This window comes from Scyliorhinus canicula, chromosome 18 (assembly GCF_902713615.1).
Source record: "Scyliorhinus canicula chromosome 18, sScyCan1.1, whole genome shotgun sequence".
Classification (NCBI taxonomy): domain Eukaryota; kingdom Metazoa; phylum Chordata; class Chondrichthyes; order Carcharhiniformes; family Scyliorhinidae; genus Scyliorhinus; species Scyliorhinus canicula.
Window position 1 is genome coordinate 65,118,414 of NC_052163.1, and position 72,089 is coordinate 65,190,502.

Consider the following 72,089-nt stretch of genomic DNA (forward strand, 5'->3'; position numbering starts at 1 on the left):
ATCACCTTCCAGAGGCACCACTCCAACCTTGCCGCCAGCACCTTTGCCAATATCTTGGCATCCACATTTAATAAGGATATGGTCCTATTGGCCTTGTTTATCTTCCCCGGCTTCAAAACCACATCTCCAGCCCCAGTCTATATCTGCAATATTTCCCTGGATGCAGCCTGCTTCTGCAGCTGGTGCACCAGCATGCAGCTCGCCTTCTCCCCATACTCATATTGGACCCCTCTTGCCCTACGCAGTTGCCCTACCGCCCTCCCCGTTGTCAACCTGTCAAGCTGCCTCTGCAACTTTTTCCTCCTTGCCAATCCCTGAGCTGTGGGCACCCTCGAATACTCCCTGTCCACCTCAACTATCTTGCTCACTAGACAGTAATGTTCCTCCCTCCTTTCCCTATCCACAAGCCTTAAACTAAATAATTTCCCCCTGGACCACTGCCTTCAATGCTTGCCACAAAATGGCCGCTGACACCTCCCCATTCTGATTCAACTCCACATACTCCTTAATCGCCGCTCACACATTATCACAAAAACCTCCAGCCGCCAACAACCCTGAATCAAACCTCCACCCAGGGCTCTGCTCTCGTCCTGATCTAAACCAAATCTCCAGTCAGTGGGTCCATAGTCCGGGATAACTATCCCCGCATACCCTGTCCCCTCCACCCCAACCAAAATCACCCAACTCACTACAAAGTAATCAATCCTCAAATACACCTTAGAGATGAGTGAAAAGAAGGAATGCTCCCTTCCCCCTGGGTTCTGAAAGCGCCATGGATCCACCAAGCCCATCATCTCCATAAACGCTCCCAGCTCCCTCGCCATTCTTAGCCTACCCATTGACCTATCAAGGGTCGATCTATCCACCCTAGGCTCCAGAACACAATGAAAATCTCATCCCATGATCAACTGGTGTGTGGCCAAATCCGGGATTGCTGCCAGCAACCCCCTCATAAAACCCACATCATCCCAATTTGGGGCATACACATTTACCAACACCACCAGTGCCCCTTCCAATACCCCACTCACAATCACATATCTCCCACCTCGATCCCTCACCTCCTTCGCACTCACAAATCCCATTTATTTGCTCATTAAAATCGTCACTCCCCTCAATTTTAAATCAAACCCTGAGAGAAAAACCTGCCTTAACCTAACCTGGTCCTTCACATAGAGGTGCGTCTCCTGCAGAAAAACCACCCCCGTTTTCAAGCTTCTGAGGTGCGCAAACACCTTTTGCAACAATCTTTTAACCGGCCCATTCAGTCCCCAGACGTTCCACGTTACCAGCCAGCGGTGTGCAGAGGGGGGGGGCCGACGGGGCGCTGGCCCCGGGCAGCGACTGGATGGGGGCAGCACCGCGGTCGGCCCGAGCGCGCCTGCGCACCGCGGGCGGCCCGAGCGCGCCTGCGCACCGCGGTCGCCGCGGTCGGCCCGAGCGCGCCTGCGCACCGCGGTCCGCGGTCGGCCCCGAGCGCGCCTGCGCACCGCGGTCGGCCCGAGCGCGCCTGCGCACTGCAGAGGCTGGAGAGGGAGCAGAAAGGGCGCGAATTTTCCAGAATGGACGGCATTGCCACCATGGGTGAGTTTTATTTATTCATTTATTTATTTTATTTATTTGATCTATTTTAAAACTCTTCTCTGCACCCTCTCTGTAGCTGTCAACTTTTAAACTGTCGTGCCCAGAATTTGACATTTGGGCCAGGGGCACCCATTTGGGACAGAACCAGTATTTTATAAAAATTCATCATGGCCTCTTAACTTTTGCCCTCTTACCCTTTATACTTAAAGCCCAGGGTCAGCAGGGTGCAGGGGAGATTCTCAGAGACTTGACTGCAAGCTGCTGGAGCTCGGATCTTGAACAGAGCTTTTATATCTGGATTTGGGGACCCTTTATGCACTGGCATAGTGCACAAACAGGCCCCACATGACCAGGGTTTTGTGAAGAAGAAGGGATCTGGAAATGTTTTGACTGTGAAAATTATATTTGTGGAAATTGGGTGAAGTAGTTTGATGAGACTTGGTGCTAAAGCTTTAGAGAAATGAAGATGGAATTTGATTTGAAGAAGTTCAACGTTTTGAAGGATATTGTGGCTGAAATGAAAGCGATACGTGCTGAATGAGCTGACCGAAATGTGTGAGATATGTCTTTGTATCTGCTATGTGTAATTTATCGGTCATATTATTGCAATTTTCCTGTTAATTCATGTTTAATTTACGTTGATTTTGGTGTGATTGCTAATATAAAAGTGAAGTCTTGTATATTGGTCTTAGTTGGGTTGTTTGTAGTTGTTTCCACAAGGGTCATAACAGTATTTCCATGACGTTCTGCTCATATCCTTCTCCATGGGGGTTGCAGAGGAGGGAGGCGCAACTTTTGAGACATAACATCTCACCCATTGATTTAGATTTAGAACAGTACAGCACAGAGCAGGCCCTTCGGCCCTCGATGTTGTGCCGAGCAATGATCACCCTACTCAAACTCACGTATCCACCCTATACCCGTAACCCAACAACTCCCCCTTAACCTTACTTTTTAGGACACTACGGGCAATTTAGTATGGCCAATCCACCTAACCCGCACATCTTTGGACTGTGGGAGGAAACCGGAGCACCCGGAGGAAACCCACGCACACACGAGGAGGACGTGCAGACTCCGCACAGACAGTGACCCAGCTGGGAACCAAACCTGGGACCCTGGAGCTGTGAAGCATTGATGCTAACCACTATGCTACCGTGTTGCAAAGCAAAATGACTGAAGAAGAGAACAATATCCCTAGAATTCCAGCGCTAAGGGGAAATTGACTAACTTACAGCGCAATTTAACCTCAGGCAGCCGTCCTATACCTTAGAGATGGCAAAGATAAAGAGGTCAGTGAATAGCTCTAGAACGGGTGCAACTACGTTTTTTATAGGTTTTTTGGTGATATTTAATGAAATATTTACGTGGGATGTAGTAAGAGTGAAGCCTGGATGATCAGAGGACTGCTATGGCATTTAATCTCGGAATAGGAGACATTTATTCCTTAACATGCTAATATTTGAATACAGATACCACTAATTTGCAAGTCTATGATATAAATTGCACAAAATTATCAGTGGAGATGAACAAGAAAGAGAGAAATTAAAAAAGGAATGTTCAGACTTTGCAAATTATTATGACAATGATGTGGTTGCAATTCAGTTATATGACGAAATTATTGATTTTGTGATGCTCCTTCGAGCTGGAGGGACTAGAGTTCCCCCTGATCCTAAAGATGCTCTGGAGTCTTTACTGCAGTATGGGAGGGATGTCTTTCCGACGCTGTGTGTTTCATACAGATTACTGCTTACAATTGCATTTTCAGTCGCAAGCTGTGAAAGGTCATTTTCAAAACTGAAATTAATAAAAACATATCTGAGGTCTTCTATGTCACAGGAGCGACTGACCAACCTGGCTTTAATAAGCATTGAAAAAGAATTTCTCACAGCTGATGTAAAAAATGAAGTAGTTCAGGTGTTTTGTGACAGGAGGTATCATTTGGGGAAAAGAACTTAATAAATTTGATTGATTAATATTAAAATCGAATAAATCAGGGTAGCATGGTGGTTAGCATAAATGCTTCACAGCTCCAGGGTCCCAGGTTCGATTCCCGGCTGGGTCACTGTCTGTGTGGAGTCTGCACGTCCTCCCCCTGTGTGCGTGGGTTTCCTCCGGGTGCTCCGGTTTCCTCCCACAGTCCAAAGATGTGCGGGTTAGGTGGATTGGCCATGCTAAATTGCCCGTAGTGTCCTAATAAAAGTAAGGTTAAGGGGGGGGGTTGTTGGGTTACGGGTATAGGGTGGATACGTGGGTTTGAGTAGGGTGATCATGGCTCAGCACAACATTGAGGGCCGAAGGGCCTGTTCTGTGCTGTACTGTTCTATGTTTAAAGCGTTTATTTCATGTTTCATCTGTGTTTATATATTCAAAATGTTTTCCTTTCTCATAATATTTCTCAGTATATTAGGCCTTATACTTGAGTCTTTGGGGGCATATAATCAAGATTTGCCCCGGGCATCACCAGACCTCTGCATGCCGCTGTTACCAGCCCTATCTGAGGCTTACGCCTGATGCACGATCAATTGTACAAAGACTCAGATTGGGAACAACTGTGGCTTTATTGCAGTAAGGTGCGTGGCCTCCTACTGCAGCTGGAAAAATGGCTGCTGAATAGAGGACACGCTCCTCTTCCTGGGCGGAGCCAGCAGGCAGGGGCTACCGGCGAACGTGTCGTACAGGTCCTACCTTACATCACCTAATAAAGGTGTAACAGTGGTTTACCACATTCACCCCCTGTTAAAAATGAGTCTGGCGTGGGTGGTGTCGAACTGTATACAGTAGTAAAAATTATGTACAGTGTTTTATTAGAAAAGAGAGGGGGAAAAAATGTCTTTTGAAAGTCCGGTGCCAGTTAGAGGTTCAACCGGTCTGGTGCGAGAAGCGACGTAACGGTGGCGGTGATGTCAATGCTGGCGACGTCGTGCCGGCCTGATGTTGGGTGACTCCGGGAGTGTGCCGAAATCCTCTTCATCCTCTTGCATGGGCAGGGGAAGGAGGGATGGTCCTGGTGGGGTTAATGTTGGAAGCGCCGGGGGAGGGGAGGATGGCGCCTGGCCGGGGAAGTGTGTATGGGTGGAACCTGCTGGTGCCAGGTCCCTGAGGGAGACAGTATCTTGGCGGCCGTCGGGGTACGCCACATAGGCATACTGGGGGTTGGCATGGAGCAAGTGCACCCGATCCATCATCGGATCTGCCTTGTGGAGTCGGATGTGCCTACGGAACAGGACCGGTCCTGGAGCTGTGAGCCAAGTCGGGAGCGACACCCCGAATGTGGACTTCCTGGAGAAGGCAAAAAGACGTTCATGTGGTGTGCTATTCGTAGCGGTGCACAGTAGTGACCGGATGGAGTGTATCAGGGAGGACCTCCTGCCAGCGAGAGGCTGGGAGGTTCCTGGACCGTCGGGCCAGCTGGACGCCCCTCCAAACCGTCCCGTTCTCCCTCCCAACCTGCCCGTTTTCCCAGGGGTTGTAGCTGGTCGTCCTGCTGGAGGCAATACCCCTGCTGAGCAGGAACTGACGCAGCTCATCACTCATGAATGAGGATCCCCTGTCACTGTGGATGTAGGCGGGGAAACCGAACAGAGCGAAGATTGTGTTGAGGGCCTTGATGACAGTGGCAGGCTTCATATCGGGGCATGGGATGGCGAAGGGGAATCTGGAGTACTCATTGACCACACTGAGAATATACGTGTTGCGGTCGGTGGAGGGGAGGGGCCCTTTGAAATCCACGCTGAGGCATTCAAAGAGGTGGGAGGCCTTCACCAGGCGCGCACGATCCGGCCGATAGAAGTGCGGCTTGCACTCCGCACAGACCTGGCAGTCCCTGGTGACTGTCCGTACTTCCTCGACGGAGTAGGGCAGATTGCGAGCCTTGACAAGATGGTACAACCGTGTGACCCCCGGGTGACAAAGGCTGTCATGTGGGGCCCGGAGTCGGTCTACTTGTGCGCTGGCACATGTACCTCGGGATAGGGCGTCTGGGGGCTCGTTGAGTTTGCCGGGGCGATACAGAATCTCGTAATTATAGGTGGAGAGCTCGAGTCTCCACCGCAAGATTTTATCATTCTTGATCTTGCCCCGCTGCATGTTGTTGAACATGAAGGCTACCGACCGTTGGTCAATGAGGAGAGTGAATCTCCTGCCAGCCAGGTAATGCCTCCAGTGCTGCACAGCTTCGACGATAGCTTGGGGCTCCTTTTCGACGGACGAGTGCCGAATTTCTGAGGCATGAAGGGTGCGGGAAAAGAATGCCACGGGTCTGCCTGCCTGATTGAGGGTGGCGGCAAGTGCGACGTCTGATCCGTCGCTTTCTACTTGGAAGTGCAGTGTCTCGTCTACTGTCTACATCCCAGCCTTGGCTATGGCTGTTCTGATACGGGCGAAGGCCTGTTGCGCCTCGGCCGTAAGGGGAAAATGGGTGGACTGAATGAGTGGGCGGGCCTTGTCCGCGTAGTTTGGGACCCACTGAGCGTAGTACGAAAAGAACCCCAGGCAGCGTTTGAGGGCTTTGGGGCAGGGGCGGAGGGGGAGCTCCATGGGGGGCGCATGCGGTCGGGATCGGGCCCCAGAAGTCCGTTCTGGACCACATAGCCGAGGATAGCTAAGCGGGTTGTGCTGAACACACACTTCTCCTTATTGTGGGTGAGGTTGAGGAGAGTGGCTGTGCGGAGGAATTTAGCAAGGTTGGCATCGTGGTCCTGCTGATCATGGTCGCAGATGGTGACGTTGTCTAGGTACGGAAAAGTGGCCCGCAAACCGTACCGGCTGACCATTCGTCCCACCCCCTTTGGAATACCGAGACCCCGTTAGTGACACCGAAGGGAAGCCTGAGGAAGTGATAGAGCTGACCGTCCGCCTCGAAGGCAGTGTATGGACGGTCCGATTTACGAATGGGGAGCTGGTGGTAGGCGGATTTTAGGTCAATCGTCGAGAAGACCCGGTACTGCGCAATCTGATTGACCATACGCTTCGAGCTGCGTGTAATGACTGATGGTCTGGCTGTAGTCCACGACCATTCTATACTTCTCCCCAGTTTTAACGACTACCACTTGAGCTCTCCAGGGGCTGTTGCTGGCCTTGATGATACCCTCCCGAAGCAGCCGCTGGACCTCAGACCTGATGAAGGTCTTGTCCTGGGTGCTGTACCGTCTGCTCCTGGTGGCAACGGGTTTGCAATCCGAAGTTAGATTGGCAAAGAGGGAGGGGGGTCGACCTTTAGGGTCGCGAGGCCGCACACAGTGAGGGGTGGTAGGGGCCCGCCGAATTTGAGGGTGAGGCTCTGGAGGTTGCACTGGAAATCCAGGCCTAGTAATAGTGCAGCGCAGAGATTAGGAAGGATGTAGAGGCAAAAGCAGCTGAATTCTACGCCCTGTACCGTGAGAGTGACCGTGCAGAACCCCCGGATCGGGACGGAATGGGATCCGGAGATCAGGGAGATTCTTTGGTTGGCGGGGTGGACCGCGAGGGAGCAGCGCCTTATCGTATCTGGGTGGATGAAGCTTTCGGTGCTCCCGGAGTCCAGCAGGCAAGTCACGTGGCCGTTGGTTTTCACCATAGTCGAAGTGGTGGCCAGGTTGTGTGGCCAAGACTGGTCGAGCGTCATCGAGGCGAGCTGCGGTTGATCGTAACTGGTGTCCGAAGACGGAGAGCATGGAATGGTCGTGGAATGTAGCCGGCGTCCATGCCCCGTGGGGAAGACCATGGTTTTGTGGTGAGTGGTGAGGCCATGGTTTTGTGAAGGGTAGGTCATGCCTCACAAACCTTATCGAGTTCTTTGAGAAGGTGACTGAACAGGTAGACGAGGGTAGAGCAGTTGATGTGGTGTATATGGATTTCAGTAAAGCGTTTGATACGGTTCCCCACCGTCGGCTATTGCAGAAAATACGGAGGCTGGGGATTGAGGGTGATTTAGAGATGTGGATCAGAAATTGGCTAGTTGAAAGAAGACAGAGGGTGGTGGTTGATGGGAAATGTTCAGAATGGAGTTCAGTTACGAGTGGCGTACCACAAGGATCTGTTCTGGGGCCGTTGCTGTTTGTCATTTTTATAAATGACCTAGAAGAGGGCACAGAAGGTTGGGTGAGTAAATTTGCAGACGACACTAAAGTCGGTGGAGTTGTAGACAGTGTGGAAGGATGTTGTAGGTTACAGAGGGACATAGATAAGCTGCAGAGCTGGGCTGAGAGGTGGCAAATGGAGTTTAATGTAGAGAAGTGTGAGGTGATTCACTTTGGAAAGAATAACAGGAATGCGGAATATTTGGCTAATGGTAAAATTCTTAGCAGTGTGGATGAACAGAGGGATCTTGGTGTCCATGTACATAGATCCCTGAAAGTTGCCACCCAGGTTGATAGGGTTGTGAAGAAGGCCTACGGTGTGTTGGCCTTTATTGGTAGAGGGATTGAGTTCCGGAGCCATGAGGTCATGTTGCAGCTGTACAAAACTCTGGTACGGCCGCATTTGGAGTATTGCGTACAGTTCTGGTCGCCTCATTATAGGAAGGACGTGGAAGCTTTGGAACGGGTGCAGAGGAGATTTACCAGGATGTTGCCTGGTATGGAGAGAAAATCTTATGAGGAAAGGCTGATGGACTTGAGGTTGTTCTCGTTAGAGAGAAGAAGGTTAAGAGGTGACTTAATAGAGGCATACAAAATGATCAGAGGGTTAGATAGGGTGGACAGTGAGAGCCTTCTCCCGCGGATGGAGGTGGCTAGCACGAGGGGACATAGCCTTAAATTGAGGGGTAATAGATATAGGACAGACGTCAGAGGTAGGTTTTTTACACAAAGAGTGGTGAGGCCGTGGAATGCCCTACCTGCAACAGTAGTGAACTCGCCAACATTGAGGGCATTTAAAAGTTTATTGGATAAGCATATGGATGATAATGGCATAGTGTAGGTTAGATGGCCTTTAGTTTTTGACTTCCCATGTCGGTGCAACATCGTGGGCCGAAGGGCCTGTACTGCGATGTATCATTCTATGTTCTATGTTCTATGTTCTAAGACAAGGTGGCGGCGACTGAAGATCCTGCGGGAGACAAAATAGCGGCGCCCATGGGCAGCACGTTGCTGAAGCTGAACAAGATGGCGACGCCCATGGGCCGCACGTGGATTGAGGGGTGAGGATGGCAGCGCCCACTGGCCGCGCGTGGTCCCGGACGAAGATGGCGGCGCCCATTGTGCGTGTGTCAGGGGTGGGGAGGGCGATCGCGGCGACTGCGCGGGCCTGGCACACTGCGGCGAAGTGGCCCTTTTTGCTGCAAGCCTTGCAAATGGTAGTGCGAGCCGGGCAGCGTTGGCAATGGTACATCTGCTGGCCGCAGAAGTAACATCGGGGATCCCCAGGGTGCGCGGATTGGCTGGGTAAGGCCCCGGCTGGGGCAGCTGCCTGCGTGGTCCACGAGGGATAGGAAGGGTAGGCCACGTGGCCCGATGGGTAGGCCAGAGCGTTACGTGAAGCGACCATCATGGGGACCGTCAGCTTTTTAATCTCCGCTAGGTCGAGCGTGGCCCCTTCGTGCAGTCTTTAGCGGACGAGGTCCGACCAATCCCCGTTACAAAAGCATCGCGCATTAGGAAATTAGAATGTTCGGTGGCCGTAACCTGACAGTCAGTCCCGGACGAGTGGGATTAGGGCCCGCCAGAAGTCTTCAATGGACTCACCAGGGAGTTGAGAGCGAGTGGCGAGTACATGCCTGGCGAAGAGTGAGTTCGCTTTCTGCGCGTGGTTCTCTTTGAGGAGCGCCATGGCGTCCGCGTAAGTCGGGGTGTCCTGGATCAGCGGAAATATGCTGGAGCTCAATCTTGAGTACAGGATCTGTATCTTCTGATCCTCCGTCGGTGTGTTGGTCGCTGAGTTGATGTAAGCCTCGAAGCAAGCTAGCCTGTGATTAAAGTCTCTTCTGGCGTCGATCGATTGCGGATCCACCTGCAGGCGATCTGGTTTGATTCGGAGGTCCATCTTGTAGAAAATCTTACTGCAATAAATTGATGCACGGTCAATTGTACAAAGACGCAGACTGGGTACAACTGTGGCTTTATTGCAGTAAGATGCGTGGCCTCCTACAGCAGCTGGTGAAATGGCAGCTGAATAGAGGACTCACATATTTATACTCCTCTTCCTGGGCAGAGCCAGCAGGCAGGGGCTACCAGTGAACCTGTAGTATAGGTAGGTCCTACCTTACATCACCTAATAATGGTGTAGCAGTGGTTTACCACAACACCTTCAATCCCCTCTCGTGTCCAACATCTTCTGCACTTAACTCCCACCCCCTTAATTCCACCCTATACCTAGCCCATCCCAGATGGCCCCCTTCTCCGCCCGTGATCATGTTATCTCTCACCCCCTGCCATGTTGCACCAACCCACCCCCCCCCCCCACCTACTCCACACCCCTATCCCCCCTGGCCACCCCACTCAGCCTTCTCCCCCACCACCTCACGTCCGTTCACCAACATCACCTGCTAGCGTGACAGCCCCTGCCCAAAGGAACCCCTCCCTCCACTCCTCAGCACAAGGAAGATGGTTCCCTCCGGACCCGACTCTCCCCCACCCAAACAAACACTTCTCTGAATCCCAGGCCGCCTTCTCCAAAAGCAAACAAACAAATGCTGAACAAAAACAGTCCCATAAAACAGGAGGGGGGGATGGGAACATCCATCCCCACATAAACTTTTCACCCCTTACAATCCCAACAGTAAACAAACCCAAAAAAAGACCCCCTCCAAACCGGAGGGGACGAAAATCGCCCAATCCCTACACGCACTTTGAACATGTTCCCAAACATTACGAAATGCCAGCACCCAAGTTCCCCAGCATTGTCCACTCAGGTCTCCCCCAGTTTATGCCCCTTAATAAAGTCTTTGTCTGCTTCTGGGTTCTCAAAATAATTCTCCCGGCCTCCGAATGTCACCCATAATTTTGCCGGGTAGAGCACCCCAAACCTGATATGTCGCCGGTATAGCATCGCCTTGGCCTTGTTGAACCCTGCCCCCGCTTCGCCAACTCGGCTCCGATGTCCTGATAAATTCAGATCTTATTCCCCTCCCATTCGCAGGTACGCTTCTCCCTGGCCCACTGTAGAATTTTCTTTTTCTCCACACATTTGTGGAGTCTCACGATCACCGCCCACAGCGTGTCCCCAGCTCCAGGTTTCTGCCTCAGGGACCTCTGCGCTCGGTCCACTTTAGGCTCCTTATCTCGCACCCCTTCTACCACCAGCCTTGCCAGCATCTTCGAGACATACCTCGTGGCACTCACACCTTCCACTCCTTCAGGCAGGCCCACAGTTCGCAGGTTCTGCTCCTCCACCTTTGCCCTCTCGTTTTGGACAAGTCTCCTCAGAGCCCCACCTCTGCCTGCAGAGCCACCACACGATCGCTGTGGTCTGAGATCACTCCTTCGATCTCCCGAATCTGGGATACCTATGCCTCCAAACACCTCTCCATCGGTTCCAACAAACTCTTTTTTTCAATAAATTTAGAGTACCTAATTATTTTTTCCAATTAAGGGGCAATTTAGCGTGGCCAGTCTGCCTATCCTGCACATTTTTGGATTGTGGGGGTGAAACCCACGCAGACACGGGGAGAACATGCAAACTCCACACAGACAGTGACCCAGGGCCGGGATTCGAACCCGGGTCCTCAGCGCCGTAGGCAGCAATACTAACCACTGTGCCACCGTGCTGCCCCCCAACGAACTCTTCAGGTGTGCCACAGCTCCTTTGTTGGCCTTTGGGCGATCCTCCCGCATTTCCTTCCTCTGCTGGTGAAATTCCTCCTGAATAAAAGCCATCAACTGCTCCAGCTGGGGCCTTGCACCTTGCACCAGCCCTTCCCCCGCAACCATCCTTACACTGGCTGCCGCTGCAGTCCAGGATTCCTCTAACTCTTTGGCCAGTTCTCTCACCGTCTTCAGTCGGGTTTGGTAACCAGCGGATATACCATTCCCGGGGGAAACTACTCCTCCAACCTTCACCTGCACCTTTTCATCAAAATTCCACCCAGTATCGGGTAAAAAGAGCTCTTTTCTGTGCCTTCTAATGGCCGCCACCGGAAGTCGAAATCTATCAATTTTTACATACTTATAATATGAATATTTATATAATCATTGGCCATGGGGCACTTGACTCTTGGGTTCAGCAAAGGAATCTGAGAACACCCAAGGCTCTTTACTTCCATCTAGTGCATAATCACAGGCTCCCAACCAAGGAAATAATTCTTAATAGGGAAAAAGGGAAAAGGCAAAAATACTTGTTACCAAATCACATGTAGACCAAAACCGCACATAATAGGTAAAGCTAACGTGTTAAGGTCGCCATCGTCCCAGAGGATCATAGGTTGTTGGGGGGGGGGGGGGGGGGGGGGGGGGAGCGAACTGGTGGTGAGTTATCTGGAGGATCACCACACCTCAGTCAAGGGGCAAGGGTGAAAGGTGGAGCCTTCATAAGTAACATCAATACTTCAGTCCCAACACGTCCGTGTACAACTGCAGTAAGACATCCTTGCTGCTGTACACAATCCTCTGTGTACACAATCCTCTGTACACAATCCTTCCTAACTGTTTGCTGTACCTGCATGCTTGCTTTCAGTTACTGGTGTACAAGGACACCGAGGTCCCTTTGAATGTCAATATTTCCCAATCTATCACCATTTAAATAATAATCTGCCACAGTGGCAGTGGCTAGCACTACTGCCTCATAATGCCAGGAATCCAGGCTCGATTCCGGCCTTGGATTCTGTCTGTGCGGAGTCTGCACGTTCTCCCCGTGTCTGCGTGAGTTTCCTCCGGGTGCTCCGGTTTCCTCCCACAGTCCAAAGATGTGCAGGTTGGGTGGATTGGCCATGATAAATTGGCTCTTAGTGTCCAAAGATGTATAGGTTAGGTGAGGTTACGAGGGTGGGATCTGGGTGGGGCGGCTCTTTCAGAGGGTTGGTGCAGACTCGATGGGCCGAACGGACTCCTGCTGCACTGTTGGGATTCTATGGATTGTATTTCTGTTTGAAGTGGGCAACTCCACATTTACCCACCTTGCATTGCATCTGCCATGGTGAATATCACAGCTGAATACACATAACACTGAGTGAGCATTTAAAGCTTAATGTACTGCCGCAGACAATAATTTGCCTGTGGCACAGATCCAAACAAGAATTAAATTCTGAATTATGCGATTTAGAACATAGAACATAGAACATACAGTGCAGAAGGAGGCTATTCGGCCCATCGAGTCTGCACAGACCCACTTAAGCACCCACTTCCACCCTATCCCTGTAATCCAATAACCCCTCCTAATCCTACGGTTCACTAAGGGCAATTTATCATGGCCAATCCACCTAACCTGCACGTCTTTGGACTGTGGGAGGAAACCGGAGCACCCGGAGGAAACCTACACAGACACGAGGAGAATGTGCAGACTCTGCACAGACAGTGATCCAAGCTGGGAATCGAACCTGCGACCTTGGCGCTGTGAAGCCACAGTGCTAAACACTTGTGCTACTGTGCTGCCCTATTTCATAGATTATCGTAGAATTTACAGTGGAGAAGGAGGCCATTCAGCCCATCGAGTCTGTACCGGCTCTTGGAAAGAGCACCCTATCCAAGGTCAACACCTCCACCCTATCCCCATAACCCCATAACCCAGGAACCCCACCCAAAACTACGGGCAATTTAGCATGGACAATCCACCTAACCTGCACATTTTAGGACTGTGGGAGGAAACTGGAGCACCCGGAGGAAACCCATGCACACATGGGGAGAACGTGCAGACTCCGCACAGACAGTGACCCAAGCCGAAATCGAACCTGGGACCCTGGAGCTGTGAAGCAATTGTGCTAATCACAATGCTACCGTGCTGCCGTACTAGGTCCACCAATTAACAATATTGGTTAGTTGTTCTCCCTCTAAAATGGCTCAATTCTGTTTATCTGGATGTTCTGGGCCGAACTTTAAAAGGGACAGCGATGGAAATAACAGCACCTGAATCTGACGGGCTGGGGCCTCGTGCTCCAAGATGGCACCGGCTCAGCCAGATTGGTCTCTTTCTGGCGCCAAAAACAGATCCCGCCCCACGTGCATTCCGGTTGGGTTGGAAGCCTTTGCTGATTGGCTATTGAGCCTGTCAATCAGCAGCCGACCATGGAGAGTCTGCGCAGTCTCTTTCCTCCTGAGCAGGAGGTTACCAGGTGCCATTGGCTTGAACACCTTCAAAAGTGGGAGCTGGGCTTTGTGGAAGTTTTTGCAACTAGGGAGGGAAAGCGAGGGAGAGAATGAAAGAATGAATTTGTAAACTGAATTGTGGAATCTTTAACTGGGGAAAGGGATTTCAAAATCTGCAGAAAAAACAGTCCTGGAAAACGTAAGCAGGTCTGGCAGCATCTGGGGAGAAAGGAACAATTAATGGTTTTCCAGCACTTTTTTTTGTTTTTATTTCAGATCTCCAGCATCCAAAGAATGTCGCTTTCATTAAGAGGTTTTAACAACTCGACGTCATGGAATTTTTGCAACTGTGAGAATTTATTTTCAAAAGTATCGTTATCTAACTGAATTGTTTTAATCTATTTCTTTGTGTTGGATTTATTTCTATCTTGTCTGTTGCTAAGTTCATGCAGGTCAGGTTCCTTGTCAATAATGTCCACCAGGCAGGATCTACGATCCCGAGTCCCATGGCACATTGGGTCCAAATGAGTGTTGGTGGCTCTGAGCACTCACTCTCGGAAGGAGAATAGAAAAATAAATAATGACTTCTGCAAAGTTTGTTTCATTGGTACCCCATGTATAACATCCACTCCATCCATCATCAAGCACAGTAGCAGCAGTGTACCATCTACGAGATAGAATTTACAGTGCAGAAGGAGGCCATTCGGCCCATCGAGTCTGCACCGGCTCTTGGAAAGAGCACCCTACCCAAGGTCAACACCTCCACCCTATCCCCATAACCCAGTAACCCCACCCAACACTAAGGGCAATTTTGGACACTAAGGGCAATTTATCATGGCCAATCCACCTAACCTGCACATCTTTGTGACTGTGGGAGGAAACCGGAGCACCCGGAGGAAACCCACGCACACACGGGGAGGATGTGCAGACTCCGCACAGACAGTTACCCAAGCCGGAATCGAACCTGGGACCCTGGAGCTGTGAAGCGATTGTGCTATCCACAATGCTACCGTGCTACCGAGATGCACTGCAGGAACTCACCAAGGCTCCTTCGGCAGCATCACGACCACCACCTCTAGAAGGACAAGGGCAACAGATACTGAGGAACACCACCACTTGGAAGTCCCCCTCTAAGTCACTCACCATCCTCACTTGGAAATATATCGCCATTCCGTGTCACTGGGACAGCACGATGCACAGTGGTTAGCACTGCTGCCTCACAACGCCAGGAACCCAGATTCAATTCCGGCTTGGGTCACTGTCTATGTGGAGTTTGCACGTTCTCCCCGTATCTGCGTGGGTTTCCTCCGGGTGCTCTGGTTTCCTCCCACAGTCCAAAGTTGTGCAAGGTAGGTGGATTGGTCATGATAAATTGTCCCTTAGCGTCCAGGGATGTGCAGCTTAGGTTATGGGGTTACAGGAATATGGGGGCAAGTGGGTATGTGTGTAGAATGCTCATTTGAAGGGTCGGTGCAGACTCGATGGGCTGAATGGTCTTCTTCCGTACTGCAGGGGTCCTATGATTCTATAATCCTGGGGCTCCTTCCCGAACAGCACTGTGGGTGTAACTGCAGGGGCTAAGATGGCAACTCAGCACCACCTTCACAGGAACAGCTAGGAATGGGCAATAAATGCTGGCATAGCCAGTGATGCCCACATCCCATTAATTATTTTTTTTTTAAGTTTTTATGCTCGCAGGTAAGTTTCAAGGAAATTAGGAAAATTCGGTCTCAACTTCAGAGGCTGACGGGAGTCACAGAGCTAGGCAAATTTATTGAGGTTTTTTTGCGGCATGTTAAGTTATTGCTCTCTGCCTGCAGAATCCCAAAAAGAGATGCGGCTTAAGATGGAATTTGGCTGTAGATTCTGAGTCCCAAAGGTTCTGGATACCATAGTTGAAATGGACTGCAGAGGTGATGTGTATCTTGAAGTTCTGCTCTTCCCACTAGGATTTCAGTGAAGAGCAGGGGAGTTACCTATCCCCAGTGGCTTGGCCAATACTTACTCCTCAATCAATGTCACAAAAACAGATTATCTGTTTATTCTCAGATTGATGTTTGTGGGAGCTTGTTTGCAAACTGGCTTCTGTGGTTCCGACATTACAACAGCCACTTCATTTTAAAAGCACTATGAAATGCCCTGAAATCATGTAAGGTGCTATATAATTGCAAGTATTTCACTCAAATTCTGATTGACTGCAGGTTATCTGTGGCATTTTCTTTTTATTTCATTCCCATTTACAGTAATTGCAGTTCACTTCTCTTGTCTACTACTAGGCACTAATGGATTGGTAAGATTTACAGAGTGACTGGGTTAAACTGACCTACTTTAAGTGTCCATCAGGTGTACTTATTTGAATTACAAGTTTAACTTCAAACAAAGAATGGTTGCCACTTGCCAAAGCTGTTTGATACATTCTGCTGCATTGATGAGAAGGGTGCAAAGACAAAGCATCTTGCTTTAGACGTCAGGCATTGAAGGTGTTGGAAAAGTGTAGATTTGAACGGAGTCATGATGCCCTTTGCTATCGTTCATATATTTAAATCATTTCTGAGACATCTATCTCTCTTTAAAAATTTGCAATAAACAAAGGAAAATGGCATAAACTGGGCGTGTATTCTCCTGACTTCAGAAGATTGAGTGGCTGATCTCATTGAGGGTTTAAAATGTTAAAAAAATATTTGATAGGATAGATGGAAACTATTTTCTCTGGAGCGGGAATCAAGAAAGTGAGAGTGTAATCGCTCAGCTAGGCCGTCCAGAAAGGAAAAATCAGGAAATACTAATTCACAAAAGTTAATAGAAGTATTTAACTCTTCCCACCCCGTGTGGTAGATGCTCAGAATCAGCTAGAGATTTCAAGACTTTTGTTAATTAGCAGTATTAAGGAATATGGAATTAATGTGGGTTCACCGGATTATTCATGATCTAATTGAATGATGGAGTGGGCTGAATGGCTGCCTCCTGTTGCTATGTACCTAAACAATCATCCTTTAGTCTGGTCTGATTTTAGTACAGAAAATGAATAAGCTTTCGTGTTTCACAATCGCTGTGTTATAAACTGAACTCTCAGAACATGTTGTTTCACATAGTGGTTTCTTGACACTTGTTTCAGCCGAATAACGGAGCTTTTATGACTAACTTCCAGACTGTCACTTCGAGCAAGTTAAGACACAATTTCTGAATATGACACAGGAATTAAACAACCTTTGAATATTCATTCCTGCTCTGGTCTTTACGATGCTGAGAGCCAGAGGTGATGTTGATGTAACGTTACTCTCAATTTAGATCGTGAGCCTAGATTTCAATGAGATGACGACGAATTAAATGATCAGGGACGAAATTCGCCGACCCCACACAGGGTCGGAGAATCGCCCGGAACCGCCGAAAATCCCGCCCCCGGCGTGGCAGAAATTCTCCGCCACCCGGGAATGGGCGGAGGCGGGAATCGCGCCACGTCAAGCGACGAGCCCCCTGCGGCGATTCTCCGGCCCGCGATGGGCCGAAGTCCCGCCGCTGGGATGCCTCTCCCGCCGCCGAGGTTCGAACCACCTCTGGTGGCGGCGGGATCGGCGGCGCGAGCGGGCTCCCGGGCGGACCAGTGCTGTGGGGGGACTCTTTCTCTTCCGCTGCCGCCACAGCCTACACCATGGCGGAGGCGGAAGAGAATCCCCCAGCTCGCATGCACCGCTGGTGACATCAGCGGTAGCTGGCCGCTGACGTCACCACCGGCGCATGCGCGAACCGGCGAAGGCCTTTCGGCCAACCCCAGCGCCGGGTGGCGGGCGTCAAAGGCCGTTGGTGCCGGTTTATGGCGCCAGTCGGTGTGGTGCCAACTTTCTCCGCACCTTTGAGGAGGCCCGACGCTGGATGGTTGGCACCACTCCGCTACGCCGGGACCCCCCGCCCCGCCGGGTAGGGGAGAATCCTGCCCCAGATTTCATTTCAACCTCTCAATTCGCTCCCTTCTCTATCTTACCCCTGATGTACTGTGAGGTCAGGCAGCCTTCCCCCACCCCGACATATATTCCACCATCTCCATTCTAACTGTGCACCTTGAACCTCCTCTGACTCATCATTTATCAGTCATCTGAAGAGAGGGGCAGCACGGTTGCACAGTGGTTAGAACAGCTGCTTCCCAGCTCCATGGTCAATTCCCGGCTTGGGTCACTGTCTGTGCGGAGGCTGCACATTCTCTCCGTGTCTGTGGGTAGCCTCCGGGTGTTCCGGTCTCCTCCCACAGTCCAAAGATGTGCAGGTTAGGTGGATTAGACTTGCTAAATTGCCCTTAGCGTCCAAAAAGGTTGGGTGGGGTTACTGGGTTATGGGGATAGGGTGCTCTTTCCGAGAGCCGGTGCAGACTCGATGGGCCAAATGGCCTCCTGCACTGTAAATGCTACGATTCTATGAATGAGTCCACTTGTTTTCAGCAACAATTCAAGGCTGCTGCACATTATGTCATGTTTTCCCTGCCCTAATGCAACATGTGCCCATCCTGCCCTGAGCTCCCTCACAGAATGTTCTTCCCCATATTCAACTATGTTTATCTCCAGCCAGGTAGGATGTGGGCATCTCTGATAAAGACAGTATTAGTTCCCATTCTTCATTGCCCTTGTCCCAGACAACAATTTTGCTGGTGATATGTTAACAGTCTTGGAGCTAGAATAGCCTGGGCCTGTTTTCTGCTGCAGCAGGCGAGAATGTGTAAACTCACCACCACAAAACCCACCTGGATTTAATATCAGGGTCAGCATTTCGAGCATTATTGGACCATTCATTCAGTACATAATTTCAATACCATATCACACGTAAAGAATATTATAAATAAATTTTAATGATCTATATTTCATCCAATTGTAATGAAACAGCAGCAGCTACGTTTATATAAACATTATCAGTTGATAACATGTTTCTTAATTGGAATGTAGGAAGAACGATTTTAATTCATGCTTTCACATGTACTTAATAAAACAAGAAGGTGTTGGTGGTCCCACACCGAAAACCAGTGAACAACTGTTGTAGGAGCTGGAAGCAAATGCTAAAATCATGATATATGCAATAGAACAGCAGGAAGAGAATAAAATATGCAACAAGATAGCATTCAAGATACTAATGGCTGCAGAAATGGCACTTCCAGCACTTGACTTGATTAGGAAAAATGTATCAATTGCATGATCCAGGTTTGAGATCTTGTTTACCCACATTATAATTCGTGGATTGCAGGCACTCTGGCCCTCTGTCCTCCCTCACTGCTCGCTTGAATGTATGGACTTCCCAGGAAGGGTGTCCATAATCTGATGACCATCACCAGAATGACGAGACAACCTTAGAAGATCAGCACAATGATCCATGTGACAGATTGACCTGAGGCATTGAAACACTTTGACATTGTTGGGGGAAAATAATCCAGGCGATTGGCGTCTGGTCCACTAGCTGGTGAAGTGGCAAGAGTTCCACGCTGCCTCCTTTGGGGGAAGTCTGCCATTTTAATTGCCAATAAAGTGCTATTGTCGGCAGGGTGGAGGAAATCCAATCCCTGAAGGCTGATGGCCAATCCAATGCCACCGGCTCTTTCATTGCAGGCAGGGTTACTGGAACTAGTAGTAATTGCTGGCAATGAATCCACCAAAGGCCTTGGATGGCCAAGGGACCAAGGCTGCTGTTAAGGCCAGGGAGGATTGTGGTCTTAGTGGGCCCCTTGATCAGGCATTGCATGTCTGACAACAATGGGCCCCTGAGCCCACAAGCAAGCAGGCAGTGGGAAGAAGGCCCTTAAAGCCCATTTAAGGATCTCCAATGGGCAGGAAGGCCATCCAGGCAGAAGTAGGAGGATGAAAGTGTCCTTACCTTATACCCTCTAGCCTAATTGAATGTCTCCCCACTTCCAAAATCACCTCAGTGCCGGGATTAAATTCCACCCTCTATGTTTTGGTCAGATCAGAACCACACCTTCTATATTGTGGGTTGTCTTAAACAAAATAACCAGATAGAGAATAAGGGGCTTCTGGACATAAGCACAAATCAAAGAACCAAGTACTGCACAGGGTCAAGCCCAGCAGGGTTTTGAATTATTATCTGATGTGTCCGTCACTGGTAAAGCTGGTAATTATTGTCCACCCGTTATTGCCCTTGAGACAGTGCTGTTGATCCACCTTCTAGAGCCTTCACAGTCCATCTGGTGGAGGTACAGCCACAGTCCTGTTCGGAAAGGATTCCAGGATTTTGACCCAGTGACGATGCCTCAGCAGTGGCAACATAATTCGCAGAATCATGGAATCCCGACAGTGCAGAAAGAGACCATTCGGTCCATCAAGTCTGCACCGGCCTGATGAAAGAGCATTCTACTTAGGCCCACTCCCCACCCTATCCCTGTCTAACCTGCACATCTTTGGACATGAAGGGGAAATTTTAGTTTGGCCCATCCAATTAACCTGTACATCTTTGGTCTGGGGGGTGGGGGAGGAGGAGGAAACTGGAGCCCTCAGGAAACCCACGGGGACACGAGGAGAACGTGCAAACTCGACACAGACAGTCATCCCAGGTCCCTGACACTGTGAGGCAGCATTGCTAACTACTGTGCCACCAGGCTGCTCCCAAGTTCCAACTTAGTCTGGTGTAGGACCTGGAGGGCTACTTGCAGGTAATGGTGGTAGAGGTCAAAGTTTGGAAGGTAGTACACACTGCTGCTGCTGTGATGAAAGGAGTGAATGTTTAATTCATGCCAATCAAGTGGGCTGTCATGTTCAGGATGGTTTCAAATCTGAGTGTACTCATCCAGGCAAGTGGAGAGGATTTCATCACACACCTGACTTGTGAGTTATTGGTGGTGAAAAGACTTTGGGAATTCAAGGAGTGAGTCACTTGCTGCAGATCATCGAGCTCAAACAAAGTCCTCCAGTATAATTAGCTTGATTGGTGTTCGTGCAAGACCCGTTGTGTGAGGTGTTTTGGTGCTCGCCAATCTAGATCATTGCAATCCATTCACCAGGCCATTGGGGGAGGGAATGGGGGTGAGAGTCAGATGGGAGATGGGGGCTAGTATGTGATTTCCAAACACAAGGACGCATCACTAACTACCAACCAAACTACTCCTTCCCAAGTAATAGGTGCATTCTTTGCTTTTCCGGACTACCCTGTTGTTTGTAACTATTAATTAGGCACAGTTGCCTCACAGGCATTTGAAAAGGTGAACCTTCAAAATAGTAACATTTCCTCAGTGCGAACTCTCCAAACATGTGACTTGCCAACAATTGTCAAATCTCTCCAGGTGCTCTGGACCGTGCCATGGGTTTGGTTAATTGTGTTCTACTCTTCCAATTGGACAAGCTTGGATCAAAAGTCAGCTTCATGACATCTGAAAGACAAAAAGACTTTGGCTATCGCCCAATGTGGTCCATTTATTTTCTTGTGATAATAAATTAACAAACAATAAATAGCACTGACAAGTTGACATATTCAGGCGTCAGCTGTGACACATTTGCCTCTTTGAGTCAAAATGTTATTGTTCAAGTCCCACTCCAGATATATGAGCATTTGGCCAAGGTGGATGCTGAGGGGGTGCTGTATTGTTGGAGCTGCCATCTTGCAAATTGGATGTTTAATTGAGGATGCAACTGAAATCTCCGAGGCCATCAATGATCTCAAGCAATTATTCATTGGACAGCAGGAGTGTTCTCCCCAATTTCTAGTTCAATTTATCCTTCACCCTAACCAGCATAATCTAACCATTGTCACATTGTTATTTGTGGGAGCTTGCTGTGTAAAAAAATGCCTCAGAATATCCCCAACTGTTTTAAATCCTCTATTTTGAAATGAAGTCAGAGGTGTAATGTAGGAATCACAACAGCCAATTATGCAACAAGGTACCACAAACTGGTTTAGCTGGTTTAGCTCACTGAGCTAAATCGCTGGCTTTTAAAGCAGACCAAGCAGGTCAGCAGCACGGTTCGATTCCCGTACCAGCCTCCCCGGACAGGCGCCGGAATGTGGCGACTAGGGGCTTTTCACAGTAACTTCATTGAAGCCTACTCGTGACAATAAGCGATTTTCATTTCATTCACAAACAGCAATGTGATAATGACCAGATGATCCACGTTAGTGAGAGACGGACCGGGCGGTATCTTACCAGAATCTGACAAACTGTCAGGCTCAGACTGTGGCATGTCACTCTCCAGTCGCACATACCTGTTTTCTCTCTAAATATTGAGCCTCTTAGAAACAAAAAATGAGTTGGTGTGACCCCGGTGCGGTCTGATAGAGCCAGCAACCGGCTCCACAGGGATCAGACACCAGCACAATGGCCCCAAGCCCCAATCACGGAGGAGTTGGGGGCTCTCCACTAGCCAGCCCCTCCCCACCCCGACAATCATCTCCAGCATTCTGCTCCCCCTGACAATTGCCAGAATTCTACTACTCCCCCCCGACAATTATCGCTGGCATTCTCCTTCCTCACCCACCTCCCCTTGCTGGCATTCCTCTCCGCACCCCAACAATCCTCTCCAGCATTGCACCCTGTATTCCCTCTCTCCTCCACCCCTCCCCACCCCCCACACACACACACACATCAATGAATGCCCCACATTGGGGCTCCCACTAATGGAAGTTTAAATCTGAGACTGGGGACAATGCATGTCCGTCCCGTCCCCCCACCCTCACCCCCGGGGCTATACTTCCCTCTGCACATCCGGAAGGATCCCCACAACTGCTTCTTGTTTGGCCCAACCTGTTGTAAACCTCGCTGATGGTGGTATGAATGTTTAGTGAGGGAGGATCATGTAGTGGGGGGGCCCGTTGATAACATTTGAATTCATAGAAATCTATTCAAATTAGGTTAACATCCTCGTGACATCACCAGCGATGGGCAGGGAAAATCGGGAAAGACAATTTCTCCGGCGTTTCCGATTCTCGATGGATTTTCCAGCCATGTCTCCGATCCTACGCAGGGTTAGTGCGAGCTGAAAATCACCCTCTATGTATTAATGATGCTACAATGCTGTTCCGGTGATTCCAATAGTTGAGCTCCAGGTGGGGTCAGAAACAGCCATCTATTTTTTAAGTGCAGTCCATGTTAATATTGTATTTGCCGATATGTGAAATTACTCACAATCTCTGAAATAGCTGTCACTGGTTAAAATAGTTACATTTTCCAACGGCCAGTCCTAATGTTAAACAAAGGTGCGTACAAGTGAATCCTTGGTGAAGGCATGTGAGAGGAAGAGTTGTTTAAGAGAAGATTCCAAGCGTGCTTTTCCAGTTTGGAGTTTGGAAACCCTCGTCTGAAAGCCAGAATTCCAGTGAGGCCAGTTGGCACACAGTGTGGCAAACACCTGGGAGGATTTGATGATAAATCCACAGAAGTTGGGTGGCAGCTGTGACCTGGTTTCAGAGTGTGGTGTCTGACCACATTTTGTCTATTGCCTTACAATAGGGGCAGCACGGTAGCACAGTGGTTAGCACCGTTGCTTCACAGCGCCAGGGACCTGGGTTCGATTCCCCGCTGGGTCACTGTGCAGAGTCTACACGTTCTCCCCATGTCTGCGTGGGTTTCCTTCGGGTGCTCCAGTTTCTTCCCACAGTCCAAAGATGTGCGGGATAGGTGGATTGACCATGCTAAAATTGCTGGCAGGAACCACGATATCCTTAGACAAAGTGGTTGAGTAGGTTCATTTGAAGCCTACTTGTGACAATAAGCGATTTTCATTTTCATAGGTATGGAAGTAATCTGTTTGCATTGTACTAGAAAAGGCCATTTTTAAGCCAGTGCAGAGTCAGACCAACTACACTGAGTTCCTCCAAAACATTGCCTACTCCAGTGAACAATCATGAGGAAGATCCTGAAGAGAAGTCCAAAGTCTATTAGCTCAACATGGTGAGATGCTCACAATGACTGACCGCTATTGAAATTGTCCCTATCATTATCTTTTCGTCCTCACTGTCAACAGGGTGGTACCAGGGGATTGGAGAGTGGCGAATGTTGTGCCCTTGTTCAAAAAAGGGAATAGAGATAACCCTGGGAATTACAGGCCAGTTAGTCTTATTTTGGTGGTAGGCAAAATAATGGAAAGGGTACTGAGGGATAGGATTTCTGAGCATCTGGAAAAACACTGCTTGATTAGGGACAGTCAGCACAGATTTGTGAGGGGTAGGTCTTGCATTACAAGTCTGATTGAATGCTTTGAGGAGGTGACCAAACATGTGGATGAAGGTAAAGCAGTGGATGTAGTGTACATGGATTTTAGTAAGGCATTTAATAAGGTTCCCCATGGTAGGCTTATGCAGAAAGTAAGGAGGCATGGGATAATGGGAAATTTGGCCAGTTGGATAATGAACTGGCTAACCGATAAAAGTCAGAGAGTGGTGATGGATGGCAAATATTCAGCCTGGAGCCCAGTTACCAGTGGCGTACCACAGGGATCAGTTCTGGATCCTCTTCCTCTGCTGTTTGTGATTTTCATTAATGACTTGGATAAGGGAGTTGAAGGGTGGGTCAGTAAATTTACAGATGATATGAAGATTGGTGGAGTTGTGGATAGTGAGGAGGGCTGTTGTCGGCTGCAAAGAGACATAGATAGGATGCAGAGCTGGGCTGAGAAGTGGCAGATGGAGTTTAACCCTGACAAGTGTGAGGTTGTCCATTTTGGAAGGACAAATATGAATGCGGATTACAGGGTTAATGGTCGGGTTCTTGGCAATGTGGAGGAGCAGAGAGATCTTGGGGTCTATGTTCATAGATCTTTGAAAGTTGCCACTCAAGTGGATAGAGCTGTGAAGAAGGCCCATGGTGTGCTAGCGTTCATCAGCAGGGGGATTGAATTTAAGAGCCGTGAGGTGATAATGCAGCTGTACAAAACCTTGATAAGGCCAATTTGGAGTACTGTGCCGAGTTCTGGTCACCTCATTTTAGGAAGGATGTGGAAGCTTTGGAAAAGGTGCAAAGGAGATTTACCAGGATGTTGCCTCGAATGGAGAGTAGGTCTTACGAGGAAAGGTTGAGGGTGCTAGGCCTTTTCTCATTAGAACCGAGAAGGATGAGGGGCGACTTGATAGAGGTTTATAAGATGATCAGGGGAATAGATAGAGTAAACAGTCAGAGACTTTTTCCTCGGATGGAACAAACCATTACAAGGGGACATAAATTTAAGGTGAATAGTGGAAGATATAGGGGGGATGTCAGAGGTAGGTTCTTTACCCAGAGAGTAGTGGGGGCATGGAATGCACTGCATGTGGAAGTAGTTGAGTTGGAAACATTAGGGACCTTCAAGCGGCTATTGGATAGGTACATGGATTATGGTAGAATAATGGAGTGTAGATTAATTTGTTCTTAAGGGCAGCACGGTAGCATTGTGGATAGCACAATTGCTTCACAGCTCCAGGGTCCCACGTTCGATTCCGGCTTGGGTCACTGTCTGTGCGGAGTCTGCACATCCTCCCCGTGTGTGCGTGGGTTTCCTCCGGGTGCTCCGGTTTCCTTGCACAGTCCAAAGATGTGCAGGTTAGGTGGTTGGCCGTGATAGATTGCCCCTAGTGTCCAAAATCGCCCTTAGTGTTGGGTGGGGTTACTGGGTTATGTGGATAGGGTGGAGGCGTTGACCTCGGGTAGGGTGCTCTTTCCAAGAGCCGGTGCAGACTCGATGGGCTGAGTGCACTGTAAATTTTATGATAATCTATGATTAATCTAGGACAAAGGTTCGGCACAACATCGTGGGCCGAAGGGCCTGTTCTGTGCTGTATTTTTCTATGTTCTATGTTCTATTAAAGGCCATCTGTGGAGGTCGATGCAGGTGAAGCTGCCACAGCAGTAGGAGAGCAAATGTTTAAGTATCTACAGTGAGGGCTACAGCCTGTGAATATCAGAAGTACTTCAGCCACTTAAGCCACCGATACTGGGGAGGCACTGAAGATATTGGAATGTTGTCAATACCAGTATTGTACCAACTGCAGTGAGCCCAGCTGCCATTAATCGTAATGAAAGGACAAAGCCCAAGCCTCATGAGCAAGATTGGCTGAAGAAATTCGAGCTAAACGTGCTCAGGATATTTAACATCATGATCGGGGTGCTAGAACCTGAAATAATAACAGTAAATGCTGAATCAACTCAGCAAGTCTGGCAGCATCTATGGAGAGAGAAACCAAGTTAACGGCCAAAGTTCTCCAGCTGTTCGCTGGCAGCGGGGTTCTCTGTTCCCATCGGCAGTGCAACCCCATCCGTGGGTTTCCCAGCGGCATGGGGTGGCTTCAATGGGAATTCCCATTGACAGCGGCTACAGCAGGGAATCCCGCTGCCAACGAATGCCACGTTGCCTCACGCTGCCGAGATACACGGGGCTGGGAGGTCGGAGAACCCCACCCAACATTCCAGATATAAATGATCCTTCTACAGAACTGTTACAGAACTTTGGCACATCCTGCTACTGCTAGAAAACCAATTGAAGACATAACATGACAACTGGGACAGGTGGGCTCAAGGGTGTATTCACCAGTACCCAGGGAGTATTCACCAGTACCCAGGGAGTATTCACCAGTACCCAGGGAGTATTCACCAGTACCCAGGGAGTATTCACCAGTACCCAGGGAGTATTCACCAGTACCCAGGGAGTATTCACCAGTACCCAGGGAGTATTCACCAGTACCCAGGGAGTATTTACCAGTACCCAGGGAGTATTCACCAGTACCAAGGGTGTATTCACCAGTACCCAGGGTGTATTCACCAGTACCCAGGGAGTATTCACCAGTACCCAGGGAGTATTCACCAGTACCCAGGGAGTATTCACCAGTACACAGGAAGTATTAACCAGTACCCAGGGAGTATTCACCAGTACCCAGTGAGTATTAACCAGTACCCAGGGAGTATTCACCAGTACCAAGGGAGTATTCACCAGTACCCAGGGTGTAGTCACCAGAACCAAGGGAGTCTTCACCAGTACCCAGGGAGTATTCACCAGTACCCAGGGAGTATTCACCAGTACCAAGGGTGTATTCACCAGTACCCAGGGAGTATGCACCAGTACCAAGGGTGTATTCACCAGTACCCAGGGAGTATTCACCAGTACCCAGGATGTATTCACCAGTACCAAGGGTGTATTCACCAGTACCCAGGGAGTATTCACCAGAACGAAGGGAGTCTTCACCAGTACCCAGGGAGTATTCACCAGTACCTAGGGAGTATTCACCAGTACCAAGGGTGTATTCACCAGTACCAAGGGAGTATTCACGAGTACCCAGGGAGTATTCACCAGTACCCAGGGAGTATTCACCAGTACCCAGGGAGTATTCACCAGTACCCAGGAAGTATTCACCAGTACCCAGGGTGTATTCACCAGTAACCAGGGAGTATTCACCAGTACCAAGGGAGTATTCACCAGTACCCAGGGTGTATTCACCAGTACCCAGGGAGTATTCATCAGTACCCAGGGAGTATTCACCAGTACCCAGGGAGTATTCACCAGTACCAAGGGAGTATTCACCAGTACCCAGGGAGTATTCACCAGTACCCAGGGAGTATTCACCAGTACCCAGGGAGTATTCACCAGTACCCAGGGAGTATTCACCAGTACCCAGGGAGTATTCACCAGTGCAAAGGGAGTATTCACCAGTACCCAGGGAGTATTCACCAGTACCCAGGGAGTATTCACCAGTACCAAGGGAGTATTCACCAGTACCCAGGGAGTAGTCACCAGAACCAAGGGAGTCTTCACCAGTACCCAGGAAGTATTCACCAGTACCCAGGGAGTATTCACCAGTACCCAGGGAGTATTCACCAGTACCAAGGGTGTATTCACCAGTACCCAGGGAGTATTCACCAGTACCCAGGGAGTATTCACCAGTTCCCAGGGAGTATTCACTAGTACCCAGGGTGTAGTGCTACGGAGTATTCACCAGTGCCCAGGGAGTATTCACCAGTGGCCAGGGAGTATTCACCACTGGCCAGGGAGTATTCACCAGTACCCAGGGTGTATTCACCAGTACCAAGGGAATATTCACCAGTACCCAGGGAGTCTTCACCAGTACCCAGGGAGTATTCACCAGTTCCCAGGGTGTAGTCACCAGTACCCAGGGAGTATTCACCAGTACCCAGGGAGTATTCACCAGTACCCAGGGAGTATTCACCAGTACCCAGGGAGTAATCACCAGAACCAAGGGAGTCTTCACCAGTACCCAGGAAGTATTCACCAGTACCCAGGGAGTATTCACCAGTACCCAGGGAGTATTCACCAGTACCAAGGGTGTATTCACCAGTACCCAGGGAGTATTCAGCAGTACCCAGGGAGTATTCACCAGTTCCCAGGGAGTATTCACTAGTACCCAGGGTGTAGTGCTACGGAGTATTCACCAGTGCCCAGGGAGTATTCACCAGTGGCCAGGGAGTATTCACCACTGGCCAGGGAGTATTCACCAGTACCCAGGGTGTATTCACCAGTACCAAGGGAATATTCACCAGTACCCAGGGAGTCTTCACCAGTACCCAGGGAGTATTCACCAGTTCCCAGGGTGTAGTCACCAGTACCCAGGGAGTATTCACCAGTACCCAGGGAGTATTCACCAGTACCCAGGGAGTATTCACCAGTACCCAGGGAGTATTCACCAGTACCCAGGGTGTATTCACCAGTACCAAGAGTGTATTCACCAGTACCCAGGGAGTATTCACCAGAACCAATGGAGTCTTCACCAGTACCCAGGGAGTATTCACCAGTACCCAGGGAGTATTCATCAGTACCCAGGGAGTATTCACCAGTTCCCAGGGAGTATTCACTAGTACCCAGGGAGTAGTGCTACAGAGTATTCACCACTGCCCAGGGAGTATTCACCAGTGGCCAGGGAGTATTCACCACTGGCCAGGGAGTATTTACCAGTACCTAGGGTGTATTCACCAGTACCAAGGGAATATTCACCAGTACCCAAGGAGACTTCACCAGTACCCAGGGTGTATTCACCAGTTCCCAGGGTGTATTCACCAGTACCCAGGGAGTATTCACCAGTACCCAGGGAGTATTCACCAGTTCCCAGGGAGTATTCACTAATACCCAGGGAGTAGTGCTACAGAGTATTCACCAGTGCCCAGGGAGTATTCACCAGTGGCCAGGGAGTATTCACCAATGGCCAGGGAGTATTCACCAGTACCCAAGGTGTATTCACCAGTACCTAGGGAGTATTCACCAGTACCCAGGGAGTATTCACCAGTGCCCAGGGAGTATTCACCAGTGCCCAGGGAGTATTCACCAGTGCCCAGGGAGTGTTCACCAGTACCCAGGATGTATTCACCAGTGCCCAGGGAGTATTCACCAGTACCCAGGAGTATTCACCGGTGCCCAGGGAGTATTCACCAGTACCCAGGGAGTATATACCAGTACCTAGGGTGTATTCACCAGTACCCAGGGAGTATTCACCAGTACCCAGGGAGTATTCACCAGTACCCAGGGAGTATTCACCAGTACCCAGGGAGTATTCACCAGTACCCAGGGAGTATTCACCAGTATCCAGGGTGTATTCACCAGTACCCAGGGAGTATTCACCAGTACACAGGGAGTATTCACCAGTACCCAGGGAATATTCACCAGTACCCAGGGAGTATTCACCAGTACCCAGGGAATATTCACCAGTACCAAGGGAGTATTCACCAGTACCCAGGGAGTATTCACCAGTACCCAGGTAGTATTCACCAGTACCCAGAGAGTATTTATCAGTGCCCAGGGAGTATTCACCAGTGCCCAGGGAGTATTCACCAGTACCCAGGGTGTATTCACCAGTGCCCAGGGAGTATTCACCAGTACCCAGGAGTATTCACCAGTGCACAGGGAGTATTCACCAGTGCCCAGGGTGTATTCACCAGTGCCCAGGGTGTATTCACCAGTGCCCAGGGAGTATTCACCAGTGCCCAGGGAGTATTCACCAGTGCCCAGGGAGTATTCACCAGTGCCCAGGGAGTATTCACCAGTACCCTGGGAGTATTCACCAGTGCACAGGGGCCTAAACAGATGGGGACAAGACAGCCAGAGACCCCTCAAATCCAAATCCTGAGAGAGCAAATAATTGGAGAAATAATGGGTGGAATGTCTGTTGGGTCATCAACAGATGTATTCATTAAAAAGAGAATCATTAGATTGTATTTTCCATAAGGTAAAAAGATTTCTACAGGTATTATGGTAATTATAAATAAAAAATGTAAACTAACCTGCAGTGCCTCCTAGAAGACCAGCCTTGAGATGCATTCCTTGGAGGAGGAGCAGCGCCATCTAATTGTGGGAGGACAAAAGTAAGTTTAATGCCAGTGTAATTGTCAGTATAGCTAGCCTTACAATCATGTCACACATGTAACTAAACCATAGCACAGGACGTTTGCTTGACAACAGCATGTGCATGCTGCGCCCACTGAGATTCTGTGAGGAAAGCAGTTCCTCTTCCTGTAACTCTAGCAAAACCAGTGGGAATCCCCTGAACACCACCAGAGTTTCCAAAAAGTTTGCAGCCACTTTGTAAAGATGAGTAAATACTCTGTATGGCAAATGACAGCAGAACAGAGGCAGGGCAGGGAATCACCAGTCCATCATTTCTATCAAGAACCAGTGAAGGGCCGATATCGATTAGGACCTACATTGGCCCTCAATGTTTGGCACATTTTATTAAAGGTTGACCCCTTGCACATTGGCTGCAGATACTATGCCTGGGACTGGGAGAGGATGAGGAGAGATAACTTTGGCAATTCCCCATACTCCCATCCAAAAGACAACAGCGAACAGAAGGTTCGCTCTGTCAAGGGTAGGTGGATGTTGAAACAATGCTCATGGTACTGCCTATCACATGCTTAGGAAATCTCATACCACTGCCTCCAGAGACTTCAATGTGATTCTGGCAGGGGTGGCTGGGGATCTTATGTCTATAAAGGTCCTTCTTGTTTATTCCCTATTTATTCACTTATTTCCCTTTTTCTTTTCTTTTTGCCGTTACAGTTTTGATCCATGGATGATTAATGGACATGTGTCTTTAAGGCACCCTGTATCTTTAATTCAAGCAGAAGAAAGAAGTAGCCTGTGCCTTTAACTCAAGTAGTAGCCTGTGCTGGTTTTGACTGAAATTGTAGACTGACTGACACCAATGACAGAGATTAGCTGGGTCTCAGTTTGATGGCCAATGAATTGGCACAAAAGGCTGTGGTCTGCCCAGTAACTGCTAGTGATTGGATCTGATCCCACTGCAATGTTTTCAGAATCACAAGGTTGTCAGTTTAGTTTCAATTTGACTCCTGACAGCTTAGAGAGAAGGCCCACTCTCTCTTCCCTCCTTTTTTCTCGGGAAGGCTGTGTTTCTGAATTTTCAGAAAGCCTGGATGGATCTGTTTACTGGACAACCATTGCAGGCTGTGCAGGCGAAGTCCAGAATCTGTTAACTCTTACCAGAAAGCTGGTGTGAATTGACTATCTTTCTCCAGAAGGCCTGCTGCCTGGGTATACTATAGACGCCTGAAGAGGAATCATGAACTAAAAGCAAGATTTGAGGATACAAAGTCTGCTTCTCCAGGAAAGGTTAAAAACTGAAGGTAAACCAGTACAGGCTGCAACACAAAGTCTGTAATCTACAAGCTTATTGTGAAGAAAGCATAAGACCATTAGACATAGGAGCAGAATTAGACCACTCAGCCCATCGAGTCTGCTCCACCATTCAATCATGGCTGATATTTTTCTCATCCACATTCTCCTGCCTTCTCCCCATAACCCCTGATCCCCTTATTAATCAAGAACTTATCTATCTCTGTCTTAAAGACACTCAGTGATTTGTCCTCCACATCCTTCTGCGGCAAAGAGTTTCACAGATTCACAACCTTTGGCTGAAGAAATTGCTCCTCATTTCTGTTTGAAAGGATCGTCCCTTTAGTCTGAGATTGTGTCCTCTGCTTCTAGTTTTTCCTACAAGTGGAAAAATCCTCTCCATGCATGCTAGGAACCATCATCTGATTTAAAGACTCTTTTCTCCTTCACTTACATTTTCCCCCCTTTTCCACCCCTCTGTATTTGTCTGCCTCGTGTGTGTGAGTAGAGGGTGAGGAGGCAAGTTAAAGTAGGAGTTAGGTACTTATTAATATTTAACCAACTGTATCTGCTGCATATTCCATCATTATTTCTTGTTATAAATAAACAGTAATTGTGTTTCAACTTTCGAACTTGGTGACTGTAATTATTGGGCAGCTGAGGGCCAAAGTTTTTGGGTATTTTTATAAGATTTATTGGTTAATTCACTTGTGTTGTGACTCCAGGATGAGTGGGGCTTGAATTGACCGTGCACTTGCCCAGGGTTTCATAACAATTATCCACTCAAATCTTTTAACATATTGCTGGAAGGTCTGTTATGTATTAGAGGATACTTTGTTTGACAACAATACAGTCGTTTAAGTATGCAGGAGATTACATTGAGGCACTCATTCAAAAGGGTTGTGAATAAATCAAATTTGTTTTTATTGCATAACATCTGTTGTTTTTATGAAGCACATGCAAAAGCTCCATCCAATATTCTTACAAATGAGTGGCTCTAACATGTAACTGAGTGAAACATTCTTCCCTCTGGGTCAGATGAGTCTGAGTTTGAGATCTACAGAAGAGACTCGAACGCAAAATCTCAGTTGATAATCCCAGTACTGAGGGAGTGCTGCACTGTTGGAGGCGCCGTATTACAGATTAAATGTTAATATTTTCTCTTTCAGGCAGGTGTAAAAAACAATCCATTGGCACTATTCAAAGAAGAAAAGAGAAGTTGCTGACCTGGTGTCCTGACAAATATCCATCCCTCAACCATAAACCAACCCCCAGATGTAAAAGAACAGTTCTGACCAAGGGCTGGATTCTCCGAAACTGCGACTCTTACGACCAGAAAGTCGTCGCCGCCCCTGCCCCGCTCCGAAGCACCGTCCGGTGAGGATATGCAGCCGCTCAGCGTAAAGCCCCCAGCTTTACCTGCAGATACAGCGGCAGAATGGGCAGGGCCGGGCCGGCGCATGCACACGGCGGCGGCCGCGCTGTGCAACATGGCGCCAGTTGCGCACGGACCCAGCATGCCAAAAGCTTCCACCCTGTGACCAGCCTCGCCACAACCCCCCACCAGTCCCCTCAGCCCCCGATGAAGGCCCCCATCCCAGTGGAAAGGCTCCCCCCCGTTCCCCCCCCCCCCCCCGACTGTGGTGGCGCTGGACTCAGTCTGCAGCCGCCACGCGAGGTCCCCGAACGGTGTGAGCACACGTGTCCCATGCCATGGGGGTCTCAGCCCATCGGGGGCGGAGCATTGGGGGAGGGCCTCAGGTGACGTCCTGAGGCCGCCCATACGATGTGCGATTATGCTGTTTGTGAGGTGGTGGAGCATCGCAAAAATGGTGCCGCCTCCGATTCCGGTGTGAAGGGGGATTCTCCGGCCCATCAAAGTATACTGTCCATGTACTCCTATTTCACCTTTTTACTTTGTTTTTCCTTCTGGGCAAAACCAATTATTTGATTATTTACCTCAGTGTTGTTTATGGTCAGTTCAACCAAACTTATAAAGCTACTCACACTGTAAAACATCTTTCCGAATCCTGGGTTCTTGGGGAAGCAGAGATGTGTGTGGAGACACATCTGATGACCGAGCAGCTTTCTCATTCCCTGCATACAACACAAGAGATGAAAGAGTGGAGTTGATTTGGGTATCGTGGATCCTTATTCAGTACCTCATGGTATCACAATGACTTACTGGCAGCTTTCTCTCGTGTCTTTGAGTCATGGCTTCGACCCTCACTCCAAAAATCTGAACCCATTAACTAGGCTGGCACTCCCAGTGCAGTACTGAGGGACTGCACTTCTGTTGGAGGGACCTCTTATAACAAGACATTGTCTGCCATCTCAAGTGGAGATAGAACATTCCACAGGTGCATTGGAAGTAGTAGAGCAGGATCATCCTCTTGGTGTCCTGCCCAATATTGCTGGTGCTTGCCAGGAAAACCACCAACAATTACCTGTACATTTTGTGCTGCTATGTCAACATCAGTCGTCTCAGGCTGTTTGGGAGAGAGAGGGTGGTGGTGATTGGGAAAGGTGGGGACTGGGATTGTTATGTTTGCCTGTCTTGTTTTCTGTTTCAAAGTGCATCCTTAGTTAAGAGAGTGCAGAGGAATGAGCAATTTTCTATCCACTTAAATGTCTCCGAGGAGCCGGAATGTGACTGAAGGAAAGGAGAGTGTCGAAGGATTGAATTATGAGAAAAGACTGAAGGAACTTCAGCCTCGGAAGGAAGGTGAGAAAGAGGAGAGTTTATAGAAATGAGCAACGAGATCATTTAGGATTGATATTAGGGAAAACATCTATGAACGAGAGCTGGATATGTTTCTTACAGGCCCAAAGTTCCTCTTTCAGGAGGTAGAGGTGCATCAAATTCAGGCCCAGAGCCTCCTTGTCTAGTTTTGATTTAGGTGGGGGTGGAAGAGGAATTTCTCAGATTGATTGTTCCTCAGAAAGGCTGGGGTTTTTATCTGGGCTCTCCCAGGAAATCCGATGATCTCATGGTGGGTTGTAGTATAATACACAACGGACAGACTAGATGCCCCAGAGGATATTTTCCCCGTGAGTCATTGTTCCGTCTCCTGTGCCAACCTACTGACCTTCAGAATGCAAAGCCTGTGTCAATGTCTCGTGAACTAGGAATATAGGATCAGGGAGATTGCCATTCAGCCTTTCTCAGCCTGTTCTACAATTTCACCTGTTCTGCAATGCACTGACCTCTTGATTCTGAACTCTTTAGTTTGCGTTTCATGGCTCGACGCAGACACTCCTTCACCTGGGCAGAAAGTTCGGTGGCAGCTTCACTGGCACGAGCCAGCTTGGAATGTAGATCGGACTTTAACTTCGGGACATTAGGGACCTGAGAGGAGGAGCTGAAACAAAGGGACTCCTGAGAGGAAATACAGAATCGTGAGAATGAAGAACTTGCATTCACATGGCACCTTTCACAATCTTAGCACATCCCAAATAGCACACAAATTAGTACACAATACAAAGGTTGATCTTCAGGCCTTCCCAAACTGACCACCATCGAAGACATAGAATCCCTACAGTGCAGAAGGAGGCCATTGGGCCCATTGGATCTGTGCCAACCCTCTTTTTTTTTAATGTATTTTATTACAAACATGTATCAAATGAGGCTACAGCCAATAAACACCCGGGAAACATACGTCCCAACAATCAGCTATACAGTCTGTACAGATTTTTCTCCTTTTTCACACTCCCCCCACCCCCCTGCGACGAACAACTCCTCAAACACAGTCACAAACAACCCGCATCTTTTCTCAAACTCCTCTGCTGAACCTCTTAACTCATACTTTATCTTCTCTAACCGCAGGAAGTCATACAGGTCACCCAACCATGCCGCTACCCCCGCTGGCGATGCCGACCGCCACTCCAGCAAAATTCACCGCCGTGCAATCAGAGAGGCGAAGGTCAAGACATCGTCGAGTCAATGCACCCTGTGCACCACCTTAAACTGTATCAGGCTCATCCTTGCACAAGAGGAGGTCCCGTTTACCCTTCGCAGTGCCTCACTCCTTACTCCCCAATTGATTTCCCCTCCCAACTCCACTTCCCATTTCTCTTTGATCTTCACCACCTGCTTGCCTCCCTGCTCCCCCAGCCACTTGTATATATCCCCAATTCTTCCCTCCCCTTACACATCCGGAAGCAGCAGTCACTCCAGCAGGGTGTATCTCGGCAACCTAGGGAACCCCCTCCAGACCTTTCACGCAAAGTCCCTAACCTGCAGATACCTGAACTCACTACCCCTCGGCAGCTCTACCCTCGCCCTTAGCTCCTCCAGACTGGGGAACCCTTCCTCCAAATACAAATCCCTCACCTTGACCAGCCCCACTTCCCTCCACCTCCTGTATACACTATCCATTCCCCACCCCCCAGTCAAACCCATGATTCTTGCACTGCGGCGTTCGCACCGACATCCCTTCCACCCTAAAATGCCTCCTCAGCTGATTCCATATCTTCACCGTGGACTGCACCACTGGGCTCCCTGAATACCTACTCGGAGCCATTGGCAATGCTGCCGTCACCATAGCCCCCAAACTAGGCCCCTTACAAGATTCCTCCTCCATCCTAACCCAGTCGACCTCTTCTCCTTCACACCATCACCACACCTTATCCACATTTTCCGCTCAATAATAATGAAGCAGATTTCACAACGCCAACTGGAGGCAGGAAGGGTCTCAGAGGACTGGAAAGTGGCTAATGTAGCACCACTGTTTAAGAAGGGAGGGAGTCAGAAGGCAGGAAATTATAGGCTGGTTAGCCTGCCTTCGGTCATTGGTACAATTTTAGAGTCCATTATTAAAGATGAAATTGGGGAGAACGTGGAAGTGCATGGTAAAATAGGACTGAGTCAGCCGGCTTTGTCAAGGAGAGTTCATGTCTGACAAATCTGTTAGAGTTCTTTGAGGAGGTAACAAGGAAGTTAGACAAAGGAGAACCAGTGGACGTGATTTATTTAGATTTCCAGAAGGTCTTTGACAAGGTGCAAGTTCAGCAATGCCAAATCCCCCTGCTGCCTCCGCCTCTCCAGCAGGATCCTCCCCACCCTCAGCACATTCCCTGCCCATACAAAGCCCGAAATGGCTGTGTCCACTTTCCGAAAAAAGACCTTTGGTATAAAGATCGGGAGAGCCTGAAAGATAAACAAGAACCTCGGCAGAATATTCATTTTCACCACTTGGACCCTTCCCACCAACGTTACGTGCAGTGTACCCCACCTCCCTGGCCTCCTCCACCAGCTTCGTCAAGTTCCATTTATGGAGCCCGTCCATTCCCTCGCTACCTGAATTCCCAAATACCTAAACCTATCCCTCGCTACCATAAACGCATCCCCCCTAAATTAGCCTGCTGTCCCAGCTCATTCACCGGGAATACCTCGCTTTTCCCTACATTCGGTTAGTACCCCAGGAACCCTCCAACCTCCCCAACAGGCCCATAATCCTTCCCATACTCTCCAAGGGATCCGAAATATACAGCAAGAGATCATCAACAAAGATGTTGTGGCGATTTCGGAGACATGGGAAGAGCAGGGACAGGAATGGTTGTTGCAGATTCCAGGATTTAGATGTTTCTGTAAGAACAGAGAAGATGGTAAAAGAGGGGGGGGGGGGTGGTGTGGCATTGTTAATCAAGGAAAGTATTACGGCGGTAGAAAGGACGTTTGAGGACTCGTCTACTGAGGTAGTATGGGCTGAGGTTAGGAACAGGAGAGGAGAGGTCACCCTGTTGGGACTTGTCTATAGACCTCCGAATAGTTCCAGAGATGTAGAGGAAAGGATTGCAAAAATGATTCTCAACAGCAGCGAGAGTAACAGGGTAGTTGTTATGGGGGACTTTAACTTTCCAAATATTGACTGGAAATACTATAGTTCGAGTACTATAGATGGGTCAGTTTTTGTGCAGTGTGTGCAGGAGGGTTTTCTGACACAGTATGTAGACAGGCCAACAAGGGGCGAGGCCACATTGGATTTGGTACTGGGTAATGAACCCGGCCAGCTGTTAGATTTAGATGTAGGTGAGCACTTTGGTGATAGTGATCACAATTCGGTTATGTTTACTTTAGCAATGGGCAGGGATAGGTATATTCCGCAAGGCAAGAATTATAGCTGGGGGAAAGGCAATTATGATGCTATTCGGCAAGATTTAGGATGTATAGGATGGGGAAGGAAACTGCAGGGGATGGGTACAATCGAAATGTGGAACTTTTTCAAGGAACAGCTACTGCGTGTCCTTGATAAGTATGTACCTGTCAGGCAGGGAGGAAGTTGTCGAGCAAGGAAACCGTGGTTTACTAAGGAAGTTGAAGCACTTGTCAAGAGGAAGAAGAAGGCTTATGTTAGGATGAGACATGAAGGCTCAGTTAGGGCACTTGAGAGTTACAAGTTAGCCAGGAAGGACCTAAAGGGAGAGTTAAGAAGAGCGAGGAGAGGACACGAAAAGTCGTTGGCGGATAGGATCAAGGAAAACCCTAAGGCTTTCTATAGGTATATCAGGAACAAAAGAATGACTAGAGTAAGATTAGGGCCAATCAAGGATAGTAGTGGAAAGTTGTGTGTGGAATCAGAGGAGATAGGGGAAGCGTTAAATGGATATTTTTTGTCGGTGTTTACACTGGAGAAAGACAATGTTGTCGAGGAGAATACTCAGGTTCAGTCGGCCAGGCTAGATGGAATTGAGGTTCACAAGGAGGAGGTGTTAGCAATTTTGGAAAGTGTAAAAATAGATAAGTCCCCTGGGCCAGATGGGATTTACCCTAGGAGTCTCTGGGAAGCCAGGGAGGAGATTGCAGAGCCTTTGTCCTTGATCTTTATGTCGTCTTTGTCGACAGGAATAGTGCCGGAAGACTGGAGGATAGCAAATGTTATCCCCTTGTTCAAGAAGGGGAGTAGAGACAACCCTGGTAATTATAGACCTGTCAGCCTTACTTCGGTTGTGGGTAAAATGTTGGAAAAGGTTATAAGAGATAGGGTTTATAATCATCTTGAAAAGAACAAGTTGATTAGCGATAGTCAACATGGTTTTGTGAAGGGTAGGTCATGCCTCACAAACCTTATTGAGTTTTTTGAGAAGGTGACCAAACAGGTGGATGAGGGTAAAGCGGTTGATGTGGTGTATATGGATTTCAGTAAGGCGTTTGATAAGGTTCCACACGGTAGGCTATTGCAGAAATAAGGAAGTATGGGATTGAAGGTGATTTAGCGGTTTGGATCAGTAATTGGCTAGCTGAAAGAAGACAGAGGGTGGTGGTTGATGGCAAATGTTCATCCTGGAGTTCAGTTACTAGTGGTGTACCGCAAGGATCTGTTTTGGGGCCACTGCTGTTTGTCATTTTTATAAATGACCTGGAAGAGGGTGTAGAAGGATGGGTTAGTAAATTTGCAGATGACACAAAGGTCGGTGGAGTTGTGGATAGTGCTGAAGGATGTTATAGGATACAGAGGGACATAGATACGCTGCAGAGCTGGGCTGAGAGGTGGCAGATGGAGTTTAATGTGGAAAAGTGTGAGGTGGTTCATTTTGGAAGGAGTAACAGGAATGCAGAGTACTGGGCTAATGGCAAGATTCTTGGTAGTGTAGATGAACAGAGAGATCTCGGCATCCAGGTACATAAATCCCTGAAAGTTGCCACCCAGGTTAATAGGGCTGTTAAGAAGGCATATGGTGTGCTAGCCTTTATCAGTAGGGGGATTGAGTTTCGGAGCCACAAGGTCATGCTGCAGCTGTACATAACTCTGGTGCGGCCGCTCCTGGAGTACTACGTGTATTTCTGGTCACCACATTATAGGAAGGATGTGGAAGCTTTGGAAAGGGTTCAGAGGAGACTTACTAGGATGTTGCCTGGTATGGAGGGAAGGTCTTACGAGGAAAGGCTCAGGGACTTGAGGTTGTTTTCGTTAGAGGAGAAGGCTGAGAGGTGACTTAATAGAGACATATAAGATAGTCAGAGGGTTAGATAGGGTGGACAGTGAGAGTCTCTTTCCTCGGATGGTGATGACCAACACAAGGAGACATAGCTTTAAATTGAGGGGTAGTAGATATAGGACATGTCAGAGGCAGTTTCTTTACTCAGAGAGTAGTAGGGGCGTGGAACGCCCTGCCTGCAACAGTAGTAGACTCGCCAACTTTAAGGGCATTTAAGTGGTCACTGGATAGACATATGGATGAAAATGGAATAGTGTAGGTCAGATAGGCTTCAGATGGTTTCACAGGTCGGCGCAACATCGAGGGCCGAAGGGCCCGTACTGCGCTGTAATGTTCTATGTTCTATGTTCTAAAGAGCACCACCCAATGCTCCCTCTGTCCCCTCATAATCCTCCACCATTCTGTTGACCCTGAGAGCCATCGCCAATGGCTCTATGGCCAGCGAAAACAGCAACAGCGACAGCGGGCACCCCTGCCTCATACCCCTGTGTAAGTCAAAGCTTTGTGAGCTCATATCATTCATCCTCACCCTGGCCCTTGGTGCCACATACAGCAACTGCACCCCTGCCACAAATCTTGGCCCAAACCTAAACCTTCCTAAAACCTCGAACAAGTACCGCCACCACACCCGATAAAATGTCTTCTCCGCATCCATGGGACACCACCACCTCCGGTACCAGAGCCCCCGACGCATTCATCACCACATTCAACAGCCATCTTATATTACTCGCCCTTCACAAAACCTTTTTGATCTTCTGCACCACCCACCCTCGAGATACAATCCTACATCCTCCCCACCAACAACTTAGCCAATACTTTCACATCCATGTGCAATAGTGATATGGGCCTATATGACCCACATTCCACCGGGTCTTTCCCCTTTTTCGGGATTAGCGTGATTGCTGCCTGTGTCATTGTTTCCAGCAACTCCCCCTTCTCCAGTGCTTCATTAAATGTCCTCAACAGATGTGGTGCCAGGTCTGTCACAAATTCCTTAAAAATTCCACCTGGTACCCATCCGATCCAGGGGCCTTCCCTGACTTCATACACCTCATACTATCTGTGGTAGTATGACTAGGGAGATCATATGACCTTAGAACCAAGCTGCCATTTGTACAGCAGTCCCGCTGCCCATTGGCCCAGGCAAGTCATGTGCCTCTCTGCCAATTGGCTGTGGCTAGTCATGTGACTCCCCGCCGATTGGCCGAGAGGATGGTAGCTTCGCCTACAAGGCGGGGTATAAAAGCTCGTACCATGTGGCAGTCAGCCTTTCCTTGTACGACCACTGCCGAGCTCACATCTAGCTAATTAAAGCCTAATATTTGGATCTTCTCTACGACTCATGTCAGATTGATGGTACATCACTATCCAGCACCTCCCTCAGCCCCAGGGGCTCCTCCAATGCCTGCCTCTTTGCTTCCTCCACCTGGGGAAATTCCAGCTCATCCAGAAACCGCCCATGTCCCCCTCTTTTCCCCCCGGGTCCACCTCATAAGTACTCATTTAACGCCTCATTTATCTTCCGTGGCTCCGACACCACATCCCCAGCCCCAGTCCGTATCTTCAATATTTCCTTGAACGCAGCCTGGTTTCGCAGCTGGTGCGCCAATATGCGGCTCGCCTTCTCCCCATACTCATATTGCGCCCCTCTTGCCCTACGCAATTGCCCTACCACCCTCCCCGTTGTCAGCCTGTTAAATTGCCCCTGCAACATTTCCCTCCTCGCCAATCCCTCCACGGTGGGCACCCTCGAATATTCCCTGTCCACCTCCACTATCTCGCTCACGAGACGGTCATGTTCTGCCCTCCTTTCCTTATCCACGTGATCCGTAAACAAAATAATTTCTCCCCAGACAACTGCCTTCAGTGCTTCCCAAACAATGACCACCGATACCTACCCATTTTGATTCAACTCCACATACTCCTTAATCACCTCCCCCACCTTATCACAAAAAACCTCCATCTTTCAAAAACCCCGAGTCAAACCTCCACCCCGGCCTCTGCTCTCGTCCCGTTCTAAACCGAATCTCCAGCCAGTGGGGTCCATAGTCTGAGATAACTATCCCTGTGTACTCTGCCCCCTCCACCCAACTCAGTACAAAGTAATCAATCCTCGAATACATGTTATAGACGAGTGAAAAGAAGTAATACTCCCTTCCCCCTTGAGTTCTGAAAACGCCATGGATCCACCATACCATCCTCTTAATAAACAGCACCCCCCCCCACAATCACATATCTCCCACCTCGATCCCTCACCTCCTTCGCTCTCACAAATCCCATTTTTTTGCTGATTAAAATCACCACTCCCCTCGATTTCAAATCAAACCCCGAGTGAAAAACCTGCCCGACCCACCCATTCCTTAACCAAACCTGGTCCTTCACACGGAGGTGGGTCTCCTGCAGAAGGACCACCCCTGTTTTCAAGATTCTGAGGTGCGCAAACACCTGTGACCTTATAACTGGCTCATTCATTCCACGTTACCAGCCTTACCGGACCACGCGCGGCCAGTGGGCACCGCCATCTCCACCTCCCCGGACCACGCACGCCAGTGGGCGCCTACCACACCTCACTGTGTGCGGCCTCGCAACCCTAAAGGTCGACCCACCCTCCCTCTTTGCCAATCTAACTCCAGATTGCAAACCCGTTGCCACCAGGAGCAGACGGTGCAGCACCCAGGACAAGACCTTCATCAGGTCCGAGGTCCAGTGGTTGCTTCGGGAAGGCATCATTGAGGCCAGCAACAGCCCCTGGAGAGCTCAAGTGGTAGTTGTTAAAACTGGGGAGAAACACAGAATGGTCGTGGACTACAGCCAGACCATCAATCGGTACACGCAGCTCGACACGTACCCACTCCCATGCATAACTGATATGGTCAATCAGATTGCGCAGTACCGGGTCTTCTCAACGATAGACCTCAAATCCGCCTACCACCAGTTCCCCATTCATAAATCGGACCGTCCATACACTGCTTTCGAGGCGGACGGTCGTCTCTATCACTTCCTCAGGGTTCCCTTTGGCGTCACTAACGGGGTCTCGGTCTTCCAAAGGGAGATGGACCTAATGGTCGACAGGTAGGGTTTGCGGGATACCTTCCCATACCTAGACAACGTCACCATCTGCGGCCACGATCAGCAGGACCACGACGCCACCCTTGCCAAATTTCTCCACACCACCACTCTCCTCAACCTCACCTACAACAAGGAGAAGTGCGTGTTCAGCACAACCCGCTTAGCCATCCTCAGCTATGTGGTCCAGAACAGAGTTCTGGGGCCCGATCCCGACCGCATGCGCCCCCTCATGGATCTTCCCCTCCCCCACTGCCCCTAGGCCCTCAAACCTGGGGTTCTTCTCCTACAACGCCCAGTGGGTCCCAAACTATGCGAACAAGGCCCGCCCACTCATTCAATCCATCCACTTTCCCCTTACGGCCGAGGCACAACAGGCCTTCGCCCGTATCAGAGCTGATATAGCCAAGGCTGGGATGCACGCAGTAGACGGGGCACTGCCCTTCCATGTAGAAAGCAACGCATTAGACGTCGCACTTGCCGCCACCCTCAATCAGGCAGGCAGACCTGTGGCATTCTTTTCCCGCACCCTTCATGCCTCAGAAATTCGGCACTCGTCCGTTGAAAAAGAGGCCCAAGCTATTGTTGAAGCTGTGCAGCATTAGAGGCATTACCTGGCCGGCAGGAGATTCACTCTCATCACTGACCAACGGTCAGTACCCTTCATGTTCAATAACACACAGCGGGGCAAGATCAAAAACGAGAAAATCTTGCGGTGGAGAATCGAGCTCTCCACCTATAATTGCGAGATATCACCCCGGCAAATTCAACACGCCCCCAGACGCCCTATCCTGAGGTACATGTGCCAGCACACAAGTAGACCGACTCTGAGCCCTACATGACAGCCTTTGTCACCCGGGGGTCACAAGATTGTACCATCTTGTCAAGGCTCGCAATCTGCCCTACTCCGTCAAGGAAGTACGGACAGTCACCTGGGACTGCCAGGTCCGTGCAGAGTGCAAGCCGCACTTCTACCGGCCGGACCGTGCGGGCCTGGTGAAGGCCTCCCGCCCCTTTGAACGCCTCAGCATGGATTTCAAAGGGCCCCTCCCTTCCACCGACTGAAACACGTATATTCTCAGTGTGGCTGATGAGTAGTCCAGATTCCCCTTCGCCATCCAATGCCCCGATATGACATCTGCCACCGTCATCAAAGCCCTAAACACAATCTTCGCTCTGTTCGGTTTCCCCGCCTACATCCACAGTGACAGGGGATCCTCATTCATGAGCGATGAGCAGCGTCAGTTCCTGCTCAGCAGGAGTATCGCCTCCAGCAGGACGACCAGCTACAACCCCCGGGGAAACGGGCAGATAGAGGGAGAACGGGACGGTTTGGAGGGTCGTCCAACAGGCCCTACAGTCCAGGAACCTCCCAGCCTCTCGCTGGCAGGAGGTCCTCCCTGATGCACTACACTCCATCCGGTCACTACTGTGCACCGCTACAAATAACACACCCCACGTCTTTTTGCCTTCCCCAGGAAGTCCACATCCGGGGTTTCGCTCCCCACTTGGCTTGCAGCTCCAGGACCCGTCCTACTCCGTAGGCACGTCTGACTCCACAAGGCAGATCCGATGATGGATCGGGTGCACTTGCTCCATGCCAACCCCCAGTATGCCTATGTGGCATACCCCGACGGCCGCCAAGATACTGTCTCCCTCAGGGACCTGGCACCAGCAGGTTCCACCCATACACACTTCTCTGGCCCGGTGCCTCCCTGCACTCCCCCAGCGCTCCCAACATTAACCCCACCAGGACCATCCCTCCTTCTCCTGCCCACGCCAGAGGATGAAGAGGATTTCGGCACACTCCCAGAGTCATCCAACATCAGGCCAGCATCGACATCGCCGCCACCGCTACGTCGCTGCCAGCGGAACGTCAAGGCACCAGACCGGTTGAATCTCTAACTGGCACCGGACTTTCAAAGGACATTTTATTTTCTTTCCCTGATAAAACACTGTACATAAATTCACTACTGTATATAGTTCTCCACCACCCCCGCCGGTCTCCTTTTTAACAGGGGGTGAATGTGGTAAACCACAATTACACCTGTATTAGGTGATGTAAGGAAGGACCTGCCTGCTGGCTCCGCCCAGTAGGAGGAGTATAAATATGCGTGTCCTCTATTCAGCAGCCATTTCGCCAGCTGCTGTGGGAGGCCACACATCTTACTGCAATAAAGCCACAGTTGTATCCAACCTTAGTCTTTGTACAATTGATCGTGCATCACTCCCCCTCCCTCCCCCACTCCTCCCCCCACTCCTCAGCTCAAGGAATAAGGCTCCCTGCGGACCTTACCTTCCCCCACCCAAACAAGGACTTCTCCTGAACTCCAGGCAGCCATCTCCAAAAGCAAACAAACAGATGTTAAACACAAACAGTCCCATTAAACAGGAGGGGGGATGGGAACATCCATTCCCACATCAACGTTTTGCCCCTACAACTCCTTTCAATCTCAACATTAAACAGCAACCCCCCCCCCCAAAAAAGAGCCCCCAATCCCTACCCCCACTTCAAACATATTCCCAACCATTACAAAGTGTCAGCACGCCAGTTCCCAAGCAATGTCCACTCAATTCTCCCCCAGTTTATGCTCCCTAATGAAGTCCTCAGCTGCTTCTGGGGTCTTGAAATAATACTCCCGGCCTCCAAATGTCACCCATAATTTTGCCGGGTAGAGCACCCCAAACCTGATCTGCCGCCGGTACAGCACCGCCTTGGCCTTATTGAACGCTGCCCGCCATTTTGCCAGCTCAGCTCCGATGACCTTATAAATTCAGACATTGTTCCCCTCCCAGTCGCAGCTACATTTCTCCCTGGCCCATCGCAGAATCATTTCTTTCTCCACAAATTTGTGTAGTCTCACGATCACCGCCCACGGTGGCTCCCCAGCTCTAGGCTTCTACATCAGGGACCTCTGCGCTCGATCCACTTCAGGCACCTTATCTAGCACCCCATCTGCTACCAACTCCGCCAGCATCCTCGAGACGTGCCTCATGGCGCTCACACCTTCATTCCTTCAGGCAGGCCCACTACTCGCAGGTTCTGCCTTCTCAATGTATTCTCCTGCTCCTCCACCTTTGCCCTCAAAATTTTACACAGGTCCCCTAGCAACCCCTCTGCCTCCAGAGCCACCACATGATCACTGTGGTCCCCAATCACTCCTTCAATCTCCTGAATCTGTGACCTCTGCACCTCCAAACACCTCTCCACCCGTTCCAGAGAACTCTTCAGGGGTGCCACAGCTTCTGCAATGACCTTTCAGCAATTCTCTCGCATTTCTTTCCTCTGTTGATGGAATTCTGCCTTGATAAAAGCCAACAGCTCCCGTATCTGGGGCTTTCCAGCTTGCCCTTCCCCTGCCTGCATGTTTAAAGAGCCACAGAAGTCTGTTCCAACTTTTCAACCAAATCTCTGACTGTTTTCTGCCGTGTCTGGTGACCAGCAAACATACCACTCCCGGGGGAAACTACTCCTCCAACATTTACCTCCGCCTTTTCATCAAAATTCCATCCAGTATTTGGTAAAAAGAGCTCTTTTCTGTGACTTTAAGCAGGAGCTGCCCTGTATGTGGCCACACAATCCATGGTCACAACCGGAAGTCCTGCACCAACCCTCTTAAAGAGCATTCCACCCACGCCCACTTCCCCCACCCTATCCCTGTAACCCCACTTAACCTGCACATCTTTGGACACTGAGGAAATATTTAGCATGGCCGATCCACCTAACCTGCACATCTTGGTTGTCGGGAGAGAAAAGAGCTAACGTTTCGAGTACAGGTGACCCTTTGTCAAAGGAAATCTCAAGCCCTTGCAACTCAAAAGTATCCATCTACCATGGGCAGCATGGTAGCACAGTGAGTAGCACTGTTGCTTCACAGCTCCAGGGTCCCAGGTTCAATTCCCGGCTTGGGCCACTGTCTGTGAGGAGTCCACACGTTCTCCCCGTGTCTGCATGGGTTTCCTCCGATGCTCCGGTTTCCTCCCACAAGTCCCGAAAGACGTGCAGTAATTTGGACATTCTGAATTCTCCCTCTGTCTACCCGGAGGTGCTTTTCACAGTAACTTCATTGCAGTGTTAATGTCAGCCTACTTGTGACAATAAAGATTATTATTATTAACTGTGCTAGCCTGAACTGCATCCAGTGTCTTAGATTATCTTCTCTATACGAAAAATGGCTATTATATATTGCAGATTAAATTTTAAAATTTTGAAATGTGTTGGAATCTCCTGCTATTGAACTAAATGTGTAACCATCGCGTTGTACATTGAAGTAATGAGGAATAATGATTTTACCTGCACAAATTTGAAATTATCACTCTTATTGGCCAGGATCTCCAGCTGGAGTTTCTTCTCTCTGAGCTCAGTGCATTTCTGCTCCAGTTGTGACCTGATGCTGTTGGTCTGGTTCACTGCCTCCTCCTGCTCCCTCCCAATTAGACCAATCACCACTTTCAGTGCCTCATCGATGGCTGCAGTCATTGAAGAAAATTTGTTGGTGATTTCCAATTCCACTTGTTGTGTGGTTCTCTGCGGTGAAATTAGAAAGAGTTTTAAACCTCCGGCCCGGTCTGGTCCGGTGCCACCCAGCACCCACTCCCCGTGCCACCCGATACATGCTCCGAGCACCCATTTCCACTTAGTCCCCATTCCCGTGTCATCTATTCCAACCCCCTAATCCCACACAGCACTCATTCCTGGAACCATCAGCTCCCAATGCCCAACCTGAGGGGAGAAAATGGCTGAGGGTGACCTAACATGAACCTTCAAAATTCTGAAAGACTTTAATTTTTTGGACAGCACGGTAGCATTGTGGCTAGCACAAATGCTTCACAGCTCCAGGGTCCCAGGTTCGATTCCCCGCTGGGTCACTGTCTGTGCGGAGTCTGCACATCCTCCCTGTGTCTGCGTGTGTTTCCTCAGGGTGCCCGGTTTCCTCCCACAGTCCAAAGATGTGCAGGTTAGGTGGATTGGCCATGATAAATTGCCCTTAGCGTCCAAAATTGCCCTTAGTATTTGGGTGGGGTTACTGGGTTATGGGGATAGGGTGGGGGTGTTGACCTTGGGTAGGGTGCTCTTTCCAAGAGCCGGTGCAGACTCGATGGGTTGAATGGCCTCCTTCTGCACTGTAAATTCTATGAAAAAAAAATTGAGTCGATAGGGAGAGAACGTTTTCTCTTGTGGCAGAACTAGAGCCAATAAGATAGTCACCACGAAATATAATAGGGAATTCAGAAATAGACGCATTTAAGGAGAATCCAGACAACTGAGGCAGAAGAGGGATATGAGTATAGATTTAGATGAGAAAAATGGAAGGAGGTTCAAGTGGACAGTGCCAGGAGTTCAATTCCGGCCTTGGGTAACTGTGTGGAGTTTGCACTTTCTCTCCGTGTCTGCGTGGATTTCCTCTGGGTGCTCCGGTTTCCTCCCACAGTCCAAAGAAGTGCAGGTTAGGTCAATTAGCCATGCTGAATTGCCCCATAGTATCCAGGGATGTTCAGGATAGGTGGCGTTACGGGGATAGGATGGGGAAGTGGGCCTGTGTGGGGTGCTCTTTCAGAGGGTCGGTGCAGACTTGATGGGCTGAATGGTCTCCTTCTGCACTGTAGGAATTCTATGATTTCTGTGGAGCATAAGCACTGGGATGGACATGTTGGACCAAATGGCCTGTTTCTGTCCCATATATTCTATGTATTCCCATATAAACTGGTGCCACCCAGCACCCACTCCCAGAACCAGTAGGCATCATTCCCAGTGCCACCCGCTCCCAGGTCCCAGCATCAAGCCATATCAAATTGTTTGAATTCTGCTGCTGGTTTTGTAGCAAGTGAATCAAGGGGAAATGGTACAGAAGGGTGCCGAGGTGAGGAAAACTAGGTGGGTACCTAAACAAGTTGTTTCTACCCCAAAGACCCCCAGGTGGTGGTTTTTAATATTCAAAATTAAGCAAATGCCTTCAGACAGAGTAAACAGCAATAAACGTAACATTGATCCATCTTGCCTCGGGTTATCAACCTTCCCAGGATTGCCCTGCAGTCTCTGAGAATTGACGGCATGGCTACAAGTGACCCAGGGAAAATAATCCGTAGGCCCTTTTTAAAAATCGGCATGTTTCTCCCATCTTTTTGGAATTTATTTAATTGCAGAAATATTGGTAATTTGTCTGGGAGGCAGGCTGATTGTTCAGGGGGCCAGGACAAACACCTGCAGGAAGTGAAAACAGCTGGAGGAACTCCCGACCTGGAAGCCAAACTGCAGATACTGCGCAACATCGGTGTAGGGGAGAAATACCTGAATGAAATTAAATGAAAATCGCTTATTGTCACAAGTAGGCTTCAAATGAAGTTCCTGTGAAAAGCCCCTAGTCGCCACATTCTAGCGCCTGTTCGGGAGGCTGGTATGAGAATTGAACCGTGCTGCTGGCCTGTCTTGGTCTGCTTTAAAAGCCAGTGATTTAGCCCACTGTGCTAAACCAGCCCCTGAACACTTTGTTCCAGAATATGGTCACACTTCTTAGAATAAGGTTGGCTGTTCCGATCAGCAGATGAGGGACAGGAGGATGTGACCCTGAGTGTGACAGGTAAGCGGACCGAGCAGACAGTAGTGGAGGAGCCTCAGACAGACAATTATCAAACAGGTTTGAGGTATTACAACCTGTGTGTACAAAAGTGAGGTCTGCAAGGTGGATGATCAGACAGGCAAGGCACCATGCCAAAGGAAGCCATTCAAGCAGGGGCAGCACAAAGGAATGTAGTGGTAGTAGGGGACAGGATAAGAGGAATTGACATTTCTCCACAGCAAGGAGTGAGAGCCCAGGTTGCCTGCTCAGTGCCAAGGTTCGGGATATCTTCTTAGGGCTGGAGAGGAACCTATAATGGGAATGGGAGGAGCCAGTAGACATGGTCTATGTAGGTATCAATGACATAGGCAGGCTAAGAAACAAGATTCTGCATAGTCAGTATGATGAGTTAGGCACCAGAACCTCAATGGTAGTAATCTCTGGATTATTAGGTGAACCACGGGAATATTGGCATAGGGCAAATAAGATTAGAAAAATGAATGTGTAGCTCAAACACTGGTGTGGGTGAACTGGGGCTGGATTCTCTGTTTTTGGGACTATTCCCCCATGCAGTCGTGAAAACTGTGGTTTTTGATGCCAGGGAAACTGGCAGGAGGCTAGCAGGCAGCTGTCATAGAGTTCGCAGCTCTAGCTGCTGATACGGCCCCCCGCACTTCCGGGTCAGAGGCTGCGCATGCACACAGCAGTGGCCTCCAGCGGCCACGCCGTGCTCCATGGCGGACTCAGCAACCCGTCCAGCTTGTACAGATCCCGGGCGGGATTCTCAACGCCAATATCGTAATCGGCGATCAGGCGGAGAATCAGTTCCGACACCGGAATCGGGTCCGGCGCCAGTTTGACGCTGGTTTGCGAGTCTCCGCCCCTTCCAAACCGGCATCATCGTGAAGCACGCTGCACGTAGTCACACTGCCATTGGCACCTCATTGGCCCACCCACTCGCGATGCTCCGCCCCTGATGGGCCGAGTTCCCGATGGCACGGGACACGTGTGGTCACACAAATCGTGAACCTGGCGTGTCCACGCTGCCACACTCGGCTGGGATCCGTGCCGCTGGCTTGGGGGGCTTCAGCGAGGGCCGGGGGGAATGGTGGGGGTGGCCAGGGCGTGGGCTGTGGGGTAGTAGTTTGCAGGTCGGGTCCGAGCATGGGCCGGCGCCATGTTGCATGGCGTGACTGCTGCAGGTTGTCTGCCGTGCGCATGCGCAGCCCGGGACCTGGCCGTTTTCAGCGTGGGAGGTGGGAGTTTTGGTTGGCGCCGGGGCTAGGCCCCACCGGTACCGGAGACGGTGAGGGTTCTCACCGATTCTTTACATGTAGATCTCCCGCGGATTCTCCGTTAGAGCCAGCACTTAGCCGCAGGAACAGAGAATCCAGCCCCTTCCCCCACCCCCCATCTTCCCCATAATCGGTCCCAATGCCTCAGGAATCTGAATCACTCCCTCCTACACCATCTCTCCAGCCACTCATTCATCTGGTGGTGCAACTTGATTTTGTGCTTAAAAGCCCTGATTGTCATTGTTCCATGGGTCACAAATTGGAATTCTCTACTTGATACAAAAAAGCTGGATAATTGAAACTGTGATCTGTGCAATCCTCTGATTGACAGACACACGGATGAGCTCAAACCAGTATTCAAAAGCTCCAATAATTCCCGATGGCGTCATTCCCGAGGAAGTTGTCAACCATCTAACCGTGATTGAGTCAATGTTTTCCTGAAGAGTCCCGATCTCCAGCAGTGTCCCCTGTAGCTGCTTCTCCATCTCAAGATCCGTTTGATAAAGTTCTTTCTGGTAAATGAGAGAGAAAATACATCAGGACTAGCACATAAAGGGAAACACACCACAAGGTTTCATGCACAGTCATAGCAGAGGGGTGTGACTGGATTACATTTCAATAATGGTCCCCACACAGAAGATTTAGCATATAGGATCAATGACTTGTGCCTTGTAGATGATGGACTGGCTTTAGGGAGTCAGAAGATGAGTTACGCACTGCTGAATTCACAGCCCCTGACCCCTTGTAACATCAGTATTTATGTGGTTACCCCAATTAAGTTTCTAGGCAATAGTAACCCTAGAATTCTGTTGGTGGGATTCAGCACTGGTAATGAATTTAATGTCAAGGGGAAATGGTTAGAAGTTCTCTTTTTTTAAAATGATTCATCAGTTATGGGCAATGATGCTAGGCTTGCATTTATTGCCCATCCCTAATTGTCCTTGACTAGGTGAGTCATTTCCTTGCACTGCTGTTGTCCGTGTGGTGTAGGTACCCCCACAGTGCTGTTAGGAAGAACTTCCAGGATTTTGATCCTGTGACAGCAAAGGAACAGAGATGTGTTCCAAGTCAGAATGATGTGTGGCTTGGAGGAGAACATGCCGAGGAGGTTGTCAACCAAGGTGTTGTTCCAATACATCTGCTGCCCTTGTCCTTCTAGATGGTACAAGTTGCTGGTTTGGGAGGTGCTGTCAAAGGAGCTTTGGTGAATTACTGCAATGCATCTTGACATGGCACACACGGTTGCTACTGTCCGTTGGTGGTAGACGGAGTGAATGGTTAAGGTGGTGGATGGTCAAACAGGCTGCTTTGTCCTGGATAGTGTTGAGCTTCTTGAGTGTTGTTGGAGCTGCACTCATCCAGACAAATGGAAAGTATTGCATTACACTTCTGAATTGTGCCTTGTAGATGGTGGACAGGGTTTGGTGAGTCAGCACATGAATTACTCGCTGCAGTATTTCCAGCTTCTGACCTGTTCTTGTCAACAGTATTTATATTGAAATGTATAAAATCATGAGGGGCATAGATAGAGTAGACAGGAAGAAACTTTACCCTTGGTGGAGGGATCAATGACCAGGGGCATAGATTTAAAGTTTTGACGGGATGTGAGGAGAAACCTTTTCACCCAGAGAGTGGTGGGAGTCTGGACTCACTTCTTCAAAGGGTGGTGGAGGCAGACACCCTCATAACATGTCAGATGTGTACTTGTGATCCCAGGGCAAACAAGGCTATGGACCAAGTGCTGGCAAATGGGATTAGAATAGTTAGGTGGTTGGTTTGACCGACTCAGGTGCGATGGGCCAAAGGGCCTTTTCTGTGCTGTAGGACTCTCTAACTCTTCTGTGGGCACGGGTGAGACTCTCGGATGGTTTGTTGCCTCCCGGGTGCCAGGGTCCATGACGTTTCGCATCGTGTCTTCAGGATCCTTAAGGGTGGATGTAATAAACGAGTTTAGGGAGTTAGGCTGGAAGTTAAAAGCCAGGACAGACAGAGTTGTCATCTCTGGTTTGTTGCCGGTGCCACGTGATAGCGAGGCTAGGAATAGGGAGAGAGTGGAGTTGAATACCTGGCTGCAGGAATGGTGTAGGAGGGAGGGCTTCAGGTATTTGGATAATTGGAGCGCATTCTGGGGAAGGTGGGACCTGTACAAGCTGGACGGGTTGCATCTGAACCAGAGGGGCACCAATATCCTGGGGGGGAGGTTTTCTAGTACTCTTCGGGAGGGTTTAAACAAATTTGGCAGGGGAATGGGAACCGGATTTGTAGTCCACCAACTAAGGTAGCCGATGTTCAGCACGTCAAAGCATGTAGTGAGGCAGTGGGGAAGGTAACACTGACAAAGGAGAGTACTTGCAGGCACGGAGATGGGTTGAAGTGTGTATACTTTAATGCAAGAAGCATCAGGAATAAGGTGGGTGAACCTGCACGTCTTTGGACTGTGGGAGAAAACCGGAGCACCCGGAGGAAACCCACACAGACACGGGGAGGACGTGCAGATTCCGTACAGACAGTGACCCAGCGGGGAATCAAACCTGGGACTCTGATGCTGTGAAGCCACAGTGCTATCCACTTGTGCTACTATGATGTATGTGCCACACTAGTGTTTGACCTGAAGCCATGAGACTTCATGGGGTGCAGGGCAAATGTTTGGGACTCCCAAAGCAACTCCCTCCCAAAAGTATAGCACTGTGCCGCCACCTCTGGGGAGTCCTTCCTGCTGGTGGGACTGCACATACCCAGGGAAGGTGATGGTAGTTTGTCTGAGACATTGGGCATGATTTTAGGGCCATGCTACGCTCGAAAGGCAGCTCACCGTTCCTGGGATCTACTCAGCTCGCGGCACCTCGTGAGATCTGACGTGATCTCTCACGACATTGCAATGTAAATTCCACCCATTGTGGGCAGGATCACTTATTCGCAAATCTAGATATTAAAGCAAGACAACTAGTCTCACTTTAATGTGCAGATTCCCGGTGTACCCAAGGTGTGGGATCTAGCTCCTTTGCCTCAGAGACCTTGGGTGAGAGCCATTCAGTTCAAGTCTCCACAGATGGGGAGGAGCCGGAATGGCACATGTGGGGTCTCCTCGGGGATCGTAGGTCCCAGATGCATTCTCTTTAGGTAGGGTGAACCCAGGCACTGCCATCTGGCACTTATTGCATGGTGCCAATCAGGCTGAGGGTACCTGGTGTAGGGGGGGGGGGGGGGGGGGGGGGGGGGGGGTGCAGGATGAGCTGTGAACCTTCCTATACAGTAGTCCCCCGTTATACCGCGCTCCGCAATACCGCGGTTCGCGATATACCGCGGGGTGGCTTATGGACCACAACTGTCAGTTGTGTCAATTTCAGCGGCCGGCTGATTATTTCAGTGAGAGCAGCTTCCCTCTCTGGATCAAAGTGAGCCGGCCGCTGAAATTGACACTGCCGGCTGCTCTCTCCCTCCAATCAGAAACATTAAACTTAAAGTTGGATTGGAGGGAGAGAGCATCCGGCAGTGTCAATTTCAGCGGCCGGCTCACTTTGATCCAGAGAGGGAAGCTGCTCTCACTGAAACAATCAGCCGGCTGCTGAAATTGACACTGCCGAGGGGGGGGGCGGGTGTTGGAGGGGAGAAGAGGGGGGGCGGGTGTTTGGGGGGGGGGGGGAGAAGGGGGGGGAGAAGAGGGGGGGCGGGTGTTGGGGGGGGGGAGAAGAGGGGGGCGGGTGTTTGGGGGGGGAGAAGAGGGGGGGCGGGTGTTGGGGGGGAGAAGAGGGGGGGGCGGGTGTTGGGGGGAGAAGAGGGGGGGCGGGTGTTGGGGGGGAGAAGAGGGGGGGCGGGTGTTGGGGGGGAGAAGAGGGGGGGCGGGTGTTGGGGGGGGAGAAGAGGGGGGGCGGGTGTTGGGGGGGGGAGAGGAGGGGGGCAGGTGTGGGGGAGACCCCCCTGGGGGTGTGGGGGAGAGAGAGTGGACCTGCGGGTGTTGGGGGAGAGAGGAGGGCCCTGCGGGTGTTGGGGGAGAGAGGGGGGCCCTGCGGGTGTTGGGGGAGGGGGGCCCTGCGGGTGTTGGGGGGGGAGAGGAGGGGGGCGGGTGTTGGGGGGGAGAGGAGGGGGGCGGGTGTTGGGGGGGGAGAGGAGGGGGGCGGGTGTGGGGGGAGACCCCCCTGTGGGTGTGGGGGAGAGAGGGGGGCCCTGCGGGTGTTGCGGGAGAGAGGGGGGCCCTGCGGGTGTTGGGGGGGGGAGAGGTGGGGGGGCGGGTGTTGGGGGGGAGCGGGTGTGGGGGAGACCCCCCTGTGGGTGTTGGGGAGACCCCCCTGGGGGTGTGGGGGAGAGAGGGTGGACCTGCGGGTGTTGGGGGAGAGAGGAGGGCCCTGCGAGTGTTGGGGGACGGGGGAGGAGAGGGGGGGGAGGGGGCGAGCCGGAGGGTGTGGGGAGGGGGCGAGCCGGAGGGTGTGGGGGAGAGCAGGAGGGTGTGGGGGAGAGGGGGAGAGGGAGCGAGCCGGAGGGTGTGGGGGGACAGGGGGCGAGCTGGACGCTGTGGGGGAGAGCAGGAGGGTGTGGGGGAGAGGGGGAGAGGGAGCGAGCCGGAAGGTGTGGGGGGAGAGGGGGCGAGCCGGAGGGTGTTGGGGGGGAGAGGGGGCGAGTCGGAGGGTGTTGGGGGGGAGAGGGGGCGAGTCGGAGGGTGTGGGGGGAGAGGGGTCTAGTTGGAGGATGTGGGGGGAGAGGGGGCGAACCGGAGGGTGTGGGGGGAGAGGGGGCGAGCCGGAGGGTGTGGGGGGAGAGGGGTCTAGTTGGAGGATGTGGGGGGAGAGGGGGCGAGCCGGAGGAAAAAAAAAGAAATTGACACTGCCGGCTGCTCTCTCCCTCCAATCAGAAACATTAAAACTTAAAAGTTGGATTGGAGGGAGAGAGCAGCCGGCAGTGTCAATTTCAGCGGCCGGCTGATTTCAGTGAGAGCAGCTTCCTTCTCCGGATCAAAGTGAGCCGGCCGCTGAAATTTTAATTGGATCCACGATGGGGGTTTTAAATTTATTTAAAAATCTATGCTAGCGCTTCCCATTGTGAGTCTACGGGGGTCTGACCTCTCCCCCCGCCCCCCGTAGACGCACAATGGGAAGCGCTAGCATAGATTTTTAAATAAATTTAAAACCCCCATCGTGGATATCCGCGGCTCGGATAAAACGCGGGTTGGGGTCTTGGACCCCAAAACCCGCGTTATAAAGGGGGACTACTGTATTGTGTTGGGGCCTGGGGAGGGGGGATGGTCGGGGATCAATTTGGGTGCTCCACAGATCTGTTGCTACACTGAGGACGTCCGGCAAGCAGAGCTCCTCAGTACACAAAATGGGGGAACGTGCACATTCCCCGCCACGTCCCCCTACCTAATGTGAGTGCCATTTTATACCGTTGTTTTTCTTGGAGCTACGACTACCAGGAGACACATGGCTAAATGTGCTCACCATAGGACGTTTTTCCCATTTATTCAAATCATACCCATTGTCTTCAAGGTCTGATTCTGCGAGACTATGTCAGGCTGTTGCTCGTCTAGTCTGTGGACCAGCTGTCCCTGATTTGGCACATCCTCCCAGATGTTGGTGAGCAGGAGCTTTCAGGGTCAAATGAGCAGACTGTGGCTGTAGTGGTGTATGCATAAGCAATTGCGCATGTAAATATGTGAAATGAAAATCGCTTATTGTCACAATAGGCTTCAAATGAAGTTACTGTGAAAAGTCCCTAGTCGCCACATTCCCGGCGCCTGTTCGGGGGGGGGGGGGGGGGCTGGTACAGGAATTGAACCATGTTGCTGGCCTGCCTTGGTCTGCTTTCAAAGCCAGAGATTTAGCCCTGTGCTAAACCAGCACCTGACCTTCCGACCACTAGGTGGCAGGCAAGTAATACCATGTGACACTGTAACCTAGGAGAATGTGGGAAGTGCTGATCATTTTCTTTGCACAAGTTTAACAATTTATCAGCTTTTACCTTTCTGCTGTGTACCTCTTCCTCCAGTGTTACCACCTCGTGATTACGATGCTCGTTAGTCGTACAGACGCAGCAAATGAAAGTCTTGTCACTCCTGCAGAAGAGCTCCAGGTGCTTCCTGTGCATCTTGCATTTACGCTCCTTGATATCTGGGACAGGCTCGGTCAGGGGGTGATCCTGGAATGCCGGGCTGTCCCGATGAGGGGTCAGGTGCTCCTCGCAGTAAGATGCCAGGCATACCAGGCAAGACCTGGCCGCTCTGAGCCGGCCACTGCTGCAGAAATCACAAGTGACGTCGCCTGGTCCTGCCAAGGGCCGGGTGCTGCCAGGCTTAGCGCCCGACTTGAGGAAATCATCCACTATGTCGCAAACGATAATGTTTCTGTGAAGCAGGGGCCTGGGGATGAAACTTTTCCGGCACTGTGGGCAACTGTAGGCCCCGATACTAAACTGCTGGTCCCAGAATCGGCCGATGCATTCCAGGCAGAAATTATGTCCACATGGAATTGTGGCTGGATTCTTGAACAGGTCCAAACAGATGGCACAGACCAGCTTATCCCTGGAAATCTGAACATTTGATGCCGCTAATGCCATATCGAGACGCCAGTTCTTGTCTTTACAGTTGGAATCTGAAACATCCGTTGATTTGCCTGGAGTTTGACAACCCAGGATATTTATTACTCGGTTCCTGGATTCTTTTCCAATGTTGCTGAAGTGGGAGGGCAAGTGAGGAAACAAGACATCCCCATTGGTGATTTCAGCACAGACCCTTGCGTTACCCCCAAAGTAGACCATGCAACATTAAACATGACTTAAAATGACAATAAAGAATTTGTGTTCAGGGGCACAGGCGACGAAGATATTAAAGTGCCACTTTTGTGAACCTAGATGATGATGTCTCGTTAACCAGTTAACCAGAGCAGTGGCCGGGAAATTCAATAGCACCAATAGACAGGCATGCAGAGGGCTGGGTATACTGAATACATCTGCTAACATGGTCCCGGACACCTCGAGAAATCAATTCTAATGCTACAGGCGTGCTGGTATCGCTACACATACTATTTATTGGCTACATGCCTGTTAAGGAAGGGCCAGGAAATTGGACATATCTGAAGCTGCTTAAAGGCAGCTGGAACCTCTTAAAGGGGAGGTTCACTCACTCCCGGCTGTAATGGGCAGGAACAACCTCCCAGTTCGGGGGGAAAAAAGATGGAAAGAAATAAGTCGCATTTATCTCGTGCTCTTCAATACCTCGGGACATCCAAAAATGCTTTTCAGCCAAGTAAAATAATTTTGAAGAGTAGCCACTGTTTGTAACATCGCGAAACATGGCATCCAATGGGCGGCACAGTAGCACAGTGGTTAGCACTGTTGTTTCACAGCACCAGGGACCCGAGTTCGATTCCCGGCTTGGGTCACTGTCTGTGCGGAGTCTGCACGTTCTCCCTGTGTCTGCGTGGGTTTCCTCCGGGTGCTCCAGCTTCCTCCCACAGTCCAAAGACGTGCAGGTTAGGTGGATTGGACATTCTGAATTCTCCCTCAGTGTACCCGAACAGGCGGCGTAGTGTGGTGACTAGGGGCTTTTCATTACAGTGTTAATGTAAGCCTACTTGTGATACTAATAAAGATTATTATTAGCGCACAGTAAATGCTCCTACAAACAGCACATGTGATCATGAACGGATATTACTGATATTAGAAATATTAAGACAAGATGGAGATTTTAAGTGATGTCATAAGGTTGGAAAGAAAGGGGGAAAGGTTTTAAGGGGGGAATTTCTGAGCATAGGGTTCAGGCGGGTGACGGTATGGCCAACAATGGAGGAGCGATTAGTACTGGGAATTCTCAAGGGGCCAGGATTAGATAGGCATAGATATCTCAGAGGGTTGGCGGGTTGCAGGGCCTTACAGAGCCTTAGGAAGGAGTGAAGCCATGGATAAATTTGAAGACAAGGACGATAGTTTTTTAATGTTTTTTTTAGCGCTGCCAGACCGTCTGCCAATGTAAGGTCATCGACCGCGAGGGGCGATGTGTCAGTATGCAGGCAGCACACCTTTGAATCAACTGGCGTCCAATGATTGTGCACTTTCCTGCGACAAGGAAATCAGAGTCACGGTGACGGGAGACTGAAGAAAGTGGTCTGAAAGATGAATTTTGCTGCTTTAAACTTAAATCCAGATGTGGCTGCAGCTTCATATAATTTCCACTTGGTGATGCTGTGGTCCTTCTTCAGTGTTGTTCACGAAGCAGTGATGCGCAGTGCCACCTGCTGAGGCAATAGGGTATTACAGAAGTAGCACAAATGATGTCAGGATTTCCTCAACAATATGCACCCCAGATTGAAATGCTCCCACAGTCCAAAGATGTGCGGGTTAGGTGGATTGGCCATACTAAATTTCCCGTAGTGTCCTAAAAAAAAGGTTTGGGGGGGGGTTGTTGGGTTACGGGTATAGGGTGGATATTTGGGGTTTGAGTCGGGTGATCATTGCTCGGCACAACATCGAGGGCCGAAGGGCCTGTTCTGTGCTGTACTGTTCTATGTTCTATGTTCAACCCCTCCAACCTTCTTTGGACACTAAGGGCAATTTAGCATGGCCAATCCAGCTAACATGCACGTCTTTGGACTGTGGGAGGAAACCAGAGCACCCGGAGGAAACCCACATAGATATGGGGAGAATGTGCAGACTCCACACAGACAGTGACCCTGCGGGGAATCAAACCTGGGACCCTGGCGCTGCGAAGCTACAATGCTATCCACTGTGCTACCGTGCTGCACTATTTTGAAACTGATGTACCATTAATTTACTGCACGACGATGAGAGTGAGTGAATTTAGCCTTTATTAACCAAGAACTTGCCTGCCTGGGTCTGCTGTACAAATGAGCGCCGCACCCAGGCGGCAGGTCTCTATACCGTCCGAGGGGGGCGGAGCCGGAGGCGGAGCCCACCAGGTTCCAGGTCAATAACTGTAAGGAGGTCACATTACCATTGGGCCACAGTGCTACACAGACAGCTTATACTATGGTCAAGTGGGCTCATCATATGTTCAGTCTGTCTGGAGGCCGGATTGTTCTTTTGGACCTCCTCAGCTCTGGCGGTGCGGCAGGTACAGGCAACAGTTGTTGACTCCGAGAGCGTGTTGTCTGGAGCTTTGGTCCAGTGTGTTGGCGACGGTTGAGGGGTGGGGGTAGGCAGGGGGTGGTGGATGGCGGCAGGGGAGTGGTGGATGGCGGCAGTGTCGATTCAGGATAGTACAGGAGCCCCCGGGGGGGGGGGGGTCTAAGGGATTTGGGGGATGGCGATAGGTGGTGGTAGGGGGGGTGGGGGGGGCACGTTGGCCTGGGAACCAGCAGGCGCCAGGTCCCGGTGGGAGACCGTGTCTTGCCGTCCGTCTTGGTGTGCGCCGTAGGCATATTGGGGGTTGGCATGCAGCAGCTTGACCCTCTTGACCAGGGGGTCGGTCTTCTGGCTCCTTGTATGCTTCCGCAGAAGGACAGGTCCTGGAGTTGTCAGCCAGGATGGAAGCGAAACACCGGAGATGGACTTCCTAGGGAAGACAAACAAACGGTCGTGAGGGGTCTCGTTCGTGGCTGTGCAGAGGAGCGATCTGATGGAGTGGAGCGCGTCGGGGAGGACCTCCTGCCAGCGGGGAATCTGGAAACTCCTTGATCGAAGGGCTTCCATACTGTTGCGTTCTCCCTCTCCACCTGCCCATTTCCCTATGGGTTGTAGCTGGTAGCTCTGCTCGAGGCGATGCCCTTACTGAGCAGGTACTGAAGCAGCTCATCGCTCATGAAAGAGGAGCCCCGGTCACTGTGGACGTATGCAGGGAAACCGAACAGGGTGAAGATGCTGTGCAGTGCCTTTATAACGGTGGCCGAGGTCATGTCGGAGCATGGGATAGCGAAGGGGAAGCGGGAGTACTCGTCAATGAAGGCCAGGAAGTATACGTTATGGTTGGTGAAAGGAAAGGGCCCTTTGAAGTCGATACTGAGGTGCTCAAAGGGCCGGGAGGTCTTTACCAGGTCGGCCTTTACCAGGTCGGCCTTTTCTGGGCGGTAGAAGTGCGGTTTGCACTCTGCGCAGACCTGGCAGTCCCTGGTCATGGCCCTGACCTCCTCGGTGGAGTAGAGCAGGTTGCGGGCCTTAATAAAGTGGATGAGCCGGGTGACCCCCGGGTGACAGAGGTCATTGTGGATGGCCCGAAGTCTGTCATCTAGCGCGCTGGCGCACGTGCCACGGGACAGGGCATCTGAGGGCTCATTGACCTTCCCAGGACGATACTTGATATCGTAATTATAGGTGGAGAGCTCGATCCTCCACCTCAAAATTTTGTCGTTTTTTATTTTGCCCCCTTGTGCATTGTCAAACATGAAGGCTACCGACCGTTGGTCGGTGACGGGGGTGAATCTCCTACCGGCTAGGTAGTGCCTCCAGTGCCGCACAGCTTCCACAATGGCTTGTGCTTCCTTCTCGACAGCGGAGTGTCGAATCTCGGAGGCGTGGAGGGTTCTGGAAAAGAAGGCTACTAGCCTGCCCGCCTGGTTGAGGGTGGCGACCAAGGCGACATCTGAAGCATCGCTCTCTACCTGAAAAGGGATGGACTCGTCCACCGCGTGCATCGCGGCTTTGGCAATATCTGCCTTGATGCGGCTGATAGCTGAGCGGGCCTCAGCCGGCAGGGGGAATATCGTGGCTTTGATAAGTGGGCGGGCTTTGTCTGCATAGTTGGGGACCCACCGGGCGTCATCGGAGAATAGCCCCAGGCAGCGTTTAAGGGCCTTGGGGCTGTGGGGAAATGGAAGTTCGATGAGGGGGCGCATGCGGTCGGGGTCGGGCCCCAGGACCCCGTTTGCTACGACATAGCCGAGGCTGGGTAGCCGGGTAGTGCGGAAAACGCACTTCTCTTTGATATATGTGAGGTTGAGGGCCCGGGCGGCCTGGAGGAACCTCTGGAGGTTGGTGTCATGGTCCTGCTGATCGTGGCCACAGGTGGTGACATTGTCCAAGTACGGGTACGTAGCCCGCAACCCGTACTGGTCCACCATTCGGTCCATCGTTCTCTGAAAAACCGAGACCCCGTTAGTGAGGCCGAAAGGGACCCTGAGGAAGTGGAAGAGCCGGCCAGCTGCTTCAAAAGCTGTGTAGTGGCGATCTTCCGGGCGGATCGGGAGCTGGTGGTAGGCAGACTTCAGATCGACCGTAGAGAACACACGGTACTGTGCTCGATGATCCCCTCCCTCAAGAGTCGCTGGACCTCCGACTTGACAAAATCATGCCTTGGGAACTGTACTGCCTGCTCCTGGTGGCGATTGGCTTACAGTCGGGAGTGAGGTTCGCAAAGAGCCGGAGGGGGGGGGCTTTAAGGGTCGCAAGGCTGCATACAGTGAGGAGGGGGCAGGGGTCCGCTGAACTTTAGTGTCAGGCTTCGGTGACTGCATTGGAAGTCGAGTTCAAGCAGTAGGGGTGCACAGAGGCCAGGGAGGACATATGGTTTAAATTGGGCGTATTCAGTGCCCTTTATCGTGAGGTCCGCGACACAGTACCAGCCGTTCCCGTACCAGCCTCAGGCGCCAGAATGTGGCGACTTGGGCCTTTTCACAGTAACTTCATTGAAGCCTACTTGTGACAATAAGCGATTTTCATTTCATTTTCATTTCAGTACCCCCGATCTGCACCAAATGGAATCCGGAGGCGAGGGAGATTGTCTGGGATGCGGGGTAGATGTAGAGGGAGCAGCACCTTACCGTGTCAGGGTTGACAAAGCTCTCTGTGCTCCCGGAGTCGAAAAGACAGGGGATCTCGTGCCCATTGACCCGTGTCTTGTTATGCATAAGCGGCTTCCTCTGACAAAGGAAGGTTCAGACGTGGAGATAACTTCAACACATTTATTAAATTATTTACAATTTTCCTACTCGGATTCGCCACTCCTGTTCATCCTTCTATAGCTACTCAGACTGACGAACCAGTCTGCTACAATTCACGTGGTGGGTGTGATGTTGAATCAACCCTGTGTCTGTACTCACTGAGTGTCTCCACTGGAAAGAGGAAGATCATGTGTGCTGTGTCCTTTATATATGGGTTGGTGTAATAACACCCTGTGGTAGTGTCACCTCTGTGTGTATCGTGAATGCCCATTGGTCGTGTCCAATCTTACTGACCTATTGGTTGAGTGTCTGTGTGTCATGTCTCTGGTGCTCCCTCTAGTGTCTAGCTAGTCTACATGTACTTACATTAACCCCATGTGTATCTACAGTGATGCATATCACAACAACCCGGACGGCCATCAACGAATTCCTCAGATGCTTTGGCCGCGACTGGTCGAGGGTGACTGCGCTGAGTTGTGGGTAGTCTGCGTGATCTGAGGTATCGAGGTCACAAGATGGCTGCCCCCACGGGTCGCACATGTCGGGCTGAGTCCGAGATGGCAGCCAAGATGGCCGCCCCCATTGGTCACACGTGTCGGCTGGTGTTGAAGATGGCAGCCAATATGGCTGCCCCCACGGGTCGCACGTGTCGGGCTGAGTTAAAGATGGCCCCCACCACGAGCTGCACGAGGTGGGTGACGCGGTACCGGCAGGCACACAGCCACCTTGTAGGGTCTGTGGGCCTGTGAGTCCGTGGATCGGGCCTGGTGAGCTTTCGACTTCGGGGCTTTGGATCGGGCCAAACAGACTCTGGCAAAATGTCCCTTTTTGCCGCATCCGCTGCATGTCGCTGTGCGGGCTGGGCAACGTTGCCAGGGGTGTTGGCCCTGCCCGCAGAAGTAGCACGATGGTCCCCCGGGCTGCATGGGCAGCCGCGCGGCACAGGCCTGAGACGTAGTTGGGTCTGATGACGGCCGTGCCCACAAGGGGTTCGCTGGGTCTGCCGGGAACACGCTGAGGCTCTGGTGGGCCACCTCCAACGAGGTGGCTAGTTTTACCGTGTCCTGTCGGTCGGTGGTCCCGTTTTCCAGCAGTGGCTGCCGGATGTAGTTAGACCGGACCCCAACCACGTAGGTGTCCCGGATCATCTGTTTCATGTGCTCATTGGCTGTCACAGCCTTGTAGTTGCAGTTGCGGGTGAGTAGCGTCAGGTTCTCTAGGTATTCATCCAGCGATTCCCCGGCACGTTGACGGCGGGTCCATGGGCTTCACAAACTGTCTCTTTAGGATCGCGACCGCCGCTTTGTACGTGGCCGCGTCCTGAATCATACCCGATACTCGGTGGGTCACCCGGCCGTGGAAAATGCGCAGCTTGAGGGCATCGGAGAGAGGAGCTTCGAAGGAGTCGAGGTAGGCCTCAAAACAGCAGAGCCAGTGGAAAAGATTCCCTTAGCTTCTGCTGCTCGTGCGTCAAGTTCCAGTTTATCAGGCTTTAGAGCGGCTTCCATAGTGATGTCATTGGATAATAAATTGATGTACCATTAATTCACTGCAAGATGATGAGAGTCAGTGAACATAGGCTTTATTAATCAAGAACTTGCCTGCCTGTGTCTGCTGTACAAATGACCACTCCACCCTGGGAAAGAGTGCCTGTCCATTCACTCTATCCATGTCCCTCATAATCTTGTAGACCTTGATCAGGTCACCCCTCAACCTCCGTCTTTCTAATGAAACAGTCTGAGTCTTTTCATCCTCTCTGTGTAGCTAACACCCTCCAGACCAGGCAACATCCTGGTAAACCTCCTCTGTACCCTCTCCAAAGCCTCCACATCCTTCTGGTAGTATGGTGAGCAGAATTGTGTGCAATATTCCAAGTGCAGCCTTCTGGGGCTTTAGCACAGTGGGCTAAACAGCTGGCTTGTGATGCAGAACAAGGCCAGCAGCACAGATTCAATTCGCCAAAATGTGGCAACTAGAGGCTTTTCACAGTAACGTCATTGAAGCCTACTTGTGACAATAAGCAATTATTATTACCAAGGTTCTATACAACTGCAGCATGACTTGCCAGTTTTTATACTCGATGCCCCATCCAATGAAGGCAAGCATTCTGTATGCTTTCTTGACTACCTTGTCCACTTGTGTTGCTACCTTCAAAGATCTGTGGACCTGCATGCCCAGATCTCTTTGACTATTTTGCCATTTACGGTATATTTCCCCCTCTATGTTCGACCCACTAAAATGCATTACCTCACATTTGTCTCGATTAAACTCCATGTTTCATTTCTCTGCCCAAGTCCCCAACCTATCTATGTCCTGCTGTATCCTCTGACAATCCTCAACACCATCTACCACTCCAACAAACTTGGTGTCATCCCCAAACTTACTAATCAGACCAGCTACATTTTCCTCCAAATCGTTTATGTATACTACAAACAGCAGAGGCCCCAGCACTGATCCCTGTGGAATACGGCTAGTCACTGTAGTGATCTGCAAATCTGTATGTACACAAGGGGTTAATGTATAGCCATAACAGCTAAGTGATCATTAGATGGCAGCACTAGAAAGGGGTTTAAAAGACAGACTGAATCTGAGTTCCCGCCTCTTCGTGTGTATAGTGACTACTGACCAGAGGTAGAGAGAGATAACTCGAGGTGTAGGTGTAGTTAATCATACTTTATTCTTATTCAATCTTGTTTATTTATTACCTAGTATAAGTATTGGAGAGGAAACAAACTCACAGTTTATTTGTTCAAGTTACTCAATAAATTATTTGCTTTAATTGGAAGATTACATAAGAACATAAGAACTAGGAGCAGGAGTAGGCCATCTGGCCCCTCGAGTCTGCTCCGCCATTCAATTAGATCATGGATGATTTTTTGTGGACTCAGCTCCACTTTCCGGCCCGAACACCATAACCTTATCCCTTTATTCTTCAAAAAACTATCTATCTTTACCTTAAAAACATGTAATGAAGGAGCCTCAACTGCTTCACTGGGCAAGGAATTCCATAGATTCACAACCCTTTGGGTGAAGAAGTTCCTCCTAAACTCAGTCCTAAATCTACTTCCCCTTATTTTGAGGCTATGTCCCCTAGTTCTGCTGTCACCCGCCAGTGGAAATAACCTGCCCGCATCTATCCTATCTATTCCCTTCATAATTTTAAATGTTTCTATAAGATCCCCCCTCATCCTTCTAAATTCCAATGAGTACAGTCCCAGTCTACTCAACCTCTCCTCGTAATCCAATCCCTTCAACTCTGGGATTAACCTAGTGAATCTCCTCTGCACACCCTCCAGTGCCAGTACGTCCTTTCTCAAGTACGGAGACCAAAACTGAACACAATACTCCAGGTGTGGCCGCACTAACACCTTATACAATTGCAACATAACCTCCCTAGTCTTAAACTCCATCCCTCTAGCAATGAAGGACAAAATTCCATTTGCCTTCTTAATCACCTGTTGCACTTGTAAACCAACCTTCTGTGACTCATGCACTAGCACACCCAAGTCTCTCTGAACAGCGGCATGCTTTAATATTTTATTGTTTAAATAATAATCCCGTTTGCTGTTATTCCTACCAAAATGGATAACCTCACATTTGTCAACATTGTATTCCATCTGCCAGACCCAAGCCCATTCACTTAACCTATCCAAATCCCTCTGCAGACTTCCAGTATCCTCTGCACTTTCCGCTTTACCACTCATCTTAGTGTCATCTGCAAACTTGGACACATTGCCCTTGGTCCCCAACTCCAAATCATCTATGTAAATTGTGAAAATTGTGGGCCCAACACGGATCCCTGAGGGACACCACTAGCTATTGATTGCCAACCAGAGAAACACCCATTTATCCCAACTCTTTGCTTTCTATTAATTAACCAATCCTCTATCCATGCTACTACTTTACCCTTAATGCCATGCATCTTTATCTTATGCAGCAACCTTTTGTGTGGCACCTTGTCAAATTTACAAGTGTTAATCAACATCGAGTTTAAAATCATCTTGGTAAGAAGCAAATGAATAACATATATTACACAAGGTAATAAAGCAGTCACAACCTTCCATTCAGAAAAACACCCTTCTACTGCTACCCTTTGCCTTCTGTGACCCAGCCAGTTCTGTATCCATCTTACCACCTCACCTCTGATCCTGGGTGACTTCACCTTTCTCAAGAGTGAATATTTAAAAACTGCACAGTGTTTATTAAAGACAGAGAACCGTTATGTTATTTAATTAATGGTGTAACAGTTGCAAGCTGTTGGGACGACAGTATTACCCTTTAAAGGTCACAGGTCACACTGCCCGACTTTCAAGTTCTTGCTTTCCTTTCACAGGATCTGGGTTTCGCTGTCAAGGCTAGCATTTATCACTGTCATAATATACACACAAATATATGATGGTGCATAGACAGACACTGACTGACACACTGAATGACCAATCAACACACAGAACACAGCAGCCAATCACCAGACAGGACACGGCCACTATAAAGCCAGAGGGCACTAGTTTTCCCGTTCTCTCGTGATGCAGCCTCTGAGACAGCCAGAGCCAGCAGCACGAACATCTACCATGTGCTAGCAGTATAGTCTGATCAGGTTAGCCTCAGGTCTCGAGTCAACTTAACATAGTGTCAACCCACAGTGCAAGTATGTTTAACCGCTCATAGTTAAATAAAATAGAGTTGTACTTCTACAAGTGTTGGAAGCCTGTCTCTCTCACTGCTATGGTAAACGCAGTCCTCACAGACCCAGCATACCCAACACATCATGGCACCAGCGCGTGATGTTAGAGTTTGATGGACCTACCCTGAGATAGTCTGCCTTTGACCAGCGATCAGCCATCCGGTAATATGGACAGCGTCTGCCCTCCCCCGCCGCTCCGCGTCGCCGACAACCTCGGTGCCAACTGGACGATATTTAAGCAGAAGTTTCAGCTGTACCTCGAAGCCACCGACCTTGAAGCCGCCTCAGATGCCAGAAAGATTGCTCTCTTTCTCTCCACCGCCGGGGACCACGCCATCCACATTTTTAACTCCCTCACATTCACTGAAGATGAGGACAAGTCCAAGTTCAAAACAGTCCTGCTCAAATTCGACAGCCACTGTGACATCGAAGTTAACGAAAGTTTTGAACGCTACGTCTTTCAACAGCGTCTGCAGGGTAAGGACGAGCCTTTTCAATCTTTCCTAACCTATCTTCGCATCCTCGCGCAATCCTGCAATCACGGCTGCACCTCCAACTCAATGATCCGCGACCAGATCGTTTTCGGAGTGCACTCAGACCCCCTACGCCAGCAGCTCCTTAAAGTTAAACAGCTCACCCTCGCTATAGCCATCGAAACCTGCGTTCTGCATGAGCACGCCACTAACCGATACTCGCACACTCAAGCGGCAGAGACGGCGCGGCAAGGCTCCCACGATGCAGAGCGAGTGCAGGCCGTAAAACAGCTCCAGGGCCTGAGCCTGGATGAGGGCAGCCATTTTGCACGCTTTTCCCGGGCTTCCGCGCATGCGCGCAATGACCGAGGGGACGGCGAGGCCGAAGACCGAACTGCGAGGCACGCACAATGTACGACCGCACCGCGCATACGGTGGCTCCTCCCACTTAAAGCGGCAATGTCCCACGAAATCTCCACGCTGTCTCCTGTGTGGCAAGCTTGGCCACTACCAGCCCTGTGCAGATCTGCTCAAATACCTTCCTCCCGTCGCTCCCAGCAGCAGCGCAGGAACGTCCGGACCGTACAACAACTGGTCACAGATTCCAACTCCAACATGGTTCCAGACCCTGACACCGAGGATCTCAAATCTCCATTCCAGGTGGGTATCATCACCAAGCATACGATGCTTCAACAAAAAAAAGCCAAGCCCTTCCCAGTGATGAGCATTGATCTGGACGGTGAGTGGTGTGCCACCCTTATGGTCAACAAATCTCGCATCCGATTCAGGCTGGACACCGGCGCGTCAGACAACCTCATTTCGCAGTTTGACCTGGAAAACATCCACATCAAGCCGACCATCCTTCCATCCGCCTGCCAGCGTCTCGACTACGATGGCAATGCCATTGCTGCCAGGGGCTCATGCCAGCTTGTGGTGTCGCACCGTTCCTTAAAGGCCACCCTGCACTTCGAGATTGTAGGGTCCACCAAAGCTTCCCTGCTCGGTGCTCAGGCGTGCAAGATTCTGAATCTCGTCCAAAGGGTTCACTCCATGTCGCCCGCTGAGCCATCAGTGTCGCCGGACGTCGACTTTCAGACACAACTGAAGAACATCATCACTCGATACCACACCATCTTCGAGGGCATGGGCACACTCCCATACACGTACAAAATTATTTTAAAACCAAATGCCACGCCTGTGGTTCATGCACCCCACCGGGTGCCCGCGCCCCTGAAGGACCGCCTCAAGCAGCTGCTACAGACCTCCAGGACCAGGGCGTCATTTCTAAGCTTACGGAACCCACCGACGGGGTCAGCTCCATGGTGTGTGTTAAGAAACCATCAGGGGAACTACGCATTTGCATCGACCCCAAAGATCTGAACCATAACATCATGAGGAAACACTACCCTATCCCAAAGCGCAAAGAACTCACCTGCGAGATGGCTCGCGTCAAATTTTTCACAAAGTTGGATGCCTCCACGAGGTTTTGGCAGATACAACTTGATGCATCCAGTCGGAAACTCTGCACCTTTAACACCCCATTTGGCCGGTATTGTTACAACCGGATGACCTTTGGTATCATCTCAGCCTCGGAGGTGTTCCACGAAAAATGGAGCAAATGATGGAGGGTATCGAGGGGGTCCGGGTATATGTAGGTGACATCATTGTCTGGTCCACCACCCCGCAGGAACACATCGATCGACTCCAACACGTCTTCCGGAGAATCCATGAGCATGGCCTCCGCCTCAACAGGGCCAAATGCTCCTTTGGTCAAACAGAAATAAAATTCCTCGCCAACCACATTTCACAGTTTGGTGTGCAGCCGGATGCAGACAAGGTGCCGGCAATCAATGCCATGAAGACACCGTAGGACAAGAAGGCGGTCCTCCGCTTCCTGGGAATGGTCAACTTCCTTGGGAAGTTTATTCCCAACCTCGCATCTCACACCACAGCTCTCCGCAATCTAGTGAACAAAACCACCGACTTCCAATGGCTCCCCGCTCATGAGCAAGAGTGGCGTGAACTCAGGACGAAACACACCAAGGCCCCGGTATTGGCATTCTTCGACCTTGCCAAGGAGACGAAGATCTCCACTGATGTGAGCCAGTCTGGCATTGGAGCAGTCCTCCTCCAGCGCGACTCCTCCTCCTCATGGACTCCAGTCGCATACGCATCGCGTGCAATGACGCCCACTGAGAAACGCTATGCTCAAATCGAAAAAGAGTGCCTGGGCCTCCTCACGGGAATTGTCAAATTCCATGACTACGTATATGTACTCCCCAAATTTAAGGTCAAAACAGAATACAGGCCACTGGTCAACATTATACAAAAGGACCTTAACGATATGACAACGCATCCTCCTTAAACTCAGGCGGTATGACTTCGAACTGGTCTACACCCTAGGCAAGGAGCTCATCATGGCCGATGCACTCTCCCGTTCCGTCACTACGCCATGCGAGCATTCGGGCTTTGTGTGCCAAATTGATGGCTATGTTGAGTTCTGCGCATCTAACTTGCCCACCACTGACGAACGAGTCATCCAGATTCGTCGTGAAACGGCCAAGGATCCTTTGCTCCAATGAGTCATGCGCCATCTTACAGACGGGTGGCTCAAGGGCCAATGCCCGCAATTCTACAACATCTGGCAGTAGTAGATGAAATTCTGTTAAAGTTGTACAGGATCGTCATTCCGCACAGTATGCGGGAGCTCGTCCTTGAACAGCTCCATGAGGGTCACCTGGGGGTGGAAAGTGCCGTCGGCAGGCCCGTGAGGCAGTGTACTGGCCTGGCATCAACCAGGACATCGCCAACGCAGTTCTCAACTGCCCAACATGCCAATGGTTCCAACCAGCTCAGCCAAAGGAGACCTTCCAGCCACATGAACTGGTGTCATCCCCATGGACCAAGGTTGGCATTGATCTCTTCCACGCACTAGGCCGGGACTATGTCCTCATTGTGGATTACTTCTCTAACTACCCAGAGGTGGTTCGGCTGCATGACCGCACATCGACAGCGGTCATCCGTGCGTGCAAGGAGACTTTTGCTCGCCAAGGCATTCCACTCACGGTCATGTCCGATAATGGCCCGGGTTTTGCCAGTCAGGAGTGGACCAAATTTGCCTGGCGGTATAATTTCACGCACGTCACCTCAAATCCTCACTACCCCCAGTCGAATGGCAAAGCTGAAAAGGGGGTACACATTGTCAACTGACTCCTGTGCAAAGCGGCTGATGCGGGTTCAGACTTTTACCTCACACTACTAGCCTACAGGTCGACTCCTTTGTCCACTGGCCTGTCCCCAGCACAATTGCTAATGAACCGCACATTACGGACAATGGTGCCTGCAATACACATCCCGGACCTGGACAACTTTCCGGTCCTGCATAGAATGCAACTGTCTCAGGCCCAACACAAGTCGGCGTATGATGCACGTGCCACGGATCTCCCTGCTCTCGCTCCTGATGACCAGGTTTGTGTTCAGCTTCCTGAAGGTGGCTGGTCTGCCATAGCTGTGGTGATCAAGCAAGTGGCCCCCAGATCATTTCTGGTTTGAATGCAGGATGGCTCTTTTCTTCGGCGTAATAGGCGGGCACTGAGGCTGCTTCCACGCTCGCTGCCAGATCATGATGCACTGCCTCGCCCTCAGGACATGCCCGTCCAAGAGTTTGCAGATCTACCTCTTCTGTTGCCACCCTCTGCGGCTGATACAGCCCGGCCCATTCCAGAGCAGGCGGCCCCCGACCCACCCTTGAGGCGGTCAACCAGAATTCGTCGCCCACCACAGAGACTGAATTTATGAACTGACTGAATTCATGAACTGATTGTTTCGTTACCCTGGTTCTTCGTTCACTCGTTCGTACATACTGTTATTTATAGCCCATGTTTTGTTACATACACTCTATCTGCACTAGACACCTTCCCGTGTAAATATGTTAGGAATTTTGTATATAGCCAGGATCATGGTCATGTAAATAGGCTCACATGCTCTCTATATAGTCAGGCACATTCACATACCACACTATTTATTGCGCGTACACGCATTCTTTTTTTCAAAAAGGAGGAGATGTCATAATATACACACAAGTATATTATGGTGCATAGACAGACACTGACTGACACACTGAATGACCAATCAACACACAGAACACAGCAGCCAATCACCAGACAGGACAAGGCCACTATAAAGCCAGAGGGCACTAGTTTTCCCGATCTCTCGGGATGCAGCCTCTGAGACAGCCAGAGCCTGTGATCAGCAACACGAACATCTACCATGTGCGAGCATTATTGTCTGGTCAGGTTAGCCTCAGGTCTCGAGTCAACTTAACATAGTGTCAACCCACAGTACAAGTATGTTTAACAGCTCATAGTTAAATAAAATAGAGTTGTACTTCTCCAAGTGTTGGAAGCCTGTCTCTCTCACTGCTATGGTAAACGCATTCCTCACAGACCCAGCATACCCAACACATCAATCGCCAGTCCCTAAATGCCCCTCGAGAAAGTGGTGGCGAGCCGCATTCTTGAACCGCTGCAGTCCCTGTTGTGTCGGTACACCCACAGTGCTGTTAGCAAGGGGGTTCCAGGATTTTGACCCAGTGACAGTGAAGGATGGTGAGCAGCTTGGAGGGGAACTTGCAGGCGGAGGTGTTTCCATCTATCTGTGGTGAACGTATTGTACTAACCATTCACCACTGTATTACACTGTATCACGCTGTTGCCCATGTGGGCTCCACATCTGGACCATTGTACGATATTACACAGAATGTATCATGTTGGTGCCCTTGTGCCTGGCTCCACCCCCTTGAGGGGAGGTATAAAGAGCAGCAGCCCTGTAGGCGGCTCTCGTAGCAGATGCCCTCGCGATACTGAAGCACCAATACGTAATGGCCATGAACGAGGTGTACGCACGGCACCTCCTCAATACTCGCCGCCAACGCCCCGGGGAATCGCTGGAGGAGTACCTACGCAAACTCAAAGTCATCGCGCGAAGTTGCAACTACCAGGCCGTTATG

The 72,089-nt window shown here is 50.3% G+C and overlaps 1 protein-coding gene across 1 annotated transcript; it reads right to left on the minus strand.

The window, feature by feature from the left end:
• Window positions 1–20,194: 20,194 nt before the first annotated feature.
• Window positions 20,195–56,751, minus strand: LOC119953486 (E3 ubiquitin/ISG15 ligase TRIM25-like). The gene is made up of 7 exons (XM_038777818.1): window positions 56,061–56,751; window positions 50,525–50,620; window positions 46,551–46,784; window positions 34,460–34,631; window positions 33,260–33,349; window positions 29,902–29,962; window positions 20,195–21,087 (listed from the first exon to the last, which is right to left on the minus strand). Exons 1-7 carry the CDS (start codon window positions 56,652–56,654, stop codon window positions 21,066–21,068), a joined length of 1,269 nt encoding a protein of 422 aa, XP_038633746.1. The 5' UTR covers window positions 56,655–56,751; the 3' UTR covers window positions 20,195–21,065.
• Window positions 56,752–72,089: the final 15,338 nt, after the last annotated feature.

What these genes read in the sequence shown, in the direction of transcription:
- LOC119953486 (XM_038777818.1), bottom strand. Translation starts at nt 56,654, where the DNA reads ATGGCATTAGCGGCATCAAATGTTCAGATTTCCAGGGATAAGCTGGTC. An exon ending in AAGAGGTACACAGCAGAAAG is followed by an intron (nt 50,621 to 56,060) that starts GTAAAAGCTGAT and finishes CTCATTTACCAG; the next exon opens with AAAGAACTTTATCAAACGGA. An exon ending in AAAACATTGACTCAATCACG is followed by an intron (nt 46,785 to 50,524) that starts GTTAGATGGTTG and finishes ATTTCACCGCAG; the next exon opens with AGAACCACACAACAAGTGGA.